The sequence below is a fragment of the Amphiura filiformis genome, chromosome 14 (assembly GCF_039555335.1).
Source record: "Amphiura filiformis chromosome 14, Afil_fr2py, whole genome shotgun sequence".
NCBI classification, from domain to species: domain Eukaryota; kingdom Metazoa; phylum Echinodermata; class Ophiuroidea; order Amphilepidida; family Amphiuridae; genus Amphiura; species Amphiura filiformis.
The window spans coordinates 60,821,789-60,882,736 of NC_092641.1; the positions used below are offsets into that span (position 1 = coordinate 60,821,789).

At 35.9% G+C, this 60,948-nt stretch overlaps 1 long non-coding RNA gene across 1 annotated transcript; it reads right to left on the minus strand.

Moving 5' to 3' along the window:
• Nucleotides 1-30,141: 30,141 nt before the first annotated feature.
• Nucleotides 30,142-60,602, minus strand: LOC140170408 (uncharacterized). The gene is made up of 3 exons (XR_011861541.1): nt 60,120-60,602; nt 53,022-53,131; nt 30,142-32,901 (listed from the first exon to the last, which is right to left on the minus strand). It is a non-coding gene; the product is annotated as an uncharacterized lncRNA (long non-coding RNA).
• Between the last annotated feature and the right edge of the window lie 346 nt (nt 60,603-60,948).

Sequence of the window (60,948 nt, forward strand, 5' to 3'; positions counted from 1 at the left end):
GATTGGTTCAAAATTTGACACAATATTCATTTTGGCCAATCAGCAGGTAGTTCCCATGGTGTTTTAAAATCTATTCCACGAGTCAAAATAACTTGCATTGAACCATTCTTACACAGTGTTTGTGACTTCAGATACAGATCATATACTGCTTTATTAAATCAGTGGAAAGGATTCTAAATAATCTATTATCGTAAAAGTCTTTCATTTCAAGAACGAGCAGGCAATTTTCTATCAAAATTTAAAAAAGTATATTAAAGGAATCTTTCTTGATACTAGGATCCTCTTTTTATGATATTTTTCAGTAGATATCCACGAAATAGCTTATTCCCGAAATTTTAGTTGATTCCGATTTTGCGCTTGGGAGATAAGCATGATTATGTGCACCATAGACAATGTGTTGTAATTTCGTTCTGGTGTACCAGAACGTAATTCAAATTTCACGATATTTTTGCTAAACAAATCAATCTACAAGAATTTTTTGTACATAAACATTATGCAGCCAGAGGTTTCCAGTGGTATAAAAATCTCAACTTTATTTGAGAAAAGTGGGGGAATGATGCTGTGGATCACGAAAGACCCTTTTAAATGTGTTGTATTATACAATTGAATATATGAATACAAAACTCACCCAAGTCCATACTTTGGCCAAATTGAATTAAGGATGGGAAAGTGTTGCTATACATAGGCCTGTAATATGTATGAAAGAACAACAGAAATTCATACTCTGTGTCTATTAAGCATGTGAAAAATACCATGTATGAAAAAAACACCCAAGTCCAGGATTTGAGTCTTGTAACACATTGATTGAAATCCAGTATGTATAAAAAGTCCACTTGTAACACGTTCATTGCTGTAGAAAGACTTGGAAAAAAATGGGTTTAATCAAGGAAAGTGCGTGGTTTATATTACATGGCAGAATGCTTATCAACATATACCTACCTGTCTGCTTTATTTTGTATTATCTTACTAGTGGTAATCTCAATCCAACATTGTTGTCTTTGTATATGATTCAAAAAACCACCCAAGTCCAGCATTTAAAATGAACCCCACGAAGTCCCTGAGATGCTAATCGCCATACGTAATACAGTTTAACCCACTCATTTGCACGTAAAACTTACCATATTGACCAGGTAAATCTAACCGAAGGAATTAAAATGATACACATGGTTTTTTTCTCAAAATCACTTCTCATGGACTTGGGTGGGTTTTGAATTCATATATTCAATTGCATGATATTAATATTTCAATCTTTGAAATAAAACATTAAAAAAACCCTTACGATTGTACAGTTCTTTGAGAGACACCCTGTATATGGGTGCGTCAACAGGGCTTCTCAATTGAAATCAGGGATTCAACATAAGGAGAATATGAGAACAGAAATTGATATCATTGTTATGTAATATGAGCGCCTTAATGGATCCACTAAATAAACATAACAGATACTAATCCATAAACTAAACTAACAACGTTATGTTTTACATACATCATTGTATTTCAATGTCACTTTTAAGATTAGGAACTATGCTGCTAAGTATCCTTACACTTGGAAAAATAATCACAACTTCCAAACTGAACAATATTGGGGTAAATTTGTTTTTTTAATAGATGCACTATTTAATCCTGCATATTATGACACCACAATGAATCCAATGTGACTTCAAGAAGCAAAGTTACAAGCATTTGATTAGACGAAGGTACAGTTTAAAAGTGACAAACTAGCCTATTCAAAACTCCAGAGACTAGACATCTGGTTTGAGAGTGGTAAATAGCAAATTTTTGCGTTTGGCTTTAATTTAAAACAAAAGGAACAAAAAAAACTGAAACAAAAGAACTGACAAATAAAATGAAAGTTATGAAAAGTACAAAGAAGTAAAAACTGAAATAAAAACTGCTTTAAATAACGCTTCATTGAAGAAACTGTGTTGTATCTTTGTTGTGCTTGTTGGCATCTTTTTGCGCCTTGTACATAGGCCAGTTTGTCACTTTTAAAACTGGACATTCGTCTATTCAATTGCTTGTAACTTTGCTTCTTGAGGTCACATTGGATTCAACGTGGGGTCATAATGTGCAGGATTGGATAGTGCATCTATTAAAAAAACTAATTTACCACAACATTGTTCAGTTTTGAAATTGTGATTATTTTTCCAAGAGTAAGGATACTTTATTGGCGCAGTATATTCTAAATTGTTGCGATTTGGTAGTTCATATCATCTTGCGAATGATAGTGAGCTTTGGCAAAAATTACATTGATCATTTCACAGTTAGTATGTAGAAAAAATCAAATATCACAGATATACGTTTGCATGGCACGTGGTTCTTGAGTTATGTTGTAAAGAGGGCTGAAACAACAACACGTTTGTAACAACGTACACAGCTCATTCACAACAATAAATCAAGCAAGTATATGATTTGTAGAATGAACTTTTGCAAAACATGAAAGTGTTATTTTTCTATAATATATTGATTTAGAAAATGAAAATCTATTTTTTTTGGCTGCTTCGACCAACAATACATCGTCTACCCTTAAATGTATTTTAATCGATTATTAAATGGCATGTGCAAGGTGATGGGGGCAAAGATTATTTGGCATGCCGTGGGAAGCATTTTTTGGCACGCGTTCGAAAACTTACCCTCCTCTGCATATTTATTGCACAGTCCCTTGAATAGTAGGCGTGTTTGAACCACTCTTCTAATCTAAACTGGATAGCCCTAATTACGCAAAACACCTGTTTAAAACAAAAATAGAAACTGCAGGTGCTGGTTTTGTCTAATTGTAGAGATCGTGACTTTCTCCAGCAGAGATAAATAATTATTGCATATTATTATTTTAGCTATTTTAATATTTTTGTCAATCACACGTGTTCAACATTATCAAACATTCTTAAACACTTGATAATGTTCCTGCAATCTTATTACTGCAATCTTGTTGGTTCTTAGCCGTGCGATACGACACAATATAACACGATTCAGCGTGTGCGCGTCGACGCGATACCAGTACGCGCTATTTGAAATACTCGGCTAGCTTCGCCTCGTAGTTTTACTTATATGAGAAGATAAGATAGGTGCACGACAGCGGGTAAAAACGATACCTTTATTCTCTCAAAATTCTACTACCGTACTCTTTCTATACAGTGTGTATCAAAATAAAGTATACATTTCGAAAAATGCCACTAGATTAAAAAGTATGAGGTATTTGGTCCAAACACTTCAGTTGATAGCGAAATCAACATCTTGTCCTACAACTGTAAAATCACTGGTGTGGATAAAATGAGAAGAGAGAGTAGAGAGGGGAAAGATTGTGGGTGTGGGGTGAGGGGAGGGGGGGGAGAAAGACAAAAAGGTGGGAGAGACCATTGGAAGTGGAAAGGAAAGGAGGGGAGAAAAGAGCTCGAGAGTGGATTGGAAATGTGTGTATGGGAGATGATATATCGAATGTAGGGGAGGGGGGGGGGGGAGAAGGAGACACTGAGACGAGGGAAGAGGAGGTTATATAGGTGGGAGAGAGGGAAGCATAGGGTAAGAGGTATGGGTTATGCTTACCGGGGACAATAAACTAATTCATTATCAAATCATCTCCATCATCATGCATCGTTTCATGCAAACAAACAAAGCCCCCCCCCATACACACACAATATACGTGCATGATTTCTAGGCCTCGGGCCGTATAATTCGGGGTGTAATTATACGGTGACATGAATGTAGACCACCTACGACAGACTTCGTTGAAAGTTTCTCTAAAGTAAGACTAATTCAGATTTGATAGAGCATCAACAACCGTCCGCGGCAATTGATATCCGATAATAATTAGGCTTAGCACAATAGGCCATTATAGAATATACTATGTCCTCCCAGTACAAAAGTAGTTATGATTGTAGACCAGTTCTGCTCCACTTTTTAATCCTCTGGTTTTTGAGGGATTGGTTCGACTCAAGTTTAGTAGTGATGTACGTGTATATCTCGATCGCGCGCAGAGCGTACATGCATATTGTGAACCCATACCTGTTTTCTAGATATTTCTTAATACGATATTGGTCTGAGAATTAAACGTAGCCGCGATGAGCACTAATGTCACAACCGAGCTTCTTGAGGTCAACCAAAGAATAGTTTGCTCTATCTGCTAAATGTCAGTGCACTTTTGGCTGCGGCCTTTCTGCTAATCCGGTTAAGATTGTTCAATTTCAATGATTTTGGGGTATAATTATTATGTATTCTGACATGTTAAATTGGACGGAATAACTTTGAGAAATCAAAATGGCCGCCTTGGTCTTTAAATTTCCTATATTTCTGGCAAAAATTAATCATTACTTAAATTCTAGTGACCCGTTTTGAGGTCAGTTATATTTAACAAGACATTTGCAACTAACTTTATACAAACATTTTTAAATGGCCACCATGGACACTAAAATGGTGGCCAGAAATCAATAAAAAAGTAAGAGAAGATTTCTTATTTGAATATGCTTGAATAATGTTGTAAAATTGTCTTGTCTTAGATACACAGTGTCATCGCCCCGATATTTTCATGGTAGAAATCGCCATGATGGTAGAACGAATCATCTTGTTCTTCAATAGCCACCCATTTGGTTCCAACCTGTTTAATAGTTTTGAGACGAACAGTGGGCCGAGGGACATCCGAATAAGGCTATTGATAATAGCCCGGTGACTGACCTTTGTAGATCTCAGTGAGCCTGGTACGTCATCTGCATAAGATTGCCTCTACCAGTGGTCCACATTGCGCTTGTAACGTGATGTTTCGTTACCCCGATTATTTACGAATGAGGGCAGCTGTCATTTTTTTCTGTTCTGCCCATATCAAATCTGAACTTTTGTCAGTTTTTGAGTTCAAAACGCACGGTTGTTCGTCAATACGCAAGCTAACGACTTTCATGATCTTTCAACACATATATTCAAGTGCAAGATTTAAAATTGGCCTCGTTTAGAAAGCAAAAATTATGGGAGATATTCATCATTTTCTACCCCGGTATCCAAAGATTTATTGTCTGAATATCAAATCGTGCATAGCACATATACGTGTTTCGATTCCTTGAATTGATTTAGTTTCCCTGCTGTACAATGTAATTATTTACCAGGCGATGTGGATGTGAGACATTCACAATGAACAGGTTATTTAAAATATTTTCAAGGGTTAAATTGACCCTGAGAACCAGTTTTATGGCAAAATAATCACTTTTGGCAGCCAATTTGAAATTTAAAGGTCAAGACAGCCATTTTGATGTTTAAAAGTTGTTCAGTCAGAAAACATAATTAGAAACCAAAATCACTGAAATTTTGAATGAACAATGTTAATAGTATTAGTAAATTACCCCAGCACAAAGTACGTCGACATTTGACACGTTTCTCCCAACGGTGTCGTAACTAAACTTTGCAGATAAAGCAAAGTATACATAATAATTATTTAGATTCCATATGATTAGACAAATAACTGTACATACTTTTCAACATGATTGGGACATTTGTCGAATTTTTACCCCTGTCTGACCTTAATTGAACCCTACCTACAATTGCCAGAACTTTGAAGAGGGCAGCCCGAACCAATTTTGTTTAGTACCTTTCAGGCAAGTCAAAAACACTTTCAAATTTTTGTTACATTTTGTTCACTGAACATTAGCGCTGTTCCTCTACTAAATACATGATGTATGACGTTAGTAATGGTATTAATATTAACTATTTCTTCATAACAGGAGTTGGTCATACAAGACCAGTAATACTTTATGACAGATTGTTTCACTATGTATTGAAAAGAAAACACAGCTTCTCTGTAGTGAAGTAATTTGGCGAATTTGAACTAGAATACAGGCCTTAATTTTCAGAAAGTGTAACAATTCTAATCTTGTTATGGTTAGATATTGAGAAAATATCCACAAAGTAGAAGTAGCACAAAACACAGGAACATCATCCTTCTTTCATCGCATTTATTTATATTTTGATCAACCAAGTGTAGTTCTCATAATGAAAACACTGTTGTTCTTCAATGCCAGCTGTTTAGATCAGACCCGATTTTGTTATCATTCATTCATTCATTCTTTTATTTCTTTTCACTCATCATAATTATAAAAATTAGTACACATAAAAGATAAACACACCCGTCGGTCCAAAACACCGCCAATCCGAACCCCCGTCAGTCCAAAAATCCAATGAAAAAGACGACAACCCTAACCCTAACCCTAGCCTTAACCCTAATATAACCCTAACTGCAATTAGATTTTCGGACTAACAGTGGTTCGGATTGACGGTGTTTCGGACTGACTGGGAGACCGATATACAAGTAGTACTGCTACTGACTGTAGGTTTTTAATTTATGTACCATCGTCATATTCTTTTCACGTATTTTGTGTGTAACGGAATTTGTGGCCATTCTTCTGTTTTTGATGTTATATAATATGAATAAATTTTTAATATAAACTAATATTAGGTATATCACCTCAAAAATAAGGGCAGCAGAAACACGTTATTTAATGTTTCTACATGAATGACCTTTATTAAAGCATCAAAAATCAAAAAACCGAATTGAAATCGGTCAATGCATTGTGACGTAGTGTCAATTTTAAGATGCTCATAAATGGAATGAAAATCTGCCACAAATTGCTATAATGACAAAATTGGCACATTTCGAGATTTTGAAGGTTTATTTGGACACTTGCTTGAAAAAGCAACGTTAATTTAAGTATCACAGGTTAATTGCCTATCTTTTTAACTTCGTCAAAGAAAACAAAATTAAAAAATCTATCATTGAATAATTATAATAAATTAACCAAATATACTATTTTAGCAATTCCGGCCAATCTGCAGACAAATAAAAGTTGAAAAAATGACTAAGTTCAGCTAATTAATATGCAAAATTGATGCCAAAAGAAAACCGTACATGATATCAGGGTGCAGTTTTTTTCACAAACATATGTATACAAAGTTCTTTCAATTGATAACAAAAAAATACACAAAAAGTAATCAATTATGCAAATTAGCTTATTACAGCTAATTATGTATTCATGATATTATTATGTAAATTAGGCATGAGTAATTTTGGTTTTTTTCGATGTTTAATGAAAGTCTTTTCATTCATCATGAATTTGTCAAGTATGAACCTGTTATGATGTTGAGTAAAGAATCTGCAGTTAATTACTTTAATATAATACAAAAAAACAAACTTTGGCATTTTGACGGTGTCAGGAATAGAATTTTCATTTTTCTGTAAATATGGTATGTGTCACCATTGCTCAAAGCCAAATCCGAAAAGTAAAAATAAAAATTCATTTGCAATGAGACTTTAAATTAACATTTTAATATCTGGATTAACATGGGAAGAGAAACGGTAAACGGAACAGCCCCTGTATTATACCGCGTATACAAAATGGTGTGGCCTTGGACACACACAATGGCTTAGAGCTATTGTGGTTTGGAATATTACTCCCTTTAAACTCACTTAAAAAATGTTTTATTTCAAATCGTTTTCCTCAAGTGTGCCATTCGTTGTCGACGGAAATAATTTACATGCTTAGAAAGATTAGTATTTCAGCTAAATGGTGGTAGATCTTGATTTTTCAAAAGGCCTATATTTATTGATTTATGAGGATCTTCAACAATCCATAAAAATAGGTAGTAGCTCTTAAACGAAGCAATATTTATTTAAAAAACCCGATGGTAGTCACAGAAAGGTTTCACACACCATATATCAAAATTCAAACAATTGTGATAAATAGCACATATGAGGAAATTAATTTTTCGGCATGGATGTTTGCCAAAATCGAACAACTTTCATGCGCGCGCTTTTCAATTTACTGTTATGCTTGCATGCACAGTGTGGCAGAAGTATTGTGCAGCCACTGTGACATGCCTACTAATATAATGTCATCGAATCAATATTGATTATGTTCATAATCACCACATACTGCTTATCATAATTATGTTATAATTGAAGACCGAATTAAAAACGACTAGTTTGCGTATGACGTCATGTCAACCAGACCAAAAATACTGTACTGCGCAGGTCAGCAACCAATCACGTCGCGCATTTGCCCTGACGTCAGACGCAAACAAGTCTTTTTAATTCGGTCTTCAATTATACATTTTATGTTTCTTGAAAAATCGATACATTACATTGCAACATACTATTCATGAATTATAAAAGGTGAGGACCTGTGACCCTTTTGACCCCGACGTCAGTCTTGGGATGCGCACTTCAAGTTTGCATAGCTAATGAGCTTAATTAGCGTCTGACGTCAACAGCAAAGACGGTTTGTTTACGATTTATTGTCATGATTGACATGTCAGAACGCATTGAAATACATCGCGCCCTATGGTTAGTTTTCCACCTTCATACCATCTCAAACGTTAGGTTATAGTAAAATGAAACTTTCTTTGGTGAAGGCCCCATGTTAACAATGCCCATAGTTGTTTTTACCTTGTAAAAGTACCGACCGTTCAATAAAGGCATGAGTGAGGTCGTCCCGTCTTGGGTCACGCAACCAGAAGTTGGTCAAGGTCCTCCCTTTTGTCGAATGTGAAACAAACAAATAAATATTACACTTGAAAATACACGTTTTGTTGAAAGTAGTGATACAAGCACGTACACCCTAACATCTTTCAGTTATGAGGCAACTATGCGGATGACGTCACAGGGAATTTTTCCTACTATTGATCGAATGGAATTGGACAAAGGGCAAGAAGTCATCCGCAAAGTGAATCCACTCAATCGTCTCAAGTTAGTACATGTGCGAATTGGCCGAGGGGTAAGAAGTCATCCGCATAGTGTATCCACTTCGTCTCAAGTTATGTGCATTGCTGATGCTCATTCGGTGCTCGAACAGCAAAAGATATCAATTCAATAATTTCTCTATTCCTAAATTCAGTTAGATTTCAACTAAGACAGAAAGACTAAGACTACGTTTTCATACAAAGTTTGCTCTATTTGTACATCTATTACAGCTTTTAATATAATGTAAACCATTACCGCTCGAACATGCAAGTACAAGTGATGGGAACCAGGTTTTTAAAAGGGCCCCACACATATTTTTTTCAGGCGTAGGTCATGGGGGGAATAGAAATTAGCATAATGTTTTTTCGGGTGTTTTTTTTTAAAGAAGAGGTAGGGAAAATCGACCGGTCATCCTGGATCCGCCCTTGTAAGCTTACTATACACTTATGCATGTTTTAAACAATAATGAATTCTCTGTTTTATAAAACTTACATGATAACTATATAAGACATATCTGTTTATAAATATATACGGTATATGTCTTAGTTTCTGTTAATGTCTTTTCTTTTTTTTCAAATATGGACCCTCAGATAAAAGGTAAAATAAAAAAGTAACAACTCGTCCGATGAGAACTCTACATACGCACACGTATACAGTGTGTCTATGAGTAAAATTGCATTGTTTTTGTGGCATTGAATACTCACAAAAAATATTCTGACGGTGCATTTCTTTCATAGACACCCTGCATGAAGAGAAATCAGGATATATACAGTACACTGGTTGCAATAAGGTAGAATACGGTTTCATCAACTCTCCCTATACCTTTGTACAGGAGCCAACCGTTGTTAAACCGTGATGAACCCACACTTTTACTGTAGCGTATACGCGAACGCGAGCGAGACTACGCGTTACGCGAGAGCGCGTAAAATTCGTCATGCCTGGAACCTTTGTGCGTATGCCAGCTTACAAGTTGAATTCAGTATTTTTCAGGTAGCGGCTAAACATTGCCGTTTTATTCTGTAGTTTTATTGCTGATATCAAAAGAGAAATCATCGAAGTTTTTGTAAGGCTGAGTGGCAATGATTAACTGACATTCCTCGTAAAATAATCGTGAATTATACGATATTTAGCTTCTTTTCGTTGTTGAAAGGATTCAATCATGTTTCACCGTTGTTCATCACCGTTTAACAACTCGCGTCCGGCGCGTCTGCGTGGTTTACTTCGCTCGGGCAGCTAAAGCTGCCCTCGCGAAGTAAACCACGCAGACGACGCGGCCGCATCGTTGTTAAATGGTGATGAACAACGGTGAAACATGATTGAATCCCTAAATGATCCTTTACCGTATCCATTAGACTCACTCCTCCCTGCGCCATACATTAATTCGCCTAACCCCATTTCCCTAAAATAAAATTGTCAAAAAATTACACTTGACAGAGGTGTGGCTCGAACCCACGCCGCCTGCCGTTAGCACGGCTATTTATTGAACTAAACGTCAGTGTATGGTTCCGATGCGCCAGACCGATTGTTCATGTTGTTAGATAGCAAATTTGAAATATGAATCTATGTACATAACTTCAACAAACGTACCATATTTTCGGAATTTACCTTAAAAACATTATGATGTGTATTATAACATAGCTACCACTATTATCTATGAATGATACATACACAATACATAATCGATTTTGATTTCGTGCACGTGCTCTGTGCTGAGTGTGCTCATCGCGTTGGTTTGCAAGCAGAGGAGGCTTAAAGGCATTCCTACAATGCACTATGATTGGGAAATTTGATCAATATAACCTAATTTTTAAGGCAAAGTCCCCATTGCCACACACACAAAATGGTAATTTTAAAACTGCAGCCAACAAGCTAATAGTTGAGACTTAGGACTGATATTTGATTTTCTTACAGGAAACATTCATATCGTCCCACTGCATTAATTTTATTCCTAAGTCTCGATGTTATGAATGTTAAATAATAGGATGAAAACACCAGATATTTGCACACAATTCCAATGCAAGGCATGATCAACTGTACCACATGTGTACAAAAGCCAGACATACAAGGTCAGAAACCCCATTGGGTTGTGGGAATGTCTTTAAACATCCTCTGGTTTGCAAGGTAGAGAAATAAAGGAATGATGTAGGGAGTGAGATAGAAAGTATTATATCACTCATACATAAATTCTAGACAGTTCATTGGTTGATTACCGTTTATCATTTTTACTATCACCCTCTCCGTGTGATAGTCTTTACCATCATGTGCTCTGCCGTAGTGCGCCTGCGCAAAGCCGTGCGCTGACTCTTGGACTCGCCGATTTAGTTATGGGGTGGACCCCAAAATGTGCAGTATATCACGGCGAAACATGTGTTATGTTGATGAAAAAATGTATTTCCTACCTTAAATAGTATTTTAGTAATAGAATTTATGCATGAGTGATATAAAACAAATATTAACTGTCTTAAATTCGTGTAATGGTCGAAATATAATCACTCGGTGAAAGATGTATTGTTCCATTCCACTCGCCGTTCCGGCTCGTGGAATGGAACAATCCATCTTTCACCTCGTGATTATATTTCGACCATCACACTCATAGACAGTCAATATTTGTATATTATTTAACAGCTGAAGAGTGACGTAGTGATATACGTTGTGGAACGAGCTGGCAAAATGTCTGCATCTTCTAAATGTGCGCATGCGTAGAAGCAAGGGAATGTATGCAGCTAGGTTCACTTCATCTGAAATAGAAACAAAAACGACATCATATTAAAACTCTTTTGGCGTCAAAAGGTTAGAATATAAGCGCTAAAATATTGATATCAATGTTTATTCCTCAATTGCTTAAAAATCAATCGATGAGCACATTATTATTGAGCCATTATTAATAAAATTAGTACTCAAAAGATTTCAACCAAAGACTAATGCTCACAAATGATGAATTGAATTCATTCGGCGGAGGCGCCTTGTGTAGCGTTAGGTTTGGATATTTAATTATATTCTTTATTTTCCACCCGGCTTATAAAATATGAAAATAAAGAATGTAATTAAGGGCTGAGGTATGAACGTTTGGACAGTATTTATTTTGGGACATTAGAGCACATCAGACATATCGAATTGCATTCTGAATACGAAGAATGTCATTCTGATATCAAATAATTTTGATTTTTTGAAATTCGCAATTTAATACACATTTTATGGCAAATCATTAAAAATTGATATTTTGATATTTAACAGTACTTGAAGTAAACTTTATAAATCTGATGATTTATACTTAAAATGTATGTAGGTGGGATGAAAAGTCGACGATCAGTTGAAAATTTTGACCTTTCGTATAGAAGATATGGATTTTTTCCCAAAACACCAAAAAAATTAGGTCTTTTGGGAAAAAAATCCATATCTTCAATATGAAAGGTAAAAATTTTCAATTGACCGTCGGCTTTTCCTCCCTGCTACATACACTTTAAGAATATATCATTAGATTTATATAATTTACTTCGAGGAATGTTAAATATCAAAAAATTGAAAAATATCAAATTTTTATAATTTGTCATAAAATTTGTATTATATTACGATTTTCAAAATATGAAAATTATTTGATATCAGAAAGACATGCTTCGTATTCAGAATGCAATTCGATAGGTCTGAGGTGCTCTCATGTCCCACAAAAAATACTATCGAAAAGCAATAAACGCTCATTTTAGATCCCTTAAATATCAAAACATAACGCTACACACGACGCCTCCGCCTAATGCCTCAGAATAATATAATTATGACTGTATAGATTATTTTCCATTTCACATAGGCTTATGGTTGTGAATAGAACTAAAAAGCAAACTTAGTTCATTAGTTCGTCGATTTATGAGAAAAAGTCATACAAAGATGTATGTTTATTTTTGTTCCGCCATAGACAAACATCTGGGTCAGTCCCAGTTACCATTACTCAATGTTAGGACTTCTCATGTCATAGCACAAAACCAATGAAATAAGAAATTAAATATTTTTGTGATTCACATCAGTTTCTTTCTTTCTTTCTTTCTTCCTTTCTTTCTTTCGTTATTTCTTTCAATGCGACACATTCAATTCTTCATTATTTTCCATTTCACATAGGCTTATGGTTGTGAATAGAACTAAAAAGCAAACTTAGTTCATTAGTTCGTCGATTTATGAGAAAAAGTCATACAAAGATGTATGTTTATTTTTGTTCCGCCATAGACAAACATCTGGGTCAGTCCCAGTTACCATTACTCAATGTTAGGACTTCTCATGTCATAGCACAAAACCAATGAAATAAGAAATTAAATATTTTTGTGATTCACATCAGTTTCTTTCTTTCTTTCTTTCTTCCTTTCTTTCTTTCGTTATTTCTTTCAATGCGACACATTCAATTCTTCATTATTTTCCATTTCACATAGGCTTATGGTTGTGAATAGAACTAAAAAGCAAACTTAGTTCATTAGTTCGTCGATTTATGAGAAAAAGTCATACAAAGATTTATGTTTATTTTTGTTCCACCTTAGACAAACAACTCTGGGTCAGTTCCCAGTTACCATTACTCAATGTTAGGACTTCTCATGTCGTAGCACAAAACCAATGAAATAAGAAATTAAATATTTTTGTCATTCACATAAGTTTCTTTCTTTCTTTCTATCTTCCGTTTTTCCTTTCTTTCTTTCGTTATTTCTTTCAATGCGACACATTCAATTCTTTATTAAAATATTAAAGTTGAATGAATGAAAAGACTGTATTGAATTTTTGCATAAAATACATCAAAGAAAATGTAATGTATTGTACCTGCCCATTGATGAACTTTGAAAAGACGCTGTCATTGCTTGCTTCTTTATGTAAATAGTCATATCACTTGATCATGTTTGTTATGATATCAGGATACTCTTGACTGACTTAGACAACGGATTGCATAGCTTATTCATCTATTGTCCACAATCTTTGTTGAAATACACAAAACATAAGCAATCCAACCTAAACCCTTTGTTTACATGGGAATGTAAGGGTGATGATCTGTAGTACAGGTTGGCACAAAAGAATCTTAACCAAACTATAGCTCTTAACACTCGGATTGCGAAAATTTTTAGAAAAATGGTAAACCTATGGGATATTTGAAGAAAAAAAAAGCAATGCTTTAATCAGATTACAGAGCTGAACATCACATCTCTCCATCAAAGACGTCAAGTTGCTGCAGCAACAGTCCTCTACAAAATGCACACCAGCTTGTGCCCACCAGATCTGAAGGCACTGCTACCAAAGCCATTTGAAGTCAGAAGAGCTACCCGCTCCAGCTTGTCCATGCCTTGCCATGCTCTCACAGTACCAGTTTCTAGACCTATATCTACTGGCCGGACCTTCATCCACACTGCAGTTCACGTTTGGATTAGCCTACAAGATGAAGTAGTCGGAGACGTAACTGACAACGGCGCACCATCCTTCAAGAGCAGAGTGCATAAGCATCTCATTTCATCTGTCTGATGTCAAAGTTACTGTACCCCTTCACGCTTGTTGTTCCTAAGCTGCTTTGAACCACTGGTTGTCTTTTATAGTGCCAAGGCGGTTCCTATATAAGTTCTTGACCTGTGTCACTCCTCATGGGCTATTGTTATTGCATTTTATTTATTTTTTTAAATAGGTGGCTCAGTGCCAAGTCAAATTTGAGTCCCGTGAAAATATTTACCCAGAAGACCCTAAATATTATTTTCCGCGATTTGATTTGTGTTGTGCGTCTACAAAATAATTGACAATGGTGACGAAATTTGGCGTTACCCCTCATTAATCGTGGCTACGCTACTGGTGAAAGGGGGCAACTGCCTCATTTAGAAATCTTGCCCCTCCCTCTTGCTTCCCCGGATGCTGGCCGCCCTGATATTTATGATTTTATGCCTTTCTTGTAACTTTGTAGCCAACTTTTGACTTTGGCCATTTTCGTCAAACCCCTGCTCCTTGAAAGTTGTCTTGACCTAGTCCCTATTTTTTTGTCAAACCCTCTGAAAAAGTCCTGGCTACGCCACTGGTGTCATCGACCCTATCGACCCTATACCTTCATGGCAGAAATCGCCATGGTAGGTTGAATCCACAGCCACGATTGGCCATTTGGTTCAGACCTTTGAAGCTCTTTGAGACGAATAATTAGTCGAGGGACATGACTAAGGCTACTCACAATAGCCGGGTAATTGATCTTGGTTGTTCGTGAATAAGCTTGTATACCCCATTGAGGTCAATGGGCATCGACTTTTATACTGCCTAGTAGTGAGTGCAGCTGTACTACACGATGTAGTCCATACAGGACCAAACGCAATATAAAATTAGAGTTTTGGTCCGATTTTGAGTTCAAAGCGCACGGCCAATTTTCAAAGTGCATTCTAGCGACCATCATATCTGTTCAACACGTATTTTCAAGTGTATGAGACCACATCTGGTTTCTTGAGAAAAATTCATTTACGGGAGATATTCATCATTTTCTAACCCGGTATCCGAAGATTTTCGTCTGATATCAAAATCGTGCATTCACGTGTATCGATCCCGTGTATTCATTTTAGTGTCTCTGCTGCACCAAATAATTATTAGCCAGGCGGTGTCGGTGTGCGCCACTGGTGTCAGCTCCCAATTCAATAGATAGTCTTGTTCAGAGATGGAAGGTTGGTATGTTTTTCGTTTATTCATTAGCAAACTTAAAACCCAACAAAATTGGATAAACTGTATTTTAGCGAAACCGATAATAAGCATGCTGCTAAAAGTATGTCAGTATTTTTATTTATATGATAATGATGATTGTGATATTGTTTTACTCTTTGTTTGAATAATAATATTAATAAACTCTTTTGATCTTTTTGGAGCATGTCGAATTGTAGAAAACAGTTTACATTTGAGTCATGTTACACAATGCAAACATACTTCAAATCTGGTGAGGGTTTATGCAGATATTTGTAGTTTCCCAATAGTTACAAAATAAAAATAGGTGTTTTTCGTTATAAATGTCACTGTGTTCTGTTGCTAATATTGAACGACTTTGGGAGAAATGGGGAATCAACATGCGCGTAAATAAAACAATTATCTTATTGTAAATACGATTAATAGTTCTGAAGCTATATATGTGGTGTGATCAAGCAAAATCAGTCTGAAGTCGATCATATTCAATTTTCAGTTTCTTATTGGATTGTAACAAGCATTTGTAAAGCTACATTTTGCAGCAAACCCCATTGAAATTGGACAACCAGTCCAAAAGATGCGAACATTTATAGAGTTTCCAAAACAATAGGAAACAAAGGGAAATATTTCCTTTGTTTGGCTATATCTCAAGATCAATTCAAGCAAAATCAGTCGGAACTCGAAAATATTAAATTTTAAGTTTTTTATAGGATAGTAAAAAGCATTTACAAAGCTGCATTATACAGAAAATCCCATTAAAATTGAACTACCAGTTCCAAAACAAGAGGAAACAAAAGGAAATATTTTCTTTGTTTGGCTATTCCTCAAAATCAATATTTCCTAGTTACGACTGATTTTGCTTGATCACATCACATATGCGTATTTATCACGGTTGCGTTACTTTTTCGGTGCCAGGATCAGATAAACGCGAAACATTTTGAAGAATGGGCTGATACAAAACTTTTTCCAAAATTTCTACCAAACTCAACGGTAATTATGGACAACACCAGTTATCACAGCGTAAAAAGCGTAAAAGCACCAACGACAGCTTCCAAAAAAGCGGACATGCAAGACTGGCTGAAAGCCTAAAATGAACCCTTTTCTTCAAATCTGATTAAGGAGATCTTTACGAAATCATAACAACACAAACCACGATTCCAAAAATACAAAATGGACGAGATTGCAAAGAAGCATGGACAGGAAATTATTAGATTACCCCTTTACCAATGTGATCTAAATCCGGAGGAACTGATCTGGGCGTAAATAAAACACTATGTAGCAGTCCATAATAAGACATTCAACATCAATGGCATAAATTGTTTGATGAATCGTTGGAAAAAGTGACAGCGAAGGACTTGGAAATGCTTGCAAGCATGCGTTGGACATTGAACAATCATATTGGGATCAAGATCATATATGCGACATAAATATATCACAAATTGTCACTAAACTGGCAGAAGACTCGGATGTTGCACACCGACATCGCCCGGTTAATAATTACATTATACAGCAGAGACACTGAAATGAAAACAGGGGTAGAAAATGATGAATATCTCCCGTAATTTATTTAGTCTAAAGAAGCCAGATTTTGTTCCTTGCACTTGAATATATGTGTTGAACGGATATGATAGTGTCTTGTGTCTTGAGAAAGAACCGTGCGTCTGGAACTCAAAAACTAACAAAAATTCTGATTATATATGTGCCGAACTATAGCGCAGCGTAGGCTAGCTACACTCACTCGTGGAGGCAGTCTAAAAGCAGATGACCATAGACCTCATCATGGCGTATACATGCTCACTCACACACAGAGAGGTCAATTACCAGGCTATTGTCAGTAGCCTTATTAGGATGTCCCTCGGCTCATTATGCGTCTCAAAGGTCGGAACAAAATGGCCATGCGTGGCTGTGGATTCAACCTACCATGGCGATTTCTGCCATGAATATATCGGGGCAATGACACTGTGTGATGGGGATTCATCTGACGCAGGTGATAATGAAGACTGAGTGTATGCGCTTGGAATACAGGTAGATATAATATAAATATATATCAGCAAAGGAACAAAGCACAAACATGTCTTTGAAATACTAATAGCAATAATATACAAATATATACTGCCATGAGAGGTTCTGGTTAAAACTATGGGCCCGAGGTGAGATCAATTAGTACTATTTTCCTGAGGGGCGCAGCCCCGAAGGAAAATAGTATTAATTGATCTCAACGAGGGACCATAGTTTTAACCAGAACTTCGAATAAAGGCAGTATATATTTGTTTTATATACTTCATTAATATATTCTTTGTTCATTGATTGGTTAAAAGAATTTTATTTGACGTTTTGACTCTCCAGCTTCTATCCTGAGTGAACAGCACGACCAATTTAAGCAAAACCTATATTTTGCCCTTTAAAAAAATCGAATAGGCTAAAATCGGGTTAACCAATTAGCTCCAATTACAGCAGCGCGAAATTGCGCTATGGCAGTTTCGCGTGTTCCGTCGCATCGAATGCGCGCACGCGGAAGGCATGGTCAAAAGCACTATTTACGGCTTGGAGGTACTATTTACGGCTCATCCGGGACATTGAAAATACTATTTACGGCTTAGAGGTACTATTTACGGATAGGAGTACTGATGGTAGAACTATTTTTGTTCATGTGATCCACTTTAACCAATCAATGAACAAGAATATATTAATGAAGTATATAATACATAATAAAGGCTTATTGAAAGTTATTGTGTTTGATTTGATTACGAAAACCATAATGTTTTGTTATTATGGCCTGTCGCTACCCAGTCGATTTCTATTGGTTGCATGAACATGATGAATGCAACTCCAATACGATGTATGGAATGACCGAAAACTTGACCGAAAAATGAGGTGTCAGGTCACTATAAAAGTAGTATAATTTGGAAATCGAACCTACGCTTTCAAATATAGATTGACTTGTTCGACTTATCTGCTCGTGAATATTGCATTGTGAAATTCAAACATTTCTTTTGTATACTTAGATCAGGTAACTTCAAACCAAGTGATTATCTTCTTCACACGTTTATACAACAAACTGAATTGAAAACTGAATCTCCTTGCTACAAATTTTAAAGGGTAGAAACAAAGATATCGATAATCATGTCAGTCAAGAGCTTAGGCAGGATAATAGTAAACCACTTAACCAAAACCAAAATTAAAACTCAATATTAGAAATGAGGGAGACCCTCCTTTTAAATCATTAGTTTTGGTTTCTCTTTTGTCCAGAAACCAAAAATCAAGGGATTAAAAAGTAGAGATGAACTGGTCTGCAAGCATAACACTATTGTGTTGGGAGGACACAAGAGGGTATATAACCATAAGTATATAATGGCCTATAACCATAAGTACAATGGAATATTGTGCTAACATATCGGATAACTATCAACGCGGGCGACAGTTGATGCTCTCTGTCGTAGCTGGCATACTTTCATATAATTACACCCCGAGTTTTACGAGGCCTAGGCTATAATGAAGGGGTGGGTGGGTGCTTTTTTTCTTCTTTTTTTTGTAGAAATATGAACGATGCATGATGATGGAGATGATTTAATTATGAATTACTTTATTCCCCGGAAAGTATAACCCATACCTCTTACCTAGGCGCCCCTCCCCCTCCCACACCAATATAACCCCCGTCTCCCCACACGAGCTCTACTCTCCCCCCTCCGTCCCTTCCCACTTCCAATGCTCTCTCCTCTCTATTTCTCTTTCTAACTCCCCGTACACCCCCACACACCATTTTTCCCTCTCGATCTCTTCTCTCTCTTCCCCCTCTCTCTTTTACTCTTACCTATATACCGAGCATCCTTCATATCATGCGATACCCAATTAATGAATAAATAATGAATAAAAGTCAATTTAAACCAGCTTTCTATCATATTGATCTTCCGTCATGCGACATGCACATAAATAGAGGAGCGTATAATAGTGTATATATCACTGAAGTGTCTATATAACACTCAAGTGTACAATATCACTCAAGTGTCTACTGTAATGTTGGTGGAAATATTTCGATGGTCTATATTTTTTCACAGTGAAATAAAGTACAATAGGTAGGGCTAACCATTCCTTTGATTATTACTAGCCCTGACGTATGCAAAAATTAAATATAGCTTTGAAAGTTTTTCTTTAATGTAAAAGAAAGAAAGAAAGAAAGAAAGAAAGAAAGAAAGAAAGAAAGAAAGAAAGAAAGAAAGAAAGAAAGAAAGAAAGAAAGAAAGAAAGAAAGAAAGAAAGAAAGAAAGAAAGAAAGAAAGAAAGAAAGAAAGAAAGAAAGAAAGAAAGAAAGAAAGAAAGAAAGAAAGAAACAAAGTAAGTTAGTTGATGAAAATTGAATGATATAGAGTATTTACCCACCTTCTAAGTTTTCATTATCATGATTATGATGTACAGGTCCTACGCATTCCTGAGAATTTGTCACAGTAGCAGATAACAATTCTATGACCCGACTGGAATGGACATACTGAAAATCAAAAAGTATAGAAATTATTTGTTTAATGTCTCAGTGCTGCTGCGCAAGTCAGTTTTGAGGTGCGTATTTTGAGAAATTTGACTAATTTAAATGTCCCATTTTGTTTTAACGAATGTATTTGGTAAAATTGTGTTTTAAAAGTATTTTATTAGAAGAATTATAATTATGGTTAACACTTTTGTTTTGATTTAGTGAAACTTATTCATTATGTGTATAAGAATCTAAATAGTGAAAGTTCCAAGCATCGTATACTGTTTTGATTGAGTTTGAGTCGGGAGAAAAAAAGAGAGGTGGGACCGCATTGGATTTTAAAATCGCAAGATCTGAGACATAATGGCCTAAATGTTCATGCGGCCCAAAATTCCGCAACGGAACGCGTGCATAATGATTTTTACTTTGTGCAATCAAGTTTCATACCCTTGCATAATTCACAAGTTATTATAGTCCGTAAATGTCTCAGGCTGAATGTTAAATTTAGAAAATTAACCTAGCATTTTGTAAAGTTGAGTTTTCAAAATTATGAGCACGCGATTGTCGCTACAATACCTGCAGGTAATTCGCAATCGCGCACCACTATTGCCGCGAAGAAATGTGAATTACACGAATCGTATCGTAAAGCTAATACCGACTATTACCGTCATGTATATAGCCTATGTTTTCGCGGTAGTTGCAGTGACAGCTCCTCCCTACATGGGCTATTCCAGAAAACACATGCACACCCCATAGAGGAAAAATAACATTTCCAAGCATAATTAATACTAGTTATTTGAGAAAAGTCTAAAATTTCAAGGCTGGCATAGACACGATGACAGAGGGTTTCTAGAAATACTCAAATAAAAAGTTGGAATTTTACAATTCACTATAATATAAAAAAAAGTCTGGAATTCCATTGAGGGTAAAGAGGATTTCTAAATTTGCACAAATAAAAAGTTGAAATTCTCCAATTGACTAAAATAGTTTATGGATTTTGTTGTCAACATGGTTAACCAAAAGCACGTCTAGTTTCACTATGGACCACAATGACCTCATCCCAATGGCATAGTACAATAACCTCATAGTGTAAAATTTGACCTCAACTTGCATAGTATGAGTTTTTGTACCCAAATTTTCAAAGGTCAATCAAGGAATGTACAAATGTATTGGGGTTAAAGAACTGTGGATTGATAAATGAGCATGTTGTGGATCCTAGTGTCTAGAGACCATCAAAACGTCTGGATTTTCTGTGTCCTCTATAGGGGGATGTATATGTGACCCGGCAGCACAAATGAGCCGTAAATTCCCTAAATTGTATTCTGAGTTACGGTGTAAAATGTGTACGAAGGTCGTATTCATCGGTAACTTAAGCTGGCCCGACATCTGTCTCATTTTGATAGTCAAAAACTAATCAATAATCCTATTGTTGAAGTGGATAATAAGCTTCTACCTTAGATGGCTATAGAACTTTTAATAGCTCTGGTCTTTGTTTGCTTTTGCTAAATCCTGTTCAAGTGGTGGGTTACCAGGCATTGTATTTTGTACAGGTATGAATAACCAACAATTAACAATGAGAGAACTTTCTTAAACCTCGTTGACTTGGGGATGATTTGAAATGACCGCCAATTATGACTGTTTGATATTTATTGCCAGCAATGTGGAAAAAGAGACACATGTAAAAACGTAAAAAGCTATAATTTTGTTGAAGGAGCAAAGTTTAACAAACCATAACCCCGCTTCTGGATATCGTTTGAAGTCAAATGATATACCATTTTAAGTTTATGATGTTTATTTTTAAACACAAAATAAAATAAATTTGACCGGGGGAGGAATTTACGGCTCATTCGCCGTGAACGGTCACATATTATATCTGGAATAGGCCCATATGACAATACCTCGTATCTCACTTTTCGCTGAAATTGAGATTTTGTACCGATTTTGTAGCTAGCAAACCAGGCGTTATACTGGCAAAACCTTGTTTGTATATCTGCAACAATAAACTCACAGGCACCACATCCAATTTGGTCCTATAGAACTATCGGTGCCCGGTTAGTTACCGATGACTCGTAACATCACTCACTGTTGTTGTTTTTCATTTAAATAAAAAACAAATGTACTGTACAAGTGTTCAGGGTAAGATAAAAAGTGCCATCGGTACCTCTTCGTACACCGATAACGCTATCGGACCAAAAAACGATGTTGTGCCTTAAACCTGATTTAAAACTTTTGGCCAAAAAAGAAACACTTTTATGTATATGGCCGAAATAAAAATTTCGTCCAAATAACCAAGTGAGCCAAAATGTTTGAATGTCCAAAAATGGTGTCTAAATGCTCCAGAACACGTGATGGATACATAAAAAGTGTTTCTTAGGTTAAAATTCGTCCAAATAACCAATTTTTGGACCAACATTTTTGAAAGTCCAAAAACTGTCTCAAATATTACTCCTGTAGGACTAACAGTATGTCTATTCTACTGTAGGGCTACATTGACCGTAACAACGACCTCCTCCTCATCCACTGGAAAGAGTACACAGTAATCGATGTAGAAAAACGATTAAAAGGGTTTTATTCAATGTAATAACTTCACTGTACCGCAATATATTAGAGAATGAATTTGGAGAAAACCTTCTGATAATTACAAACACTCGCTGAGCAGCAAGACCTTCTCTCTAAGCTTTTAATCCGATAAGCTGATTATCTATTTGTTTTCATGAATTGGAAGACATTCTTTGATGTATTACTGAGCTCAATAATCTGAAATTACTGGAGCGTGAGCCACCCAGGCTGGTGGCTCAGCATAGTATTATTAACAGAAGGTTTTCTCCAAATTCGTTTCCTAATGTATTTCATCTAAATCAAGCCATACTTACACATAGTCTGCCGTATTAATCGACGAAACATCGAACTTGAATATATTTTATCGTCATTGAAAGGAAAAGGCTCTATGTTCGTATCGTAGGTGACTTTTTGGCGGCCAAACCCAACATCAGATCCAGGCACTATATCAGGGTCTGTTTGTCTCTGCGGTAACCCAATCTGTGAACTGGTAGCCAACGTGTTATTCAACAAGAAATACAGTAGAAGTACTTTCCCACAAAAACTGTTAGCATTCATGATGGATAGAGTCATGGATAGAGTCATTTTTGTAATGGTTGGTTGCAGCTTTGGTGAATCAAATTTATATGTATATTTATATTAAGTATTACAAATGACTACGCAAGCATCCAACAAGTTTAATTAAAACGTATGTACGTAAACAAGCGTCGCTATGTTTGCTATCTCGTTGATTTCCCAATCAAATTGTCACATACATTCGCTACTTTTATATATAGCGTTTTTAATAATAAATAAACAAATAGACGTCAGATTAACGTAAAGTGTACAAGTAGATAATAAAAATGTTAGATTGTATTGAAATATCATTGTTATTAACATTCTAAAGCTGTATTTATACTTGAATTGTTAAATTAATCAGCTGGTAACAACATCCAAATATGAATCAAAGTTTGAAGTACGAGTTATTCCATTGGTTGCAGCACAGCCGCTTGTTACTCGCGGTTAAAGCATGAATTCGGTAAAAGCGCTATGAGAGCCCACATGGGTAAAGTTGAACAACTCATCCAGACTTTTGCTGTTAACATGATTTTAAGCATATGTTCATAACCATTATAACTCCCTATGTTTATCCCAGTGGCGTAACAACGGGGGGGGGCAGAGGGGGCAACGTGCCCCGGCGCTACCCTTAGGGGCGCCAAATTGACCAATTCAGCATCGATTCTGCGCCCTCCAAGCGATGAAAGTCACAATTTTAACGGGGGGGTGTAGGGGCGCAAATATTGTTACTTGCCCCGGGCGCTACCAACCCTAGTTACGCCACTGGTTCATCCTGGTAGTTCATTGTGTTATTAATGTTTTTTTAATTGCACGCCCAAGCTTTCGGTTTGCGATTTGCTTTTAATTGCAGTGACGTCAGAAGTGGTGTAGCGAAATGGACCGAAATTTATTTGGCTTTCCCCTTCAGACTAAAAGGCTGGCTACATCCCTGGACGCCAAGGCCGTCGCCAGACCCAGAGGTTGTAGAAATATTTTTAACGTAAGGGTAAATATTCTTGAATTCCATTCATCTTATCCATGTTTGCCATTTTTGCAGTACATAAATGTATTCAACACTTGAGATATTCAAATAGCAAAATGTGTGCCTCAAAAGTGCTCTTAAAGATAACTGTACATGTAGTTTATTCATTTGCCCTACATATATTTTGTTTACTGTTGCTATGTGAGGGTAATTGCCAGATCAAGCAATAAACATTTCTAACACAGCTGAGCATAAAAATCCCTTTTCATTGACAACATGTGGCAGTCACAAGGTAGAGAAAATCCAAAAAAATCAATATATTTGAAACAAAAGAGAATGCAGACAATGACATAACATCTGTTTCAGCATCCAAGGAGATGAAGAATAAATTTAATCTATTCAACCAGATTAACGTACCTTGGAGCAACCACTGACCTTCAGCTGGGTTGTGATGTTATACACCTAGACCCGATGACGTCACCAAGGAGATATTTATTATTATTCCACAGTTCACGTGCTTTTCACACCTCCTTATCCGAATAAAGCATTTTCCACCCTTGGCAGTGACGTCAGTGCGCATTTCATTGGGCGCAGCTAAACTCGCTAGTGTTTGCTCAAAGCATTGGCGTACACACGCGACGCACGCGCTTAAACACGCAGCATAGACGCGAGCACGAAACAGCTGCCTCAACACTTTGACGTCACTGCCACATCACGGTGGAAAATGTTTTAGTAGTGTTCAGGGATAATGGTCTGTTTAGGTACTACTCGCTGTTGAAGTTATGTTATAATTGGATTAACTACCATAGCAATATATGAATACAATTGTAATTCCAATAATGGAATCGAATAGAATGGTCATGATTACCACAGTAGTAAGTGCTGGCGCTATGCCAATAATCATGGTACAGCAAAATGGTGATTGATTTGTGTTGAGGTAATGTTCTATTTTTAGAACTGATGAGTCTGACTGATGAGTCTGATTGGCTTGTGGTGATGTAATGATATATTTTAAGAAATAATATAATGTGTCATATATGGGATGATTAAATGATGTAATGCCATAAATAGTTCAGATTATTCTAGAATGCTAAGAAATGGTATATAAAGCCTGGATAGGAAATGATTAAGAGAAGCTGTATGAGGTTCTAAGAGGGAACTCTGTGAAATTTATGTTATAGCCAGTATTGGTACAAAGTTACCATAATTGAAGTCTTCAAACTTCGGTTCGCGGTTCTTGTGTGTGTTGGCAGAGGCGGATTTAAGGAAAAGGGCCCTGTCAGCAAAATATCTTGGGGGCCCAATAGTAAAGAGTTGAAATCAGGAGCGTGCCTGAACTTTTTGTCTGGAGGAGGGCAAGAAAAAAATTGACCAGTGAGCATTAGTTCGGCCCAATGTTAGGAGATATGTGCGCGCAGTGCGTGAATATTCATTCCATTTCATACTATTTGAAGTAAAAAAGTATGTACATTTGGTTAATTTCGGAATATTTCCTTTTCTGTTTTTGAATGATAGTCAAGAAGCAAATCCCTTGCATTGGTTGTGATTAAGGTCCAGAATCAGTTTAATATCATAATCTGACCTTAAGGAATAGGAAAAACTTTAATGGCAAAAATGCACCTTGCTCAAAGTATTGCTCTAATCATGACGATTCCGACAAAGTATGGTTTGACTTAACTGGAGTGCATGATTCTCCAGTTATAAGCAAAGGTTTTAAGGTCTCATTGTGGGCACCACAGGGGTAAAAACCTGAAATACATGTTATCATGGTTATCACGTGTCAATAAATACGTCATAGTTCGTCCCCTTTTGGTGATCGTCGACACTTTAAAACAGACACCAATATGTTGTGTCTGATTATGTACAAATGAACATATTGACCAGCTCAACGTTTTGTTTTTGATCTTTCCGATTTTCACATGTCGTATTAATAGTCTGCATGCTGGCCATATGCTTCAACGTAGAAATTCCAAGTTTTGAGATAATTTCGCAAAATATCAAGAGCTATCTCTCGAACCATTTAACCAATACTAGGCTTGTTTGTATTCATTCTAATGCATTTTTCATGCTGATTTTAAATATGGTCATGAATATTTATAATTCTGAAAATTTTGAATTTTGAATTTTTAAAACTTGTCGTCTGCAGTCGACACCGGAAAGAGTTAAGTATGATGTGACATTTTGCTGTCATGTTCAGGACTCGTTATCCCTGTTCTAAAATATATCACGTCACTGCTAATCACAATCAATGCCGTGATTCACGTGTACAATGATTAAAATAGTGCTTTAAAGATCACTGGCATATTGTACTTGTCATCCAAAGATCTTTATTAGACAGCTAAGCTACACTTTTGTATGAATTTGATGAGCACTTGATGGAATTTGATCATTCTTTTAATATCGTGTTTTACAATAAACGCAGACTACAAATGTCTGGATAAATGTTTCCAAAGCCTCGATGAAAAAATCAGAACGCGTCCGATATATTCAAAATCACATTTGAACGCATCAGACGCGTTCTGGGGCCCTGTTCTGGGGGGTTCCCAAATTTTAAATCTGTCAAAGTCAAAACATTTGATGTGGTGGACTTAATCATGATATCGCCATCAGAAGATAATAACTGAAGATTTTCTCTCCAATAGTCCATTTTAAGTCGAAATAACGAGTTAAAGTGAAACACAAAACCACACTGGCTAGACTAGTCTGGAGTTTTATGGGAGACTTACTGTCGAGTTACTTTGTGTAAATTGAATTTGCTCTCATGAATTCAAACACAACACATTTGGCTGATTCCATTTAGGTGTACGTTAGGACATGTGTAAACATTACATCGTGAAAATAGCAAAAAAATCAAATTCTAAGATCGTGCATTATGGGTTTAACAGTGGTTAAACTGTTATGATATTAGATGCACACCAGTTTTGAATGACCTTAGTAAAGCACCATGCCTTTCAAGGCAAAAAAGTACCAGAATTCAATGGCAGCGCCCTTTCATACTCAAGACAAAGATATAATCAACTACGTTTTCAAGAAGAAACTCATGGGACAAAACACTTGTAGTTCAGATATTAAACTCCCGGAGGGCATTGTTTAATATTTGTACAAAGCTTTTACAATAAAATGTCTCTCCTCAGTTTCACAAACACTCGTTATTTAGGTTTCATTCGTGCAACAGGAAAAATTCATTATTGGATTAAAATATGATTCAATCGTACCAAAATGGTAAATATGTGACCTGTTACGACGTAATAAGAATAAAGTCGCAAGTTGGTAGTTTCGAGACATCCTGGCTGCTGTGTTGATGTTCTTTGTTTGCCGCGCACCTGTACAAAAGGGTACAAATCATCAGATTGTTCTTCGTGAATCGCCCATTGTGCCCCCATTCACAAAGAACAAGCAGACATACTATTGGCTTGAACAGGTGCGTGTGAAACAAAGAACACCAACGCAACAGCCAGGGCGTCTCGAAACCACCGACTCGCGACTTAAAGCTCATTTTGTAGTAACCATGGTAACAGGTCAAATATAGCTTTTAATCATGCGACAAGTACTTAAAGAGAAATGCATAACTTGCTTTCAAACACGTAGAATAAATTGTTATAAATCTTTTCTTTTTATTTTTAATGTTTTCAATCTTCAAATTTTGAAATGGCTAATTATAAACACGATATTAAAAGGGCATTTCGTGATCCACAGCCTCATCCCCCGACTTTTCTCCAAAAAAGTTGAGATTTTTATACCACTGAAAACCTCCGGCTACATAATGTTTATGTACCAAAAATGTCTTGCAGATTAATTCTTTTAGTAAAAATATCGTCAAAATTTGAATTTCGTTCTGGTATACCAGAAGTTATAACAGTGGCCTGTGGAGCAGTGTATACACATAATCATACATAACTCACAAACGCAAAAACTGAAATTTTGGAAATTATTTATAAACTTTTTTCGTGGATATTTACTGAAAAATGTCATAAACAGAGGATGCTAGGATCACGAAATCCACCTTTAAGTATCATTGCTAATTTTTTTTAATTTACCAAATAATACCAATTTATTATTATTATTATTATTATTATTATTATTATTATTATTATTATTATTATTAGTTATTATTATTATTATTATTAGTGTTATTATTATTATTATTATTATTATTATTATTATTATTATTATTATTATTATTATTATTATTATTATACGCAAAACAGAACAGCAACTCAAAATTAACACTTGCACTCGTGAATGGTTAAGGCTTGTGTACAGTGAAGGTATAGGGATATTTAATTTAGTAACCCTAAATACAAATATGTTAGTATTAATCATTTTAATGATTAATACAGGAATATATATATAAATATTAAAGGTGGTACTACACCCCTGATAAATTTTGTGACTAATTTTGCATTTTCTCCAAAAATAACTACACACTGGTAACAAACAAAAGTTATGTATATCATAGGGCCATGGAATCTACTTCACTGAAATTTCACTGATTCAAGACAAGCTTTTCATTATATATGTTAAGAAATGAGGTACATGCTAGCGGTACCTCTTTTCTTATCATAAATAACGTACCGCTTGTCTTTTAAAAGTCACTGAAATTCCAGTGTAGTAACTGGATTCCTTGCCCCTATAATATACATAACTTTTGTTACCAGTGTCCAGTGTGTTATTATTTTTTAAAGAAAAATGCAAAAATAGTCATAAATTTATCAAGGGGTGTAGTACCACCTTAACTTCAAATGCTATTCAAAATATTGTACAATACTATTAATATGATATGTTACAACTACAGGTGCTACACAACAGCTTTGTGCTCTTCTAAATTCCGTAGAGGTTTACGGGTATTAGGAAATCAATGAAACCTTTTAGAGAATGGTTTGAATCTTTAACCATCACTTTGAAATCTCTCTAGTGAATTCAAAATAATTGCGACTGTCACATGGCTCAGACATCATACAATACGACATTTTCTAAGGTAAATGAAGAGCAAACATGTGTTAAATGGTCAAAACGTATGTGAAATTACGTTTGGGAGTTTTGAATCGACACATTCGAATTCAGTTTTCAATTCTAGAAGTTTTACAAAAATATTATCATATGAAAAACTGAAACTTAATATATAAATTTAAATTTCTTAAAGGAACACTCCGTCAATCACAACATTATGCCTTGATATAAAATAATTATCAAGCACGAATCACGTGGTTTTATTTAAAACAAACTCATATTGACCATTAAAACAAATAAAAACAGTCGTCTCTCACCACGCGATATTCTAATTTCCCGGGCACCAAAATTGCCTGTGGCAATTACGTCCCATAACACAATGAAAACTGGCGACAATTGAGAGGACAAATAACCATGACGTCATTGCCGCAGGCAATTTCAGCGCGGGAATTTTGAATATCGCGTGTTGAGAGCCGACTGTACTTCGTTTTTATGGTCAACATGAGTTTGTTTAAAATAAAACCATATGATTCGTGCTTGATAATGTTTTTCCTAGCATAAGGCATAATGTTGTGATTACCGGAGTATTCCTTTAACAATTTGTCGACTAAAATCTCATCAAACAGAAACTCACATAAAGATATTAACATACGAGGGTCGGTCAGTATGTAATGAGAGTTGACTTGTAACCCCATAAAGGAATATTTTCATGGCATTTCTCTATGATCAGATAAACACTGTACCTTTGTCTTTCAAACAACACGTGTAAAAATTATATCACACGCTTGATTATGTAACAGCATTAGCATAAAATCAATAGATTAGGGACACTGCCAAATCACGCAAAAAAGCGAGCCTCTTAAATTACAGCAAAGGCATGTGTTTAAAATGTCCGAGAATAGCACGAGTGCAAGGTGCACGTGGCTAGTTTTGGACAGGAATAAACACCTGGTCGTGGGTTTGCCTTGTCTTTGAACTTTACTTAAGGACTTAAAGAAGCGATATTAACCTGCAAATATGGTGAAAATGAAAAAGCAGTTATTACAAATGACATTAATTATCTCCAAAATGAATCAGGTTTAAATATAATGACTGGTCATATGTGAGAGCTAGTACTCAGTACAATGATAACTGATGCTAGTCAACCAACAATCTGCGTATGCGTAGGTGGGATGACCGATACAACATGCTGGAAATGTATGAAAATTGCAAACTTTAATGTATATAGGGCTTGAAATATTACAAAATGCTATGTCAATTAATTTACTATTATTCCAAAAGCCATACTTTAATTCCCGAGAAAATCTAAAATATACAATTACATACCTCATTTCAGCCACTTATTTCCCCTCATAAAAACGACTCATCTTCAGCCAGTGACTGTAGAGCATTGATTTTATTCTAATGCTATTACGTAATCAAGTGTGTGATATAATTTTTACACGTGTTGTTTGAGAGGCAAAGGTACAGTGTTTATGCGATCATAAAGAGATGCCATGATGCATATGGGGTTACATGTCAACTCTCATTACATATTGACCGACCCTCGTATGTGAATTAGAAGTACTCGTTTCATAATATTAAAAGGGTATTTCGTGATCCACAGCCTCATCCCCCCACTTTTCTCAAAAAAAGTTGAGATTTTTATATGACTGGAAACCTCTGGCTACATAATGTTTATGTACAAAATATTTCTTGCAGATTAATTCGTTTAGCAAAGATATCGTGAAATTTGAATTTCGTTCTGGTGCACCAGAACGAAATTACAACGTATTGTCTATGGAGCAGTGTAATACACATAATCATGCATAACTCGCAAACGCAATATCGGAATCAACTGAAATTGGATGCGTTTCTCTTTAAGTATTTGTCGCATGATTAAAAGCTACATTTGGATATGTACTGAAAAATGTCATAAAAAGAAGATGCTAGGATCACGAAATACTCCTTTAAGTTATTATATATATTTTTCGCCATGTTCGTACAATCGCAGGCAGAACTTTACTTTGGTATAGTACAACATGTACAACGGGCTATTCAAGAAATTAATGGTACTCCCCCTAAAGAAGACATGGGATTTCCAACATGTTTAGCCTGTTCTTGTCCTGGGAATTCCAAAAAAAAATCATCATACATATCAAAACACTAAAGAAGACACGGGAATTCTCAGCATTTTGATTAAAATTAGCCTGAGAATTCCCCAAATTTCCATTTGTTTCGAATTAGGAATTCCCAGTGTTTTTGGATAAAATTATAGCCTGGTAATTCCCAATTTTTTGTAGTATAAATTTTAGGAGAGGTACCATTAATTTCTGGAAGAGCCCAATCGACGACTAAACTTCTGGATCCCGAAGAAAATACAATCTAAGAACAAGAGAACTTCAGGTTTTGGTTATTCATAAGGTTTTTATGACATCCACACACACATCACAATTGGACTTTTTAAAACAAAAACATGAAAAAGGAGGTATCGATGTGTGCAATAGAAATAGAATGTTTGCGAAATGCAATATACTTCGCGGTATACAGCCTGTCTCAAAAAAATTGTGCAAGTCAAAAGCGCCCTCTTTGGCAATTAGATGCTTACATCAACGTCAAGGGCAAAATCCTAGCTTGCAAATGCCGTTTGTTCTGTTCAATTTGCTTGTTTTAATCTCGAGATATGTTTAGTTAACGACGAAAGGGTAAAATCACAATTGTGCCACTTTTACTAGGGAATTATAGAGTTGTACATAATAAATAAATGATAGCATCAGGTTTATCAAGAGTTCCTTCGTGAATCAAAAGAATGCATTGATTCCACAACAATACAAAATAGTTTTTAATGTTTTTACTGTTTTAACATGATACAGGTATAATAATTTCTTTTGCCCCTTGAAACAGATTAAAGATAAATAAATATTTCACATTCTGCCGTAAAATTAAATTCATGTACATGTCAATGATTTTATCGTGGTAAATACTGCTCTCTTTGTCACTCTGTCACTCAAGACATGTTAAAATGCAAACAAATATTGCACAATCTGTTGGTAAATGAAAATCATGTCAACGAAATGTTGCATATCGTATTCCTTTGAAATTTTACTGAGCAATATTGTTACATAATCATTTCTAGACTGCAAATGAATGTTCTTTTATTAACTGTACTGTACAGGTATTTGGATATAACCATAATAACATTCTAAAAGGTGGCACAGAAGGGTTTTCATACATTGGTGTTCAGTGAAGCATATCTCCGGATTGCCGAAACCAAAATGAGTGAAACAACCGGTATTTGAAAGCTATGACTGATCCCTTGACGTTGATGTAAGCATCATGTCACAACAGTATTTTCTAATTGCCAAAGGTGGCCTTTTCCACTTGCACAATTTTTTTTAGACAGGCTGTAGAACTTTATCTACATGTATGCAACACCATGATACTGTGAAACCTTTGCAATGAGTAAACAATAAATGAAGTTGACTTAGAAGTCGAAGTCAAGTTTGATCGGCATTTCGTTACAGTCAGTCTACTCTGACGTACAAAGTACCATCGCGGACGCACACATTGTGCCGACTTTGAAGGCACACATATCTGCAGCAGAGACGCAACACTACGCACTGTTAACGCGCTGTATACGCGAGCGTTGTCACTTTATACTTCAGAGTGAACAAACTGTAACTCCCCAGTGCTTTAATAAGACCGTTTCCACGCGGAACCGGAACTTGGGTCCTGGTGGACCAATACTTATATTTTGACGTAACAAGCACAGCTTCACGCCTATTGAGTATTCACTGCCGCGTAAAAACACTTTGATCGTTATCGATAGATCTTCGAATTTGATATGATGATTATACCCAAACTCCTCCGGAATGACCTTCATTATCAAGTTACCATACGTAACAAATATCAAAACCTTATTTAGTAATATTTCAAATAATTTATCTTCAAAAAAGTCTGTTTACTGATGAGTTTGGAGATACGAGAGATGAGATGGCGATTGGATAGCCCAGGTAAAGATGAGCAGCTGATACCACACCTAGTGTATATCATGTTACTGATATCAATCTGAAAAGAATCGGAGACAAAATCAGGTTAATATTAGGTTTATATTCCATTTTATATAAGTCAAGATTGCCAATCCTGAATCAATAACTGGGATGCATATAATTATATAATAATTGAAGACCGAATTAAAAAGACTAGCTTGCGTATGACGTCTTTTCAACCAGACCAAAAATGCCGTACTGCACAGGTCAGAAACCAATCAAGCCGCGCCTTTGCCGTGGCGTCAGACGCAAACTGGTCTCTTTTTTTTAAAATTCTGTCTTCAATTATATAATACCAGTGAATGATTCTTTTTCTCAATCAAACTAATTTATTTTGTTGAAATGTTAAGAAACAAAGTTGGGATATGTTATAAATGAACACCGAATTAAAAAGACTAGTTTGCGTCTCACGTCAGTGGAAAGGCGCGACGTAATTGGTTACTGACCTGCGCAATACGGCATTTTTGGTCTGGTTGACAGGACGTCATACGCAAACTAGTCTTTTTAATTCGGTCTTCAATTATAAATATCTGACAATATGGGTGTTGCAGGTGTCCCGAACATGTGCAATTTGTATCATTTTTGCCCAAAATGATTGGTCACCCATCAGGGTTTATTATGTATTGTAAATTGCCAAAATGACACACGGCACTGGGTTCGCTTGAAATCTTCAGGATTTGCAGATTCGTGGCCTGCTACCAAAAAATTAGAATAAAGTCGCAAGTTGGTTGTTTCGAGACATCTTGGCTGTTGAGTTGATGTTCTTTGTTTGCTGCGCGCGCTACACATGCCAGTAGTATGTCCTTCGTGAGTGACTCATTGTTTCCCCATTCACGAATGACATACTGATATACTACTGGCTTGAACAGGTGCGTGTGAAACAAAGAATACCAGTGCAGTAGCCAGGGCATCTTGAAACTACCAACTTGCGACTTTATGCTCATTTCGTGGTAGCAGGTCACACTAATACATTGTTATTGTGTTACCATGATTACACGTTACAAACCAAATGTGATATGATCAAGAAAAATCAGTCAGAAGTCGGAAATATTAATTTTAAAGTATATAGCCAAACAAAGGAAATATTTCCTTTTGTTTTCTATTGTTCTGGAAACTCTGTAACTGCTCATATCTTTTGCACTGGTTGTCCAATTTCAATAGAATTTTCTACAACATGTAGCTTTGCAAATGCATGTTACAATCCAAATTGTATATGATCGACTTCAGACTGATTTTGCTTGATCACACCACAACTCATGAATCTAGTTCATTTAACTATGCAGGTAAGTACTCTCACTTTCGTGATAACAACATCTCCCATCGTCACTGGTAATAACTGCATGGTGAGTTCCAATCATTCATTAAAGGCCCAAATTGAAAAAACTCATTTCCCAGGGAAAGATCAGACAGCAGACCAGACCATGGCCAGACGGTAACATGAGTAGGTTTATTTCACCTTGAAGGCATGGATAGTCTTACAAATATGGGCCATTTTTCCCCTGGGTCATCCAATGTGCCATGAATTAGTAGGGCAGACTACAACTGGTATCTACTGGTCAGTTTATACTCTCATTTCCACATACGTTGTTTCTATATAAATGTGGCTTTTAAAAGTAGATTGGCTACGTATCATAAGCATCTCAAAAAAATAACTAACACCCCTTATATAATGACCATTATTTAAAAAGGGGCTATTTTATTACAAATCTGTCAAATGCGTTGGAAGCAAAATTTATTTCTGCGCATTTTGACACCTCATTTGATACGATAGCCCAGAAAACAATAAAACACCGGTCAATTTAATGTAGTGAGGTCCAGATTTGAAAGTTGCACTTACATACAAATGTTTACAATACAAAAACACTCAGAGGTCATCACACAGATTTCCTTCCATTACACTGAATACAAAATCAATACAATTTACTGCAACTTTCAAATCTGGGTTACATTGATTTAAATGTACGCTGTGACGTCAATATTTAGTCAATTGCTACAAATGAGGTGTCAAAATGTGCAGAAAGAAATTCTGCTTGCAACGCATTTGACAGATTTGTAATACAATCAGCCGTTTTTGAATAATGGTCATTATTTAAGGGGCGTTAGTTGCTTTTTTTTAGATGTTTATATACACACCACCAAAAAAGTAAAGGATCAGACATATATTATTGACATTAAACGCCTCACCGCATAAAGTTACCCATAGGTTTAAGCCACTTTTCTGTAAAACAGAATTACTATCGTAAATCATTTGAGAGTCATTCCATTCAGTAAAAAAATGTGGTAGAGGCAATAGAACATTTGCCCTACACATTATGGAAGTCCCGTATCAGTGAAAATATGAGAACAGAAATAATGTAAACCTGGATTGTCTGATTCTTTCATTTTTAGTAGTGTAGTACAGTTCGTACTGTCTTGAGCAACCAAAGATAGAAACATTTCCGTTTTCACTTCAACAACTGCAGCAATGTTCAATACATTTAGTTTAAGGGAACAAACCAAAAGATCGATGACGTCCTATAAACGTAACTAGTTTCGTTTCTCAGCCGACCCCCTCCCTCCCTGCCAGAAACGTAATAATGAAATGTTGAAAATTTTGACAAAATAATAATAATGACACATACTTCAGACCGATGTTTTTGTACAAACGTAATCGAGTATTTTTACCCCCTCCCCTAAACGAGGACGTCATCGATCTTTTGGTTTGTTCCCTAAAGCAATTAATACTTGAATCTGCGAAAATGAATACTGCGTAATTGGACGCAAAGATGCCTCGACTGAAAGACAGTTACTGAACAACTCAGTGGCTAAACAACAGTTTGAAGTATTTTTGTACAGTAGGATATGAGGCATTGAGTGATTTATTAAAATAACTTTGATGAACTTGCCACATTTTCATGTAGCTCTATATTTGAGTTAAGAAGTGTAAATCCCGCTATAAATGTCATTACTGAAACTATTTTGTCCGTCCCAGAAATTATCATCTTCTCTCATTGACAATCTTTACATTAAATATTCGTTAGCTTTATTGAATTTAGAACCGTTTTAGATCTTACTTCTCTTATTGTTTTAGACAATTTGCTTGGCATCAACTGCAACAGATTCAGTGCCTGAAGTAGGTAAGTGCAGGGCAGCTATTCCCCCGGCTATTGCACTTACCCACTTCTGGCACTTTGCAGTCGATAATGTTCTACATGTGCTCATAACTTTTGTCCACATTATTCAGTCCAAAATGTCAAATGGGTGCATTTAAAGATCATTGATGATTGTTTAACGTTTCTACTGTGTGTTCGCATCGATAATTCGTGATTGAATTACGTCATATAAATAATTCAACATGTGCAAACATTATCCATTGCAATCGCTACTAAAATGGTTAAATGTAATGGTTGACACTTCTTGGATACGCGTATGTCGTCTGAAAAGGAACCTATTACTCTGAAACCTCTGTAACACCAAAAGGTGTTTTATACTCTTGTAAATATTGTATATTTCTGTTTACACTTCCACATACAAACAAAAAACAATAAACCACAACAACAAAACAAGACACTCATCATCAACAATCAAATTAAATATGTTTTGTGGGGGTGTGTGGGAGAGTAGGGTGTGTGCAAACGTCTGAAATGTGCATGTTTACGGTGAATGTTCTTTGTGTGTTTCTTTCTTGTGCGTGGAGATTACAATCTGTACCACCGTTTGGGTATGTTACCTAAAGGCAGTAGCTTCTGTGGCTATGGGGAAAATGCGGGGAATTTCCCCCAAAATTTGACGATTTCAACCCATAATATATCCTCTTTTAGCCCAAAACAAGGCGATTTTGGCCCAAAATAATGGATTTTCTATCATATTTGCCTGACTGGGAGGTATAATGAGGAAGAGTGAATTCCCCTTGCTTAGCGCCGCCACTGCCCAAAGGCGAGTTGAAACACGTGCATGATCATGATGACGAGAGGATTTCAAGAACCTCCCTAAAAAAAAGTACTCAAAGTTTTGTACTATAAATAATATGCAAAACTAAACACAAGGGTTCTTATCGTAGACATTTGCATGAGAAATAAGTGAAAATTATTTACATTAATAGATTGTGTAGTTACTATCTTCCCAAACTATCACTGTGGTTAAAATACCATAAAATCGTTAAGATCTGACTCCTATTATACATAGGAGGAAACGTTTTATGCTAAAATACCTGAAACACACCGGCCCATTCCATGTCAACTCCAGGGATGTGCACCGCAGCACCTCTTCAATTTTTTTCTTTTTCTGTGTGGTGGTAGATATTGATGAGAAAGTAAAATCCTGAAAAATTGAGCTTCATACTCCATTTCGTTTTCCCGTGGCATCAATTTGAAATTTAGGGGGTCAGCGTAAAAATGTGTCGCAACGCGAAAGACGATGTTTGGAGGTCCATAAATGTATAAAGGAACCCTTTAAAACTTTGAAAAGTATGTATCCTGGGGTACTTTTTGGTGTAGAAATCAAATCTGGTATCAGGAAACTTGTAACCCCTTTACTTTAAGATATAGGGCCCTCAAAATGCAACTTCGTCCAACCAGGACCAACTTTGGGGGGGTCAGAACTCCAAAAGTAAAAATAATTTTATTGTCCATTTTTTTTCAGTTAGAGCCCTTTGGTAGGACATTACTCTTATCCAATATTGAGCATATTAGAATACATTTAGCTGAGATATTACCCATGCAAAACCACTTTTTTACATTTTGACCCCCTGAAAACCAATGTCAGACAATTTGCCCCACCATCAATTTCAGGTATGTTGAAGATATGTTCTTGGACAACATTTCTGAGAGATATTGGCTTGGGGTCTTGATGGCTTCAACACATTAGTTAGGTTTGCCTTCTCCATAGAGTTGTACATTAAATCATTATACATGCAAAATCAAAAATGTGTACAACTCTATGGAGTAGGCAAACCTAACTAATGTGTTGAAGCCATCAAGACCCCAAGCCAATATCTCTCAGAAATGTTGTCCAAGAACATATCTTCAACATACCTGAAAGGTTTCCCTTTATACATTTATGGACCTCCAAACGTCGTCTTTCGCGTTGCGACACATTTTTTACGCTGACCCCTAAATTTCAAATTGATGCCACGGGAAAACGAAATGGAGTATGAAGCTCAAATTTTCAGGATTTTACTTTCTCATCAATATCTACCACCACACAGAAAAAGAAAAAAATTGAAGAGGTGCTGCGGTGCACATCCCTGGAGTTGACATGGAATGGGCCACCGGGCAAAAATCAATAATATGAGCATTTCAAAGCATTTTGTCAATTGATTTATATGTTCAATATAGTGTCAGCTAGTATTTGTTTTTGTAACCTGCACTCCAGTCACTGGGGTTCTAGAAAACCAACCTAAATTGCTAGGTAGCCGCTAGAATTAATTTTTGGAATAAAAAGTTATTTAAATAAAGAACCATTACGGAGGCAGGTTGTAAAACATGTTACAATCATCACACGCCTCTTGTGGGACGTCTTGTATTTCAGACATCAGTATGTATGTGGGTCCCGGATGTGGGGGTGTGTGGGAGAGTAGGGTGGGTACAAACATCTTAAATGTGAATGTTTACGATGAATGCCGTTTGTATGTTTCTTGTGCGTGGGACCCCAGACAAACAAGAACCTAGACCTATAACTTTGGTTTGCGTAGTGAAGCCAACACTGCTTAGCAACGATTTTGACAAGGACGCAACCCGGACGCAAACAAGCAGACATGTTCGCGTCTACAGAACACGTTGCATTTGACGCGGGCGATAACGGCGCAGCAATCACGCAAACGATCGCGTTTTTCGTTCCAGACATGAACGCTTATTTCTCCGCGTCCGACCACCCGACCAAAATCACCTTGGATACGTGGCTTCACCTACTGCCACGGTTAGGGATGGGCAGTTACAGGTCTAGGTGGTATGTCTATGCGTGGGACCATCTAAACTTATTGTTTAACAAGTCGTTCCGTAGTATAGAAAGTCTACATGGTTTATTATTTGTTTGTTTGTTGTTTGTACGTGGAAGGGTAAACATTATACAATATATTTGCAAAAGTATAAAAATGTGGGTGTGATGATGTCAGACACAGGCGTGTTTAATTGTTTGTTGTTTGTGCGTGGAAGAGTACAAAAGAGCTATGTTGATGCGAAGTGTGGAAAATTACTATACCATTTACGATTTTGAAGCTTATTATTATCATTCATCCAGGTATTAATAATTCAACATTCAAAGGAAAAGATGTTTCCGAAAAAACAAAATGGTATAGTAACTATGAATTTGAGATTATACTCTGATCTACTGGACTTATACGTTTTATGAGTGGCATCCCGGATATGACATACTGCAGTTACTGTCCGTTTTCCTATACACAATACACAGTGCTCTCACCATTGACGCGTGACCTCTACAAAATAGTGTATGTTAGAAGTATAGGCCATTGCCTAGTTAACGTCACTTTGTGAAAAATAACCGGCCAATATTTAAAGTACTCTCTGAAATTCTAGAAAATGTATTTTTATAACATGTCTACAACCATTATGTTTCTCATTTTCAAGAATGCTGGTTAACAATATGCAGAGTATTGTCTCATTTCGTAAACAAAGGCCCACATAGTATTGTTACCTTGCGTTTGCTTTATAATCGGTTACCCAACGGAAACTATAATACCAGCTCATTGCAATACCGCACAGGTAAAACAGAAACATGTGTAGTGTGAATTTAACCAGTAGATCAGATTATAATCTCAAATTCAAAGTTACTATATACCATTTTGTTTTTTCGGAAACATCTTTTCCTTTTAATGTTTATGGTGAGTGTGTTGTCGTTTGTTTATTTGATGAATTAATTGTTGTTGTTTGTGTGTGGGGGGGGGGGAGGGGGTGCTAGAGTAAGGCTCATGTTGTGTAAGTGCTACAAGTCGACCCATAGTATGGAAAGCCTATAGGCCTACATTACTACAGTTTGATCAGCTCGTAATCAGCGGCCTTATAACATCGCGGATTAATATCCATATAATTATTTTATTTGGAGAATTCTCTTGTGAAATTTCGCCAGAAGTATTACAAATTATTAATTGAAGTCCTGTACTTTGTCTACTTTATTATCACTCTTAACGTGGGTCTACTTTTCGGCATAGTGATAAAAGCCTAATAATTCCCGCCGAATAAGAGCTGATCAAAGTATACCAATTTTGCGAAAACTTTTGAATGCTTATGGTTGTTTGTTAGCATGATTGAATTTGCAAATATAGGGCTCAAAAGCAAGTATTTTTATTACTACCCGATTCGGAAACCATAGTTAACATATTAGCAGTCGACAGTACGGATATCAATTTAAACTTTACAGAGAGATATTTACATGTTTTATGCAATAGACGTGAGATTTTATGATCAAATCGGCCTATATACAAATTCTGCCATGAGAGGTTCTGGTTTAAACTGTTGGCGAAAGGTGAGATCAATATAGTACTATTCTTAAATCTCACCGAGGGACCATGTTAACCGGAACTTCGAATACAGGCAGTATTTGTTTTATACTTCATTAATATATTCTTTGTTGTGCATTGATATGTTAAAAGAAAATGTTTTAAGTTGTATACTCGGCAGTTTTATCCTCATTGAACAACACAGATTGGAGCTCCTATTTACTAGTCAGGTAGCATTTGTTAACCAATCAATGCAGAGCAAGAATATATTAATGAAGTATTATGTTGTTTGATGTGATCATTTATTAATTTTGCTAACAAAATGTTATATAATTATGTTCAATTTTAGATCTGGCCAATACCAGCAGCTATCACACTATACATTTTGAGTTCTTTTAAACATATATTTTCGTTCCTTTATCAAATTATTCATCTTTCCTGCTTTTTTGTGATAATTTTTGTAAACTGTAAATTTGTGTGCAAATTGAGGGCGCTGTTTACATTTTAATTTAGCCAAACAATATTATGAGTTATTCCTTACATTTCATGACAAAACGGGGTTTTTTTGACAATTTTCTTGCTCTTTAGTACTCTTTTTCTGATGTTATAATGTCATTATATACAAGTGTCTACCCCTTCTAAAGATTTAAGATAAATAGCGTCATCAGTGTTCACCTTTACTTAAAAATGACCGAATTTTACATGCCATCAAACAAGTTTATTGTCTACAGTTAAATGAACTATTCTATAACAGATAATCTCCGATAATCCGTTAAACATTGTAAATCAGATGGATGTGTATCAATTCATTCAGTAATGTTTCAGGCAACAGAACACATGCACTACCGACTACTGAAGTCCCGTGACACTGTAAAACACTTTGGTCAGCACCATGAGAACAGAAAAAAGACATGGATATATAATGCATTGTAGTGATTGTTTTAAACATATAACCTAGGTTGTAACAAAAATATATACAATTTAGAAAAGAGTATTAGGCAAACATGTCACTTATTGACTGTATTGAAATTTATTTGGTCGTCAAGATAATTTCGAAAGCTACTACTTTGTTTTAATAAAATCGGTGGTCTACAAGCGATGATATGGCCAATTGTGTAAAGTAGTCCTAACACAGCTTGGGCCGCATTTATTCGTGTCTTTGTGTTGCAAAAGTGACTGAATTGAGTTGAATCATGAACCTTCTGGTCGGTGCTCTTAAGATGGGTAATTTTAAACAATGAGGCATTTGAAGTGGTAAAATTTATGATTTTGAAATAAATATCATTTTATTTATTTACTAATGTCAATTGAGTGAAAGAAAAACATGCAAAACCTTTGCTTTTGTTCTGACATCTTTGCCGATAAGCATGAGAGTTCATTGCGGTGCAGACTTGATTGCGAAATTGGGCCAAAGGGCCTAACTCGGGCGATTAATTAAAATCGGGCATATCATTTCAACACGAACTAGGAAAAAACCAAGTAAAGTTTTTCTAATAGCCAAGATATTACTGCATATCACATTTACGCCATGGACCCTTTTATTTGATCTGAAAATCAAAAATGCAATTGCTAATCATTGCTACATACACTTTAGGTAGAAATCATCAGATTTATAAAGTTTGCTTCGAGTAATTTTTAATAATTTGCCATAAAATGTGTATTACATTGCGAATTTCAAAAAATCAACATTATTTGATATCAGAAGGACATTCTTCGTATTCAGAATGCAATTCGATATGTTTGATGTGCTCTAATGTCCCACAATAAATACTGTCCAACGTTCATACCCCACCCCTTAATATGCGCGAAAATGTCAAATGTGGCCCAACTCGTTTTCTGGACGATTTAGTTAATTAAGCATAGCAAGTAAAGTTTTTCTGTAAATGTTACTGGTTCCGCTGCATATAACGTTGTTGCCATCATCTGCTTTTATTTTTTCCAGAGAAACAAAGTTGCAATTGTATAATTCTTATTGTTACAGTCTATAGTTAACTTTGACGGTTGGTGCTATTAATTAGTAGGCCTATTATGAAACAAAATTGGTTCGTACGGTTTATGCTATTATGACATAAAATGAATTTGCTATTTGTTTTATAACAAGAAACTATTGGCCTTAAAGCATTAAAACCTTAGTTCTACAAAAGAACTTTTAAGGTTTTGTTAAAACCAAAAATAACCTTGGGTTCTCCAATTTCCTGGAACCCCTAGACCCTTGCACTGCACTGTCCTGTAGAACACATATATAACTTTTTTTTTTCTATGGCAGTATATTTTAAGAAAGTAGAAGAACGAACCATTCTCTGCTGAATTGTTTTCAAGTCTAAATGGGGCTGTTCCAGCTGAAATCGTACCCCCCATGGAAGACATGACCTTACTCTCCCACACAGGGAGTGTAGATATCAAATGGAGTCACCCATTCAGGTAACCCAATTTAAAATTCACACTCCCTGTGTGGAAGATTAAACCCATGTCTTCCACAGGGGGTGTATGTATTTTAAACGGAATACCCTAATACTGTCGTAAGATGCTTGGACCACAATGGCCTCATCCCAGTGGCATAGTTCAATAACTTCAATTACACAATCATAGTGCAAAATTTGACCTCAAGTTTCAGAGTATGAGTTTGCGTACCCAAATTTTCAAAGGTCATTCAATGAATGTGCAAACGTATTGGGGTTAAAGAACTATGCCTTAATAAATGAGCATATTGTGGATCCTAGTGTAGGGCAACATTTTTGGTGTAAATAAAAAATACTGCGCTCAAGACGACACACTCACAAGTATTCAAGTATTAAACATTGACATTATAAAGATGTCTTTCAGCCACTCCTGACCTCTTTACAGTAGTCAAAATAGTTTGAACGTGGTCATTCTTGTTTACCTTTTAGGCCCGAGTGTGTGGATTGTTAATACAAAAGCTTTTTATGCGTTTGTTCATGTTTAAAATAACAAAAAATGAACTATCAATACAAATACACTGCAGCCTACTTTCCATTATTAAAGGTAAGTTTTATGTGTGTGGCGTTGAAGAGGAAGACTGTGTATGATGGTATCTGGGAGAGTGTACACGGAGCACCGGTATAATTATACTTTCTGCATGGTCTGTATAATCCAAAGTATTGTTCTCGGATTGTTTTCAATTTTTGTGAATTTTGTTTAATGATATTGCTGACATTTGTTGGTAATTTTGTGTAACTATGCACATTGCTAAGAATGCCACAATAAGAAAACTAATACTAATACTAATACTAATACTAATACTAATACTAATACTAATACGAATACTATAATACTAAAGGCTAATACTTATAGGCCTACTAATACTAATATTTATAATACTAATAATAAAGCTTACAGAGAGACTCCATTTACACGATTTTACCACATTGATAATGTAATACAGGAAAATATATAAAAGCAGTTTGCAGAATCAAGCTACAGTTATATTAGTAGGTATATTGTTTAAATTAAAACAATGACGTTTTTCAAAGTTGAAAATCTTTTAAAAACCAGATTGTCTCAGCATCAGGGAAACTTGGGCATTCATGTGCAGCCAAGTCTGGACAATTATCCTATCAGTTCCACTTGAGCCATATCAAGTCCTCTTGAAAGTTTATGCTATTGATTTGGGTCATGGTATTGGAATGATGTAGGTTGTTGTGTTGTTATAGCAACAATCCCAGATTCTTGGCCATTCAGATGGCACTTTAGTGGGGTGCAGCCAATCAGGTCTCTGCTTTAATTCCATTTCTTTTGTTGTGTTCACACCTTTCTTAGTAAGTCACTTGCATTTGCTCCTCCGATCATGCTGGACCAAAAAAATTGTTGTGCTCTTGGTGGTGAAAAATAATACTGTTTGTCTGATGTGGTAGTATTTTATAAAGTAAAGGATTGATAATGATATGTTACTTAAGCAGTGGATGTGATTATTTTATTAATATTTAAGTGTATAGAAGCGCAAATCAACATCCACAGAGCAGCAACTGGTTTCATCATGGTCACATTGGCATTGGCCACCGGCTTCATGTTAGAATCAGCCAACGGTTTCAATTTATTTACAAGCAGGCAAGTAATCAACAAATTTATCGGTAATACTTTGCATGAGATAATGAACCCTAGTTACAGTCAAGTATTTTATAAGTTGGATGTTATTAATTAAATCCAAGTCTCCAAAATATTTAGTGTTGGCTGTAACTGACAAGTATTATATATACAATATATACCATTGTCTTTTTGGCATTATTAGATCACATATGCAAATTATTGGGAATGATTTACATGGTTTGCATGGTGCTCGAAAAGGTCAACCTGTAGTATGCAGGCTGGTTCTATTACTGGAGATACAAATTTATATTATTACTGAATATAAGCCTTTAAGTTATAAGAATAGTAATCATGGTAGTATACCTTAATCTTCAAGTGTCTATTACTAGATAAATTCTAGGAGTTGCGAATGTTGGAACATCAGGCTTACCAATCATGTGATATAATCAGGCGCAAAGGTTTCAAACAACGGGGGGAAGGCACACGTAGTTTCTTTTTGCTGTTTGTTTCTTTGTGGTTATATTTCAGGAGTAATGATGCCCCCCGCTGATCTTGCACATCAATTGCAGTGAGGTTTGCTTCAAAAGACAAAAGACCTGTCTAAGCTGTTCGGGTTATCCAAACAATAGAAGGACTCTCAACGCATAAATAGGCGATTAAAAGGCTGTGAAGAGTTTCCATGTGCTTCTTTTGTCCAGTTTGCCATCAACATTTAGAAAACTAGTTAAGACCCAGGACACGATCATATCAGTAAGCAAATAGTTTGTTGCGGGTCTGAGTTATCCGAACTAGAGTTTGGTTGGCTATGTGAATACTCGCAAGTTGTGCAAGCTGATTTCTTGCATTCTTCAGTCATGGCAGCTGTGCATCATCTACATATAATGCGCCACAAAAGATAAGAAGAAAAGAAGAAGACTGAGAACAATAAATTTGCAAGACCGGTAGAACATTTGATACAATGAATCAAGCAGACTTAGATTCTCATTATTTCCACAATCAAGAAGAACAAGACTTCATTCTAGATGAACAATTTTAATCGGATACCAAGGTTTTCTTTCTACAAAACCTCGCTAATTTCTTGTTCTACCTTGGCATCAATATCAGTCATTATTCTTCTGCAAATACGGTCAGTCGCAAATAACGTTAATCCAGTGACTCAACTAGACTCGCAATTCCTAAGACTCTGAAATTTGACTTTACATTATATTTAAAGCAGCTAAATCTGGTTATGTATGTATGTCTGGGTGTAAAACATTCAGTAATTAATAGAAAATGGTAACTGTGTGGTTATGTGCAAATAAATTGTTCTTTTATAAGGCAAAAAGACAAATCTTAATGTTCATCGGCACACATTTTCTAAATAAATAGACAATGTGCATTGTATCTAAATGATATACAAGATATCTTATACTGCATAGGTGCTTCCGATGAGCTATTGGCTTCTATGAAATATCAACAAGGAATGTGCTATTTTAATTATAAGGTATTTTGTTTATGCATCAAAAATTTATTGACCTGATATGACATCCTTATTAAGTTTGAAAGTTAACCTGCCTTCTATAGGTACATGTAAAGATAGCTCTTTTTACAGATCCTAATATGTGGTAAGAATTGCAAATCTGCTCAAAAGACTAGGTCAATATTAATGCAAGAGACAATTTTCATTATTTACAAGTTGGAAATTGACTTCATAATGACGGTATTAATTAATGACGTAAAAATATGTCTTATGTCTCACTTTGTTTCAACTTAAATAGAATTGTCTTGAGTATGTGAAGATGATATATGTAGGCTCTATTTGATATTACTATTAATACATCTTCCGTCATTTATGCAACAAAAAAGAAGAAATTGATAAAGTCTAGATTAGAGTGCCAGGTCGCTCGCAAGACAACTATAAGCACACATATCATGTAAGATAGGTTAAAACATCAATAGACCTATAATAAAATTATATACATTAAGTATTGTTATGGATGGATTGGTCCTTACATTATATGGAACATATTTAATAACCTCTTGGTAATTCAATATTTGTTTTATGTTGTGGTTCAAGTAATTCAAACTTCATTGTATTATTTTATATTTTCTTTTACTACAAGAAGGCACAATGTGTAAGGTGAATGAAAATAAGAAAGGAGAATATAAGATTGCAATTGGTATCAACTATCAAGTTAAAGGAGAGGTAATTATTCATTGAATATTCTCTATTGTTTACATTGATCTGTTTAAAATATAGAACATTTATTTAGTTCTGAAACTTCATATGCTTAATGTAGACTTTTTCTCACAAGCAAAGGGCAATTTCTACTTAAGTGACATTGACAATGAACCCAGGCCACTTGACCAAAGAAACTTCAAGCAAATGCTTGATTAATTTGTAGTACAGATATTTTTTCAGTTCCTGAAAATATTATTAGTAGATATTAAACAATTCAATTTCTACAATTTTGCTGTACTACTGGGTATAAAAAGGGGATGGTTAAGTGAGCAACTATTTTAAACTGTGTAATTCAGTAATTCACAGCACCTTGTATTGTATTGTATTGTATTGTATTGTATTGTATTGATCAGTTCATAGCGAGTGTGAATAAGTTACAATGTAAATGTCACAGATACTTTTGTAGGTCATGTACTGTTCTTGAGTTATGTTGTAAAGAGGGCTGAAACAACAACACTTTTGTAAAATGTACATAACTCATCAAGCAAGTTACAGAGTATTTGATTTGTAGAATGAACTTTTGCAAAACAACAACACATTATTTTTCAATAACATATTGATAGCGAGTGTATAGAAGTCAAATGTCACGGTTATACTTTTGTAGGCCCTGTTGTCCTTGTGTTGTAAAGAGGATTTAAACGGCAACACTTTTGTAAAATGTTCATAACTTCTCAAGCAAGTTTTCAAAGTTTTATAGAAGGAACTTTTGCAAAACAACAAAGTGTTATTTTGCAAAACAATGTGTTATTTTTAGATAAGATATTGATTAATCAAGATTCAAGATTTGGCTGCTTGGACCGACAATACCGCATCTACCCTTAAATTGCTTCAACAAGAATAATTGTTGATTATTGTGGGTGAGCAAGCCTATACAGTGCAATGCACTTAGATTATTTTGACATATTAGCGGTGGCAACTTTATTTTGTTCAAAATTTAAATAAGCAGAAAAGATAAATAGTTTCTGGGTTAGTATGTTGCCTTGTGATATCTGTTTCAACTAGTAGTATAAGGTACATATGGACACTATTCATGATCTTATCATTAAATGTGTCCTGAAATTGGAACTCTTAGAGTTCTGTGTTACTTGAAGGTTAGAGTTTGGTCAGATAGGCATTTTTACAAATTCCGGTTTCAAAATCTTACAATGAGCACCCATTTCAGGTTTTATTCTCAAGTCAGATAAAGACCCAAAATATCTCTTGATAAACATATATTTCAAGTTACAGGGGAAGAATTATGCATCGCGCACTAGCACAATTAAGCATGAATTTACAAATGGAATTCCCTTGTTTATATATTTCAAGGTCGGTTGAAGAAATTCCAATAAGATAATTTTGTCGAATTGTGCATTTAAAAATAATGTATGTTACTTAGATAGTACATTACACTTGATTATATATGGAATTGTTGATCTATCTTTAAAAATATACATGTACATTGTATTTGATAAGTTGTGCTGTACACGCTTGAAACATGCGTGATTGTATTGTATTGTAATTATAGCTTAAACAACATTGCGTTCTAATTTTATACATATTTTGTGTAAAATAGACATTTTGATAGAGGTAAAATATTTAAAGAACAAGTAATGTTAAACCGATACATGTATATGCCTTTATGCTATGCATGGGCTCCAGATTATTTGTTTCAGAACATAGAGTTTGATGATAAGCATCCGAAAATTATTGTCTTTTGATTCAATAATCTTTGTGTCTATATTATTAGGGTGCACCAGTGATTTTTCTGTGTTTTCTTGTTTTGCCTGGCTTTTTGAAATAATAATCGTTAATAAGTCTTTATATTCATGTTTGCCAATAGCTTACATGCATGTCTTAATTATTTTATTTTAAATAAACCATTGTTCATACTTTGGTCTATATCTATTATATTGTTTCGCACTGGTGTTCAATAGATTTTTGTTAAGAAAACCGCAGAATGAGTTAACCAATATTTGTCTGGTCTTGGGGCCTACCCCAATGCCTAGGTGGCTGTTCACTACAATTATTGGTGGACACTAACAGTAAATTAAGAGTTGATAGCCTTCCGTTGTCATCAGAGGGATTGAATTGGTTCAGGGTTTTTTTGATGCATTTTGGTGCATCCCGATCTTTTGTTTTCCACCTTTGTTAATTTGCTTTTTGGGGGAGGGGGGAATTATGCAAGTTTCTCCATTGAGAAACTTGTATGGCATTGTTTCTTCTTTTGGAGATTTCTGTTTATTTAATAATTGCGTTATAAATATTGTTTTCCAATTCAATCCTCTGTTTGATCCAAAGAGGTATCTGTATTTGCTTAAGATGAAATTTGGTTAAATGTGATACAGAAGTCAATTCTTGCATGTCCAGCCTATATGGTTGGCTTGTTGTACACATTTTCCAATAATTCTTGTATTGTGTTATTAATAATATTTATTGGAAGATAAATAACTATTTATATTATGTCTTAACTGCTATGAAAGTGCTATGATTATTATATTATTATTATATTATGAAATATATCATTATTTATCATTATTTATCTCAATTATATTTATGTATATGAATATAAAATTGTTGAATGGTCATAAATAGCTTAATAAATGGTCCTCATGATCGGGAGGGCAATGCGGAGTCTAATCATTGCTTTGGTGTTGTGTTTTCCTGATGTCTCGAGACAATGACGTTTTTCAAAGTTGAAAATCTTTTAAAAACCAGATTGTCTCAGCATCAGGGAAACTTGGGCATTCATGTGCAGCCAAGTCTGGACAATTATCCTATCAGTTCCACTTGAGCCATATCAAGTCCTCTTGAAAGTTTATGCTATTGATTTGGGTCATGGTATTGGAATGATGTAGGTTGTTGTGTTGTTATAGCAACAATCCCAGATTCTTGGCCATTCAGATGGCACTTTAGTGGGGTGCAGCCAATCAGGTCTCTGCTTTAATTCCATTTCTTTTGTTGTGTTCACACCTTTCTTAGTAAGTCACTTGCATTTGCTCCTCCGATCATGCTGGACCAAAAAATCCCACCCACCCTCCCAGTAGCTGGAAGGGTAAATCAGTTATCTCATTTGTCAAAGATGCTTCAATAAAAGTATGTCAAATTATGCTACTCTCCGCTTTGTCTGGAGTTTCTTCAAATCCTGAAGAATCTCGTCAGTAGATTGTCTCCACTTTCTACTACGCTGCGTTGTCTGGAGTTTCTTCAAATCCTGAGGAATCTCGTCAGTAGATTGTCTCCACTTTCTACTATGCTGCTTTGTCTGGAGTTTCTTCAAATCCTGAGGAATCTCGTCAGTAGATTGTCTCCACTTTCTACTACGCTGCGTTGTTGGGAGTTTCTTCAAATCCTGAGGAATCTCGTCAGTAGATTGTCTCCACTTTCTACTATGCTGCTTTGTCTGGAGTTTCTTCAAATCCTGAGGAATCTCGTCAGTAGATTGTCTCCACTTTCTACTACGCTTTGTGCTGGCTTAATGAATGCTTTGTCTGGAGTTTCTTCAAATCCTGAGGAATCTCGTCTGTAGATTGTCTCCACTTTCTACTACGCTTTGTGCTGGCTTAATGAATGCTTTGTATGGAGTTCTTCAAATCCTGAAGAATCTCGTCTGTAGATTGTCTCCACTTTCTACTACGCTTTGTGCTGGCTTAATGAATGCTTTGTATGGAGTTCTTCAAATCCTGAAGAATCTCGTCTGTAGATTGTCTCCACTTTCTACTACGCTTTGTGCTGGCTTAATGAATGCTTTGTATGGAGTTCTTCAAATCCTGAAGAATCTCGTCTGTAGATTGTCTCCACTTTCTACTACGCTTTGTGCTGGCTTAATGAATGCTTTGTATGGAGTTCTTCAAATCCTGAAGAATCTCGTCTGTAGATTGTCTCCACTTTCTACTACGCTTTGTGCTGGCTTAATGAATGCTTTGTATGGAGTTCTTCAAATCCTGAAGAATCTCGTCTGTAGATTGTTTCCACTTTCTACTACGCTTTGTGCTGGCTTAATAAATGCTTTGTATGGAGTTTCTTCAAATCCTGAAGAATCTCGTCAGTAGATTGTCTCCACTTTCTACTATGCTGCTTTGTCTGGAGTTTCTTCAAATCCTGAGGAATCTCGTCAGTAGATTGTCTCCACTTTCTACTACGCTGCGTTGTCTGGAGTTTCTTCAAATCCTGAGGAATCTCGTCAGTAGATTGTCTCCACTTTCTACTATGCTGCTTTGTCTGGAGTTTCTTCAAATCCTGAAGAATCTCATCAGTAGATTGTCTCCACTTTCTACTACGCTTTATGTAAGAGTAATTTATGCTTATTTGAAGTATCTTTTTGGCTTGATTGTTTTTGTCAGTGGATTATTTCATTTATTAATATTATTTTATAGTAAATTTTGGCTCACTTTTCAATAATTACCAGCTTATATAGGGATTTAAAGATATAATTCATTGATAGAGTTGGCATTGTTTCTTCTTTTGGAGATTTCTGTTTATTTAATAATTGCGTTATAAATATTGTTTTCCAATTCAATCCTCTGTTTGATCCAAAGAGGTATCTGTATTTGCTTAAGATGAAATTTGGTTAAATGTGATACAGAAGTCAATTCTTGCATGTCCAGCCTATATGGTTGGCTTGTTGTACACATTTTCCAATAATTCTTGTATTGTGTTATTAATAATATTTATTGGAAGATAAATAACTATTTATATTATGTCTTAACTGCTATGAAAGTGCTATGATTATTATATTATTATTATATTATGAAATATATCATTATTTATCATTATTTATCTCAATTATATTTATGTATATGAATATAAAATTGTTGAATGGTCATAAATAGCTTAATAAATGGTCCTCATGATCGGGAGGGCAATGCGGAGTCTAATCATTGCTTTGGTGTTGTGTTTTCCTGATGTCTCGAGACAATACAATTATGGCCGCAAAGTACAAAAATCACCGTTTTGCTTGGAACAGTAGTAGCTTTCGTGTGAACACATTAATTATATTGTGCTGTGAGTGAAATTTGCCGTATCAGTTGATTATATTTAGATACATTGTTTACATTAAAACAATAAAATTATGGCCGCAAAGTACAAAAATCACCGTTTTGCTTAGAACCGTAGTAGTTTCCGTGTAATACATCTTGCAGCAGGTGATCATATTAATTTTTTTGTGCTGTGAGTGAAATTTGTCGTATCACCTTCCTTTGATCAACCTGTTCAAATGCCGCTATCTTCAAAATGCAATGACAATTCCAATAAAATCAACACTTCAAGTAGTATAAGGCCGTGTAAAATTAATATTTTGGTTCTCGTCCCCTCCCTCCTCAATTTCTGGGATTTGTCAGATTTTTTTATTTTTTTAGATTTTTCAATTTTTTTAGACTTTGGAATGATTTATGAAATCTTCATACATATATATTTGTTTATTAGAGAACAAGCATCACTTCCAAGTCTTTTTGTGGTACTCTAGGGGTTTATCCTCAGAATCTCACATTTGAAAAAAAAAAAGGGCCTCATCGTTTCCTCGAGCACTGTTGGAGAAGACCGAAAACTACTGACAATGCTAATTTTACATTGAAAAAAAAAAAAAAAAAAAAAACACCTCCTCCCTCATCAATTCATGAAAATCCTCTGGACGAGAACCAAAACATTAATTTTATACGGCCTAATGATGTATAATGATGTATATTCATACGTAGCGGTAAATTTGAGTAGCGCGGAAGTTTAATTTTGCTTTTTATTCAGTATGATAGTATTTTGTTCGGTATAGTTTAAATTCTAAATAAAGCCGATTTTATTTTTGGACCATTTTCCTGAAAATGACTCATGTGTCGAGAACTATTATGTTGATACAGACTGTATTTGAAATGGGCTATTCCGTTTAAAATCCACACTACCCCTGTGGAAGATTTAGCTAAAGTCTTCCACAGAGGGAGTATGAGTTTCAAATATAGAATAGACAATTGGGTAACTTCCATTTGAAGTACTCACTCCAGTTGTAGAAGATATATGGATAGCCATAATACAGAGGAGTATGGGTTTCAAAATGATTAACTCTGACAAATTACATTCGAAAAACATACTCCCCCTGTGGAAGATATTTCCAAAATATTCCACAGGGGTAGTGTGGATTTTAAATGGAATAGCCCAGTGTATCACTATGAACCACAGTGGCCTCATTCCAATGGCATAGTTCAATAACCTCAATTTAACAATCATAATCCAAAATTTGACCTAGAGTTGCAGAGAATGAGTTTTTGTACCCAAATTGTCAAAGGTCGTTCAATGAATGTACATGTGTATTGGGGTTAAAGAATAGATAGATGAGCATGTTGTGGATCCTAGTGTATGTAGGTACATATTCAGAGGTAAAAGCACCCTGTGCACTTTTTTACCTATGAAAGGTGACTATTATGTCTTGCAAGGCGATGTAATTGTATTGAAGTTGTTGGATGCCAGTGGGTTTTCGTACCTTAAAAATAACCAGCCATGACAGGTATTAACTAATGCAGAATTTGCGTTCACCGCTGGGCTTGGAGCAATAGCATATATGTACTCTGTGACCGGCTAGATATGGACAAACTGAAACGAGAAAAGAAAGGAAACGTATAAATATGTTATTGTCTATATATACTTCATATACAAACACAACATGAAAACGCCTTAGACATACAAAAGACCCACTCCCCCACCCCACACATACCCACATGCACTCACTGTATTCGTTGACCGCATCCATAGTTTCCCCAAATCAATTAAACTAAACATTTTGAAACAGTAAGTTTTTCATGTCCCTGGCTCTTCCCTAGAAAGTAAGTACTTTGTCCTGCCTGACCAACAAGTTTTCTTGGAAAACGCTCTCACAGGCACAGTGCGTTTTCCTGTCCCGGGTTTACCCCGAAATAATAATGCTTTTAATCATACAAGTGCGCTGTACAGTGCGTTTGTCTATCCCGGGTAGCCCGCACAAAAATAATGTTATTATCAAGTGCGCTGGTACAGTCTCGGGGTTTCCCCAGAAAAAAAGTAGGCTTCCAATTATGCTGATATAGTGCGTTTTCCTGTCCCGGGGTTTCCCCTGAAAAAATAACTTGACTTTCAAGTGTGTTTGGTAAGTGTATAGCTATATATCGTGCGTTTTCTTGTCTCTGACCAAATTTCTATACTTTCCAGTCACTTAATTAAAATACGCATAATTTCCAATTTTAGCTAAGATGATTCGGGAAATTCATTTTGTTTTTAATTAATGTGGACTAAAAAGAAGTCCATTGATTTTTTGTTCAAATGTCGTATAGGGAGTGTAGGGTTTTAGTAAACACACGTCATTGACATTTTCTCTATGAAAATATTGCCGTTGTCCTAATTTGCTTCCTTCTATAGCATAAGTAGAAAACTCTTCATGGCCAAGGTTGATGTCCAGGACAAGTGCTACATACAATAGATCGCTAACGGCATACACGTGGCCACGTAAACACATGCACGAAACAGAAGATTGTTCAACAGCGTGGTTTGGCACGTTTTTATAGAAAGGTGTTATCTTTATCAATCAACTACATAAATGTGTAAGAAATTCTGCTGTATATGTCTTCTTCAAGTATGTTTTTTTTTAAATCTAAGGATAGACAGTGAATAAATTGGAAATGAAATCCCCAATAGAAATCCTCCTTTCGCGCGCACCTGCTCTCATGGTGTTATGTAACTCAAGTTATATAATATATACTTGGCTAAAATTATGCCGCTACAAATATGCTTTAAAAAAACCCAATATAATTATAAGATCGTACATTGTGGCTTTTAAACGAGTCACAAATTTAAATCAAACAACACTACAATGTGCACATTTATCCTTAGAGTAACACATCACCGTGCATTGTCACATTCCATTGCGACTTTTAATTGATAAAAAAATAAAAGCAGGATCAGACTCATTGCTAAAAACACACGAGTGTGTCTTCAGCATTATATTTAATTGACAAAATGAGTTTGGGTGTACTTCACTGCCCCGATAAGTTGTACCAGTGGGACTACCGAACAGGTGAATAAACTAGTGCTGACTGACAATTTTCCTTCTTCTTCTCTAGTTTTTTCCTTTCTTTCACTTTTCAATTTTTCCTACGGAATAGTTGAGTTTTGTCATAAAGAGATTAAATAGGTCTCTCGAATCCGTTTAACGGTTAGTGCAATCGACCACTATAATTTAAATGTTTAGAATAATGTGAAAAATAATAATAGGGAATAGAGAATAGAGGGAGAAATATAGACTATAAGAGAGAGTGAGAAAGCCAAAATGAAAGATGGAGAAGGGGGTGGGGGAAGCAATGAGAGAGAAGGAACGATAGAAAGAGGGGGTTAGCGGCAAAGAAAGGAGAGGGAGAAAGAGGGGGAGGGGAGAGAGAGGGTGGTAGACAGGTTGGAGATAAAGGGAAGGAGAGTGTGCGAACATGTTTTTCTTTTGGGGGTGTGGGGCCGTGGGGAAGTAGCTATCTGTAGGGGTTCGTGTGTGGGGTGTGTACAACATTTTTTATTTGATTTATTTTCCGATATGTTTTCACGGATCAAGTGTTATTTTCTTTATTTACCAGAATACGAGCACTTGCCTATACGTAGGCCTATACAGGTATACCCGGTACATATTGGGATCAGCAACAGACGATTTGAAATCGGCAGAGACAGAGACGCGAAACTGACAATAAGAGATAGCCAAATCAGAGACATGTGGAATTAAGGAGACAAAGACAGAGACATATTACCGTATATCCAAAGACACCCGTATAAAGTCACGAAAATATTATAATACGGTGCTGGTTAAGAACATCCACTTTTGCCATCTTAGAAAAAGGGTGACACAGGGGGTCTTCAGCAGTCCTCCAGGGAGCACCTGGAAAGGTAATTCTTTAGAGGACCTTTAATATAAAGAACCCTTGAAGAACCATTTTTATCGAGGGTGCTCACTGCGGACAAAAAAAACTAATGCAAAATTTGGATCTGGTAATAATATGATAACATTTAGCCTACAAGGGTCCAATGGCCAAAAAATAAATAACATTCAGGGGTAAATTAATACATGACACAGCTTTAATATTATCCTTTTCTTGCGTTACAATACAACTTTCACTCTCATGCTAATTGACGCATTTTTACTTTCAAACTCAAAGGTGATTATCTTTTAATTTTTTTCTTTGTAATCGCATAATTTTCCTTTGACAGATAACGCATCTTCAATAGAATAAAAACTAGCAGCGAGTTAAAACGTTAGTGACCGTAAGATGCTTTTGTTTTATCCCTACTTTGTTGAGCGAAGTGCAATAATTATATTACCTGTTTATAGTATAAGTCCTTACATGTGTAAAAGATTAAGCAAATCCAGTTATCATTTCATCATCGGATTTTCAACATGTTTGTTTTCTTGTTTGTTTGTTTTAAATAAAGTTCTAAGTTGCGCCTTTTTTTTTCTAAGAGCATATTCTCACCTAACTTACCGAGTAATTTAATTATACTTACGTTTTATTACAGTATAATCTTTAACATGTTTAATGCTGATAGTGGTATGACAATCTATATAAGAAAAGACTGCAACAATTAGCCTATTAAAAATTGACCAATCATCAGCATCGATTCTGCGCCCCTTCCTATACGATTAGGCTAGTCCGCAAGTCCGCATAGTACTTTCAGTGCTATCTAAACTGATTATAACTTACCCCCTTAATGTAAACAAAAACAAACTTTGACGTTTTATTGGGTGCTGACGGCCATATTCTTCGCATCGCATTGTCACGAAATAATGTGGACCGTAAAAAAGTTTTTATAGCGTTTCCAGTTGGCCAAACTGCCTAATTTATAATAGATATAATAGATTATAGGCCTAGTGAGTATCAAAACGCGTTATAACCTACTCTTTGTAAAACCCAGCATTTAAACTTTTTCTGCCATATTTTTCTAACCTTTTAAGAACGTTTACGAAAACGTTCATTTTGCCTCATGGGTTTTGACTTTCCGCATGCAACAGTTCAGGGTACCTTTACTCTTTCTGATAACAACTGTAGATGATAAATACCCCTGTGTTAATGCTGTAATCATGTGTCATCCTGCATTATAATTTAACTCTCTTCACGCGGGTCTCGACTGCAGACGACAAGTTTTTTAAAAAAAATCAAAAATTTCAGAAATGTAACTTTCATGACCATATTTGGATTCAGCATGAAAATGCATTAAAATGAGTACAAACAAGCCTACATGTAGTATAATTGATCCAGTAGTTCTTAAGATAGCTCTTGATATTTTGAGAAAATATTTCAAAACTTAAACTTTTTCCATTGAAGCGCGTGGCTAGCACGCAGAGCATTACCAGTTAGCCTACTGCAAGTGCAGGCCTATCGTGTATCGGAGGTGTGTTGTTTTAACATTGAAGTCATGGAAGTAACTGTCATGTATTATCTAGTATTGATGCGTAGAAAACGAAAGGGAACATGTGCTGTACTTTCTACCATTCACCTCGACTCAAATATCGCACTTTGAGTAAATACACTATGTCTATTGCCATTATTACTAGCTATTACTGCGTACCTATAGTATAAGGTACTTAGGCCCCTTGTGTAAAGCGAGTGGGGTGGCAGGTATCATATTTTAAATATGATATTTATCTAGATAGAACCCATACCATTCCTCATAAGTTGTGCATGCTTTGAGCACCTCAAACTTTTGACCATATTTTTTGTATTTTTTGGCTGAGTTTCAGTCGGGGTAAAAAGGGGGAAACCGAATTCCGTATTGTATTATTACCCGGAAAAACCCTGCGTTACACCCAAATAACTGATAAACCGAGTGACAACTGCTATAACTGGGTGGAGCAGTCAATGGGTTATATCGGTTATTGGGGTAGGCCTATAGCGTGTTTAAAAGGCCCTTTAGTAGGTCCCTGTATACATTTTATTCAAAATCTAAGAATACGTATACTGTAGAGCAGGGACGGATTTAAGCAGTGGCCCGGTGGCCCGGGGCCAGTTGATTTTGCCTCGGGCCAGTAAACTTCCAACAATGCTGGCCCGGCGGGCCACTAGATTTTTGATCCTGATATAACTCATATATGACTGAGGCAAGATATAATCAGTGATGGACACAATTGGACACAGTTTTTTATTAATGATTATTTTGTCTATTTATTCTTATCCTTGCGTTGCAAGCAAGTTGGAAATATACGGCCGCTTTTTACGGAGATGTAGGTCTACGTACTATTTCCAAGCTCTTTCATGCTCTATCTGATGATGATAGCGATATCGCAAATGCCGCATACTTGTACTTGAAGTGGCACCATAGATCCTGGAAAAAGTTATAGGGTCCATGGTGGCACAGAAATTAATAGAATAAAATAATGTTAACACACAAGTAACATGTGTCAAGTTTGGTAGGCTTAATTGGTAGTCTCTAACTTTAAAAGTCGCATTGGAACGTCACTGCAGGCACATAACCAGGATTTTTAAAACGTGGACTTTTGTTCAAAATTTGGACCTTTTTTGACCATCAAGGACTGACAACTTCTATTTTTTTGCTCGCTACGCTTGTGAATGGGTCATTTGGCGAGGGGGTGTTCACCACCTGCCCCCGGGTAACGGGCATGGGAACATGCTTCTTTATTTGCACTTTTTGCAGTAGAACATATTGAAAAAGTTGGGCCAGTAAATTTATTGCAGGGCCAGTAGATTTGCCGTTTCACTGGCCCGGAGGGCCAGTAGAAAACTGAAACCTAAGTCTGTCCCTGCTGTAGAGCCTACCAGCGCGCTTGAAAGTCAAATCATTTTTGCGTGGGTAACCCGGGACAGGAAAACGCACTGTACCAGCACACTTGTTAATCCAATTGGGGTTTTTTTCGGGGGAAATCAGCCAGCTTTAAGACATTCTAATTAAAACAAAAGTTGCCTAAATTTTTGTTACTGAAGTGAGCTTTAGTATAAAAGTAGGCCTACTAAAAAAGAAGCATTTTTCACATGAATCCAGTGCCGCCGAGAGCCATTACGGGCCCGGTGGCAATGTGAACGCACAGGCCCCTTTGATCAGTGATGACGGTGCAGAGGACTTCATAGGGGTGTGTGGGGGGTGGGGGTGTGTGGGGGGGGGTGTGTGTGTGTGTGTGGATGGGGAGCAGTGGCGTCAATTTCTTTGTGGCATGGGGAGGGAGGTTGGTGTAAAATCTTTGAACAGCGAAATTAGCATGTTGAGCTACCAATAATCAAATAATGAACATTGAAGGAGACATACGCGCGACGCACAAATTTGCAATCTGAAAGTGGCATTTTGCTCCCAGATTAAGTTCGTCTTAACAACTTCCACGCGAAGTGCAAACATTTTATCAATTTTAAGCCAATTTAAAGCCTAAATGATCTAAGTATGCCAACCGTTGAATCGCACAAATTAATTCGCGAAAATTTGCGGGCCCCTGAGGTCCCTTTTCTTTGCTTTTACTGCCCCATAGTAAAGTATGTTTTCTTCACTTTTTACGGGCCCCTAGGACCCCGGGGTAACGCACCCGGTTACCCTCCCTTGTCGGCGGCACTGCATGAATCTTTCTACCAAAGTCCTGCACCCCATGCTTTCAAAATGATTGACATGCCACATAATTAACGTGAGATTTGAAATTGATTGTTTGAATTTGGAGAAATGAAAATAGAGCAAAACATCATCTTTTGACGCATAATTTTGACTAAAATGTATCAATTTGTTTGACAATACTTCCCAAACGATGTAGTTACCATGGTAACCGTATACATATGGAGTAGTGTTGTCAAAAGCCATCAACTTGAAGGGAATTGTTCGCTCTCTTCAAACACAAACATCATCAAGAACATCAACTATAGAAAATGAGGTTACATTTATATTTCCACATGACTGTATTGCAGTTATATAACAAATAATAGGTCAACACGAAATTTTTCGCTATTTCCCACTTCAGTGAAAATCATACGCATAAAAATAAAACCCATTAATTACAATGAGCCTTTGGGATGCTTTATGTATTGAACCATGGACCCAGGAAGGTAAACTATACCTTTCCCATGTGTGTGCAGGCTTTATTGTTCTCAATATTTGAGCAAAAAGTCGGCGTCAATAAAATTGCGACCCCCTATTTCGGCAACAAATATTTTATGACCCCTCCCTCACCACCACCGATACACCTTACCCCCTAAACAGGCTAAAATTGTATTGAAATCAGTTTTTTTTTGAATAAAATAAAGACACCGTTTCACACAAAATTGCTACCTGCCCACATCTGACAACCTCTAAAGTGTATGCCCTTTATAAATGGCGTATCGCAAACAGTCAAATTTGTTACCCTTGGTGGCATAATACTTCAAAACTACCCTATGGCGAATCCTGATAACTTTCAATATCTTCTGCAGAAGATGTAGAGAAGACATGGATAGACAAATACAAACCACTACTTTCCTTACACAAAACATTTAATTGGCTGATTTTACCATTCATGTTATACTTCCAACTCCAAGTCAGCCAGCATGCCACGTAAATAAACACTAGTATATAAATAAGTTTAAGTGCGCAAAGAAACATCTTCACTTACCCGCATCAACGCCCCTTGTTAATCTCAATTCAATCGGTGTCATTTGTCTTTTTGTTCAAACAATCCTTGTAAATCATATTCTTCTTCTGATGATGCTAAACTCGATGTTAGTAGCACACCAAGAAATAGTTGTAAAATTAAAAGCATAGCGGTAGTTGTTCTGATCATCCCCATGCTTTAAAAAGAAGTCAGTTAGTTGTGGCCGCAAATGCCGCGGGAAATTGTGCTGCTATGATGGTGTCGGTTGTATCCTATCGTTTTGTTCCAATGTCCGACTGCACTGTCAACTCTACTTCGATATCAGCAAAATGTTAAATTTGACAGACGGAAGAAGGTTTTCAGTCTTCGGAAGTAAAAATAAAATTGAAAAATACTATTTCCCATACACTTTACTCTGCATTGTAAAGTATGCCTGGTTTGTTAATGTCTTAAAATTGAAAAGTTAAAACCAAAGGGAATATAAAAAATATAGTTGCAACAATGACAAGGAACTGGGACGCGAAGACGTACATAGGTTCCAAAGCCCCAATATGAAATAGTTAAATAGGTGAATTAAAGCAGCGGTGGCGTATTACACTGTTATGACGTCTTTATTCAATAACTTTTAAAGATGAGTGACACCCACTCTTTTAAGCAAATGGAAGACGTGTTTTCTTCTTTTTACTTGAAATGTATTACTTTAATATTTGTATTGGGTTAAATCCCGGTTTAAATTTCTTTTTTTTTAGTGAAATGGAGGAAGCCAGTGCAGGAAGGGGAGCGCGAGAGAGTTAGAGGGGGTGGAGGAGTAAAGAGATAGGGAGAGCTAGAGGGCCCCTGCGCAGGATCC